Here is a 70,803-nt window from a genome sequence, read left to right as displayed (position 1 = left end):
GGAGGGCTCTAGAACTGAGAGATCTGAAGTTCCAAGTTTCATTGGGATCGACTGCTTGTTCACTGGGCCCTTCTCACATCCCACATCCTGGGATGAGACACACTGCCCACATGGGACTTGGGCCTCACAGCATCCTTGCACCCCATGCAGAGTCTGGGAGCTGCTGTCCCCTTCTTTTTCATTTGACAACACACAAACCTCCATCCCACTGCCCCAGGAAGGGCCCTGAGCCAGCAGGACAGAGAAGATCTCCCTGCCAAGGCTCTGGGGATCAGGGCTTGGTCTTTCTGCTCCATAAGACAAAGGAGGCTTTTCTCAGCATCACAGCCACCATCCCAGTGCCTTGGTCTGCCTGCAATCATGGCTTCTAATTCTCTGCTCTAACAAGTCCCTGGGGAAGCTTGCTTGATAACGGCCCTCATTGGGGCCCATTAATATTCCAAGAAACTTCACTGTTCCTTCTGACTTGGTCTCCTTGAGCACTTCATGCAATCTTCTCTGTGCACCAGAGGTTGATGGACTCAGCAGCAAATGCCCCCTGGGGCCCATTACAACCTGAAGAGCCGTGCTGTGCCTTGTGCCTTCCTGTCATCTTCTTCAGGTGTTCAGACCTTGTACAGCAAACTCAAGAGGTATCAGGAGAGAGCTTATAGAGGAAGAGAATGATGGGCATTTAAGAAGTCTAGTTATTTGTAGTTTATAGTTTAAACAAGAATTTTAATCAGCACTTGACAATGGATATTGATCCAGGATGTTCCCTAATGAACTTTTCTCTGTCACTGTGTGGACAAAATTGCTCCTCAACTTCTCCACCCCATTTCTACTTACATTGGCCTCATGGCACTTGCATCACTTTTCCTCACATCATTCTTCTCCTCTGCAGTCACCCACTCAGTGTTAAACCTCCTTTGAAATAATTCCCCCTGGCATTCCTCAGAGAACCAGCTGCACATGGGTAAAGAAAGATTTATTTCTGCCAGTTTTTTGGTTTTTTATTTATTTTATTTTTTCCCAGAGACGGAAGGAAATGAGATGCAATTGAATGAAAAGTAAAACACAGTGACCAACTTCATTCTTTGTCCAAACTGCATGTAATGAGGTTTGTCTTTCACAGGGAATAGTTGTACAAGAAATGAGTTAGGCAGAGATGGGAAGGGATAGATATAATGACAGCTAAGGAGTTGAGAAAAGAGTCCATCCAACTTTGGAGAGATGGAGCAAGTTCCAATAATCTCCCCGGAGATCAGAGATCAGGCAGAAAGTTGGGAGGGAGGAATCTGAGTGAACAACGAGCAAGGGATGGGGAAATCTAGAGAGCAGTGGGAAGAGCATGTGTCCAGATGGGCTGCTGAAAACATGGCCTGAACCACGGTCATTGATTTAGGAGAGCTGGAGACACCTGGAGGATGAGGGCCATTAAAAAGCAACAGGGTGGAGCAGCGGTGGACGCAGGGCATTGGTCACAGGGCATTGGTCACAGGGCACTGCTGCCTGTGTCCACGTACCTGAAGGCATCTGTGTCCTGAAAACACAGTTTTTGAAAACATTGTCCTTTTAGGAAGAATAAATAATTAAAAAAATATAAATATAAATAAAAATAATAAAATAAAATAACAGACACAATATCCCCTGTAATATGAGCATTTTCATATTAAGAAGAGAGATGACACATGAGAATATTTGAAGTTGAGAAGTGTTAATACATTTTTATCAACTCTCACTTGCAGACTTCTTCAATGTTCTGGGGATCTGAAATGTGGAGGCACTACTCTGCATTATGCCTTCCCTACGTCTTCTAGCCAATGCCTTGTTCCAATAAAAAAGATGGAGACTGACTTCTTACATCATTTCTGAATAATAGGACAAGGATGAAACACAATAAACCAAAAGAGAGATTTTCATTAGATGTTTGGAAGGAATTTCTAACATGCCCTAGATCAGGATGTGAGGCATGGAGCTGGTATGGAACAGGCAGCCCAGAGAAGATGGGGCTGCACCACCCCTGGAGATGTTTGAGATGTCAAGGGCCCCAGGCATCCTGATCTACTGTGTGACAGCCCTGCACACAGCAAGGGAGATGGAACTGGATGGGCTTTAAGGTCCTTCCAACCCAAACCATTCAAAAATCCTACAATACTTGTCAGTCTCTTCCAACACAGGATCCTGTTTGCTCAGCTATTCCCTGATCACCTCTTCTTCCACCAACAGTACATCTGCCTTGCACCAACATTTCCCACCTGTCTCTGGCACCCAGGATTCCAAGAAGCCCAGACCAACTAATAAACTGTGTGGAAGGAAATGAGTATCAGAGACTTTTCCATGTCCTGTCTCACCAGGTTCCTGCCCCATTCTATGTTGGGCCCACATTCTCCCTAGCCTTCCTTTTGTAGACTACATTGTATTTCTTCAAGCCCTCCTTGCCTGTGATATGCCTGGGCTCATTCAATTGCGGTTGAACTCTGATGTTCCTGAACTCATCTCAGCAGGAACACTGGACAAAGTCTCTGCATTGCTGCCAGGTGACCTCTTCTTGTTTCCACTTCCTGCACGCTTCCTTTCTGTGTTTGGGTGAGAGCAATGCAATCCATTCCCAGTCATGCAGGAATTCTGACATTTATATTTGGCTTCCTTTTCCTTGGAAAGGACTCATTCTACTTTCAAGCCATGATCCCTATATTGTAACCACATGTTTTGACCCCATTCCCCTCAAAGCCTTTCCCTGCTGTACTGCAGATAACTGAAGAAGCCAAAGGTGTGCTCTTCTGAAGCCCAGGGTTGTGAGCTTGTCTTTTACCCTCTCTTCAGACTCCTCAGCTCCACCATCCCATGGCCACTGCAGCACAGGTTCACTTTGGTCTTCACATTCACATTCCCCACCAGCCCTTCCTTGCCAGTGAGTTTGAGATCCAGCAGAGCACCTCTCCTCTTGGATTCCTCTATGGCTTGCTCAAAGAGCTGCCATCTGTGCTCTCCAGGGATCTCCTGCATGGTGCATGCCCTGCTGTGCTGTCCCTGCAGCAGACACTGCAGTGAAAAAGGACTCCAAATGGCCAGACAAGATGAGGCTCCCATCTGTCTGTAGATGGCACCTTCCACTTGCTCTTTCTGATCAGGAAGCCAGGAACAGACACTGCTGGTCTCCTTTGATTGCCATTACCATTTGCTCTTACCTGGCTGCTCTGCCATCCCCAGGAGAAGTTCAGTGCACTCTCCCAGAGCACAGTCACCTTTCCTTGTCTCCTCACTCATCCATCACAAAGATTCTGTATCCCTCTTGTGCTGCAGTCCAGTTGGGGAAGCCCTTTAACCATGTCCCCGGGGTCCAAACAAGAGCTCAGGCCTGCAATTGAACAAAGATTTCTAGCTCTGCATGTGTTGGTGTTCTCATTACTGTAAAAGCACATAAAGAAACAAGCACCATTGTTCCTAGCATGGCTGCATAACACATCTACGGTATTTGTGTTCAGAAGGTGGCACACAGGCATTAGACCCACTGTGAGGCTCGGAGTTGTCCCAGCAGCACGGACACTCCTAGGGCATGGCTTTCCTGAAGGCCCTGTGCTGCATTTGCCAGCAGCATCTGTGTGTGCTGGAGCACCTAGGGAACTGGCATGGCACTCGGCTGCTTCTGATGCCATTCACGTGTGTGCCCATAGAACACTGAGATTTCATCAGTTGAAATATGAAGATGTGTGCCAGCTCTACAGTGCCTGAAGCTCCAAAATATTGAGTAGATGGTGAACAGAGAAAGATCTGGCTCTTCTTTTGTGAGCTCAGCCATTTAGTCAGCTGCATAACTCCACACGCACCATAGGGACGGGTAAAGAAGGTAAACTTGGGTGCCCTAAATTCAGGAGTCTGTTGTCATTTAGGATGGCTGAGATAGCTCTATCCCCTCTCTGGCCCTCAGCTGATGCTCAGGAAGGAGGTGTCTCTCTCAGGGATGTCCCACATACTGCACAAGCACTGGCACACATCCAGCAGCACCCCAGGTCATCACCCAGGGTCTGTGTGTGAGCAACTGACTCCCCGCTGAAGGACCAAGGACTCAGAGCAGGAGCTCACATGCAGGCAACTCCTTGTGCTCACCTGAACTGAACCAGAGGAATCCCTGAAATTCCTTTGTGTCCATGGGGTGCTGAATCCCATTTCAAACTTTGGATTTCCATCTAGGGATGAGATGCCTCACTGCCTCAAGGAAATTCCACTGTCCTTGTCTGTGTGCCCTTTTTGTTTCAGCAAACACTCTCTGGTAGGACTAACCATATGTCTGGAATCAGTCATTGTCCACTGGACGTTTGGTGGTTAATTCAGCAGATGTAGAAGTACTATAACGACACTGAAGTCTTTCAGGAGCTGTTGGCCATGGAGACCCAGGGACGTGTCAGGGGAGATCAGTGGGTGGAATAGAAATGACATCATCTGCTGCTGAGCTGGGCCAGGCTCCAGGGACACAGCGAGCTCCTACAAGTGGGCAGTGCTGCAGGGACACAGCAGTGCAAAGGAGCAGCTCCTGTGCAGCACACAGCAAGACTCTGGGCATGGTCTGCAAGAGACATGTAGAGGAAATAAGGAGGAGAGCTGACAGGCTGTGTGGCACGTTAGGCTGTGAACTCACTGGAGGAGCATTTGTCACAGCCCTTGACCAGGTAAGTCTCTCATCGCAGACAGCGTAGTGGCTTTAATACAGGAATTACTAAATCTGCGACAGCCCATTGCAGGTCAGTCTGAAGGCACTCCATGTTTCTTTATTTTGGATAAAAACCTGCTCCAGCTGAGGGCTGGAGCACTGATTCACTGCATGCCAGAGTGTTTCCAGGTGCACTTTGCGAGAGGAGTGACAAGGCAGGAATTTTCCTTTTCTTTTTTGTAGGGAAAGTGGAAAAGTTGGAGGCATAAAGGATCTTTGAAATAAGAACACATCTCAGAGAATCCTGAATTGAATTTCTCTATCTGCTGTTATGTGTGCAATCTCCTTAAATGCTTTCAGCCTCTTTGCTCCCAAAGGAGAGCACCAGCTGAAATTATCATCATTTTTTGCAGACATGAGTAATGCACTTTTCCTGCAACCAGGCAGCTTTCTCCAGCAGAAATTTAAGTGCACAGATTAGGGGTGAGGTCTCTGAGTGCAGACAGGGTAAAGATAAGATTTCTGGAAACAGCTCCTGTGAGGAAAATATCTAGCAGCCTGGGATATGATTTGGAAAAAGAGAGCAAAGTAAGAGCTACATATACTGCAAATCCTTAAGGAATTGTGAAGCTCATGAAAATAAACTCCCGTTATGGAGTTAAATGAACATTTTAAACAGGAAACAAAAAAATTCAAAGTACAGCAGGAGGAGGTTCTCTGCAAGTTCTCTTGACTTCTGTCATTATCTCCTGCACTCTGCACAGGACTCCAGGCCCAGCAGGAACTGCAGATGCCCAACAGCAGCTCCATCAGCGAGTTCCTCCTCCTGGCGTTGGCAGACACGCGGCAGCTGCAGCTCCTGCACTTCTGGCTCTTGCTGGGCATCTACCTGGCTGCCCTCCTGGGCAACGGCCTCATCAGCACAGCCGTAGCCTGCCACCACCGCCTGCACACCCCCATGTACTTCTTCCTGCTCAACCTCGCCCTCCTCGACCTGGGCTGCATCTCCACCACTCTCCCCAAAGCCATGGCCAATGCCCTCTGGGACACCAGGCACATCTCCTATGCTGGATGTGCTGCACAGGTTTTCTTTTTACTTTTCTTCTTTTGTGTAGAGTATTCCATCCTCATCATCATGTGCTATGACCGCTACGTTGCCATCTGCAAGCCCCTGCACTACGGGACCTTGATGGACAGCAGAGCTTGTGCCAGCATGGCAGCAGCTGCCTGGGGCACTGGGCTTCTCTATTCCCTGCTGCACACTGTCAGTACATTTTCACTGCCTCTCTGCCATGGCAATGCTGTGGATCAGTTCTTCTGTGAAATCCCCCAGATCCTCAAGCTCACTTGCTCAGAATTCTACCTTAGGGAATTTGGACTTATAATGGCTAGTGTTCTTGTCTTATTTGGGTGCTTTGTATTCATTGTGCTGTCCTATGTGCAGATCTTCAGGGCCGTGCTGAGGATGCCCTCTGAGCAGGGACAGCACAAAGCCTTCTCCACGAGCCTCCCTCACTTGGCTGTGGTCTCCCTCTTTGTCACCACTTCGATGTTTGCCTATCTGAAGCCCCCCTCCATCTCTTCCCCATCCCTGGACCTGATGGTGTCATTTCTGTACTCGGTGGTGCCTCCAACACTGAACCCCCTCATCTACAGCATGAGGAATCAGGAGCTCAAGGGTGCCCTCAGGAAAGTACTCTATTATGCATTGTTTGCCCATCAAAACGATGTTCATCATACCCTCAAGACTGCAAAAAAGTTAGGAAAAGTGTGATTTATTTTATGTGATGTTTCCATTTTTTCTTCGTATTTTTTTGTCATAGCTATAATGAACTTAATTCCGATTAAATAATATTCATCATCAGTCTTTATGTTTACCTATTTTTAATTCCCTGTCTTGAACCTATTGTACTTAAGGAACCAGGTTCAATGAATAGATAAAGAAATCAGCAGAGGATCATTTGTTTTGCCTCCCATCTAGTCTGGATCATCAGCAGGTCCTCTCGGAAAACTGCCTGTCCAAGACAGGACATCTGGGACCTCTGGAGATAGCATGGGATGCTTGGGATCACACAGTGGAGTTTGCTCCTTATCATTTATCCTTCAGTTAGTATCTGTTTTCTATTAATATTTATCATTTCCTACCTACTTATGGAAAGTACTTATTCTTTTGGGAAGGTGAACCATACTGGTGAGATATGACTGAGGAGTGTGTTCTGTTGTTGGGGAAATTGTGTCATCCTTTACTGTTGTTTGTTTTAAAGTAGGAAGCAACAACCTGTGCCTGTGTGCAGACAGTTCTCTTAGGGAAGCAGGTAAAGGAATGGTGTAAAGGAACTGTACCATCCAGCTGCAGACTCCAGTGGAGAATTCTGGTGTAGGGAAAAGTGATGCAAGTGCCAGGTGCATACAGCAGACACGTCAGGCCTGGGGAGGTGAGCAGTCAGGTTGCCTGTACTGTGTGAGACCTCAAGCAATTGCTTCTGCCTATGCAGATTTCCTTAGGAGACTCTCTGGATCAACATCCATTTGAAATCTCCTTCCTTTACTACATTATGAAAGCTCTCCAACTTCAAGGACATTATGGAACAGATATGGCTCATTGCAAATTTCTGTACTACAGAGAGACCCATGGTACATTTGATGCTGGGTCTATGAACCTCAGGTACTGAGAGGAGAAAGTTAATTGGATTGACAAGTTGAAGTATCTTGGAGTACTGTGGCCAATAAGGGACATTACCAACACAGCCTCCCTTGGACTTGTTCGAGCCGGTAATTGGAGGCAATGATTACATTTACATAAGGTATTGTGCTGAGAAATCTCTTGGTTTGCTTGATGAAGGAGAAGGGCCAAGGCCTGACATCCAGACACTGGACAGGAGATTCACCGTATCGGAGGGAATGAGCTCAGGGCTCGTCCTGGGGTTGGTGTGGTGGTGCAGATTGCACTCCATGTGAAGGACAACAATGTGACACCTGCCAGCCTCTGCACAGGGATGCAAGGCAGCAGTGAGGCCCCATTACCATAAGCATAATAAATCTCCTCACAAAGAATAAGTGTTGTCAGCAACTGCGAAATTGCGAGACCCCCCCACGGGGTCTGATGTGCTAAGCTCCCTCCCTGCTCTAATGATTGATGTGTGATGTAGGCCCCTAGGGGCGTAGACGAAGTAATTAGGCTATATAAGGTAGTTAATACGTGTAATAAACGCCATTTTACTGCTCATCATATTGGTGTCACCTCGGTAATTGGCCAAGCTGCGGTCTCCTGGGGAAGCGGAACGGACGCGTACTGTAACAAGTGGTGACCCCGACCGACGTGATCCCTGGGAGTGAGTCAGCTGTCTGCCAGAAGCAGGAACCCACTGCAGTAGCGGTAAATTCAAATCTGCGGAATAATGGAAGCCCGGGGACGGGGAGGAGGTGGCCATTACTCCTCGTCAGGCGGGAGGCTCGGGAAAAGGAGCCAAGATCCCCCTAGGACGCTAGGGGAAAGACGCCAGAAGAGGCCAGGTGTACGCTCGGCCGGAGGCGTTATGGAAGCCGTTATAAAGGTGATTTTACATGCATGCAAAATTTATTGCGGGAAAAATGTTCCTTCTAAGAAGGAGATTTCGGCGACACTTTCGTTGCTGGAGAAAGAGGGGCTATTATCATCCCCTTCTGACTTATATGATTCTGATAAATGGGATTCGTTTACTGCCGCGCTCTCACAGAGGGCAATGCTTACTCAGAAAGCAGCAGAGTTTAAGGTGTGGGGATTGATTTTAATAGCTCTTAAGAAAGCAAAGGAGGAGAAGATCGCAGGTGACCGTGCTAAGGAGCTGCTGGGGTTAGGGCCGGGGGGGGTCTTGTCTCCCCTACAGATTCGCCGGAGGGCAAGATGGCGCTGACTCCTTCGGCCCCACCAGAAACAACAACCCTGGAGATAAAGAAGAACGAAGTGAAGCAGGAGCGGTCATACCATAAAGAGGAGGACCCACCTCCTTACCCGGCTCGCAGCATATATCCTTCACTTAAGCCCTGTAAAGATAACGGGGAAGGGGGGCCGGTGGAGGAAAGCAGTACAACTTCTAGCACAGTTGATAAGAGGGTCCTTGAGGAAGGAGAGATGTCTGGGGGAGCTGTGATACGACCTGTGGAATGCGACAGTGGGGGCGGGACTCACCTACTGCCCGATTCTGCCTGCTGCTGCAGCCACCCCCCACGGGGCGTGGATTGTCCCGCACAGCGTTGCTGTACTCGATGGTGCCTCCAACACTGAACCCCCTCATCTACAGCATGAGGAATCAGGAGCTCAAGGGTGCCCTCAGGAAAGTACTCTATTATGCATTGTTTGCCCATCAAAACGATGTTCATCATACCCTCAAGACTGCAAAAAAGTTAGGAAAAGTGTGATTTATTTTATGTGATGTTTCCATTTTTTCTTCGTATTTTTTTGTCATAGCTATAATGAACTTAATTCCGATTAAATAATATTCATCATCAGTCTTTATGTTTACCTATTTTTAATTCCCTGTCTTGAACCTATTGTACTTAAGGAACCAGGTTCAATGAATAGATAAAGAAATCAGCAGAGGATCATTTGTTTTGCCTCCCATCTAGTCTGGATCATCAGCAGAAGCTCATGATCTAAGACACAAATGGCACAAGGAGCAGCAGTGTCCCCTGAGGGATGTCCGTCACTGACTAGAGGGACTTTCTGCTGCCTTTGAGTTATGCTGAGGCTTCCCTGGAGCCACGGCCTTGGGCAGCAACAGGACGTGGTCTTTTCAGTGCTGCACTCGTTATGTTCCCAACTGTTCTCTTGTGTCCTTGCATTTGTGTCAGCTCTCAGTTCTGGTGCAATTGATGACAGCGCTGTTGCTCTGTGGCGCTGTTGTCTCTGTGGCGGCATCCCTGTGGCTGCAGGCAGGCAGGCAGTGTGCAGCACTGCTCCTCAGCTGGCCTCCCTGCTGAGACCAGAACAAGAAGGGGCTGCTCAGGGCAAGGCCAGAGGACTGAACACCCCTTCCAAATCTGTGCCAGGAATACAGCCAAGGAGTTGCCCTCGGGAAAGTCCTCTTGCTTTCCGGGGGTTCTGCATGGTTCAGAGTCCCAGGGTGATCAGTGAGGACCAAAGGACAGACGAGAGCTCCCTTCTTGGTTGTACATGGCCCACCAAAACATAACTGGTCTTGAACATGACTGTGCGGGACTGTCCCTGCTGCTGTGGGACTGATGGCAGACACTGTCCTGGAGAGGAATCTGGAGCAGCCTGGAAACGCCAGGGGATCTCCGGGGACAGTGTAAGAGACAGTGTAAGTGTAAGGCAAAGAATAATTCCTTGCGCAATGACAGACCATTGATCCAAAGAAACAGGGGAACCTGAGGAGCCCACAGGCAAAGGAGGGCTCTGCAGTGGTGCTGCTGAGCCAGCAGGGCAGATGGAGAGGGACTCAGCAGTAGAGATCCCATCCAGCTGGGACTGCCTCTCACCCTGAGCAGCACAGGGTCAGCCCGGTGTCCCAGGGCACCACAGCTCCCTCGCCCTGCAGAGCAGCTCCACCAGCTCAGGTCCTGCAGGGAGCACGGGGAGGGAAGCAGGAGGGAACAGGGAGCTGCTGTCAGGCCAGCACGGACACACTTTAGTTATTTGAGTCACAATCGAGTGCTTTTTGCTCTCCACCTCTGTAGTCGATAAATTTTACATACCCTTCCTCTGAGGACTGACCTGATGGTCATTTCACACTGCTCCTTTTTAACTTCCATAGTCTGGTGGGACATTTTGCCAATGTGATGGGTTTCATCACCTGTACTTGAGTCTTTCAGGCTGAGTTTGACACTGATGACCCAAAATGGTTCATGGATGTTTGTGTTCATTGAGAAGAAATCAGAGTTTCTTGGCTTGCCAGTGGCCATCACAGCACTGGGTCACCCCCAGGGATCCACTGACTTGCCTGGGGAGCATTGAGTGTGCTGGGTTGAGCTGCAACTGCAGGGACGAAGACAACTATAGGCAGTGTACTGCCCTGAGATCCTCATTCCAAATTCTATCTGCAGCTTCCAGAGGGCTCTGCTCTCCTGCAGGTCCTCTCGGAAAGCTGCCTGTCCAAGACAGGACATCTGGGACCTCTGGAGATGGCATGGGATGCTTGTGATCACACAGTGGAGTTTGCTCCTTATCATTTATCCTTCAGTTAGTATCTGTTTTCTATTAATATTTATCATTTCCTATCTACTTATGTAAAGTACTTATTCTTTTGGGAAGGCGAACCATACTGGTGAGATATGGCTGAGGAGTGTGTTCTGTTGTTGGGGAAATTGTGTCATCCTTTACTGTTGTTTGTTTTAAAGTAGGAAGCAACAACCTGTGCCTGTGTGCAGACAGTTCTCTTAGGGAAGCAGGTAAAGGAATGGTGTAAAGGAACTGTACCATCCAGCTGCAGACTGCAGTGGAGAATTCTGGTGTAGGGAAAAGTGATGCAAGTGCCAGGTGCATACAGCAGACACGTCAGGCCTGGGGAGGTGAGCAGTCAGGTTGTCTGTACTGTGTGAGACCTCAAGCAATTGCTTCTGCCTATGCAGATTTCCTTAGGAGACTCTCTGGATCAACATCCATTTGAAATCTCCTTCCTTTACTACATTATGAAACCTCTCCAACTTCAAGGACATTATGGAACAGATATGGCTCATTGCAAATTTCTGTACTACAGAGAGACCCATGGTACATTTGATGCTGGGTCTATGAACCTCAGGTACTGAGAGGAGAAAGTTAATTGGATTGACAAGTTGAAGTATCTTGGAGTACTGTGGCCAATAAGGGACATTACCAACACAGCCTCCCTTGGACTTGTTCGAGCCGGTAATTGGAGGCAATGATTACATTTACATAAGGTATTGTGCTGAGAAATCTCTTGGTTTGCTGGATGAAGAAGGGCCAAGGCCTGACATCCAGACACTGGACAGGAGATTCACCGTATTGGAGGGAATGAGCTCAGGGCTCGTCCTGGGGTTGGTGTGGTGGTGCAGATTGCACTCCATGTGAAGGACAACAGTGTGACACCTGCCAGCCTCTGCACAGGGATGCAAGGCAGCAGTGAGGCCCCATTACCATAAGCATAATAAATCTCCTCACAAAGAATAAGCAAGGGGACAAAAAACCTTACTGATGTTGCAGCCCTTCATCGTCACCAGCACCCACTGCCTTCTCCTCTGCAGGCTTTCCTATGCTGTTCCAGCCCAGCCCCTGTTTCCCTGTGGTCTGCAGACACCCACCTCTCCTCTGCACCCTGCTCTGACCCTGGCACTACAATCATTTCACTGATGTCTCTTAGGCCTCTCTGAATGGCCCTTGAAACACAGAGGCATGGAGTGATCCCTCAGCATGGTCCCACATCATAACACTTCCAGTGACATTTCTTCCTCCTCATGCCCAGTCTCTGGCTTTCAAGCTGCACTGTGAGGGAGCGTTTTTCTCCCTTGGCACATTTCTGCTACCAACTCCATCGTGTTGGAAATCATTTCCTCATGGAAACGCCACCCATCAGCTTTCTTGTGCCATTGAGAAGAAGGAACCTCACCATCATCTTCCAAGGCACCTGCCAGCTTCATGGACAGACACTTTCAAGTCATGTCCCTCCTGCTATCCAGTTGGTACTCACACAGAAGAGCCATCACAATCCCTCACACAAACCTCCTTCTTGCTCTATGGCCCTACCAGGTGCTCAGGCACAGAGGATCCCACAGGCAACACGTCAACCTGGCACTTTCTGTCGGCCTCTCAGGGACACTGCAGATGTGATCCTGTATGCACAGACCCCAGTCAGAAGGCAAGGGATGGCCCATCAGCTATTGCAGGCTGAAGTCACCACACAGTTGCATTAACAGCCGTGTGCTTCCTGCTGGATTGTGGGTTTGTGAGAACAACTGACCCAACAGCTCCAGAAATGCCTCTCAGGAAAGAAGACAGACAAAGTCATTGCATGCTCTTTGTTTTGATAAGGTTCACAGAGAGCCCGGTTCCTCATGTACAGTGTGTCTGGGTTACACTACATAGGTACAAGCTGGATAGGAATGGATAGGCATAATGAAGATTCAGTGAAAGAGTTTAGAATACATAAAACAGAAAACAAAACATTCAAAAAATAACACTTAACAAATGAATACATAAACCAAAAAAAAGACAGCGTGGTTAAGTCAAAATCTGAATTACAAGTCACGTATAGAAATAGATGGGCAGTTCATTGTTTTCACAACACATTAGGCCATTAGTTTCCACAGAGAATTCCTCAGCTCCTTATTCCTCATGCTGTAGATAAGGGGGTTCATTACCAGAGGTACCACTGAGTACAGAAATGACACCACCAAATCCAGGGATGGGGAAGAGATGGAGTGGGGCTTGAGGTAAGCAACCATGGCAGTGCTGAGAAACAGGGAAACCACAGCCAGGTGAGGGAGGCACGTGGAGAAGGCTTTGTGCCGTCCCTGCTCAGAGGGCATCCTCAGCACGGCCCTGAAGATCTGCACATAGGAGAAAAGAATGAAAGCAAAACACCCAAAACAAAGAACTATACTAGCCACAAGAAGCCTAATTTCCATAACAAGGCCCAGTTTCCAACAGGAGAGCTTAAGGATCTGGGGGATTTCACAGAAGAACTGATCCACAGCATTGCCTTGGCACAGTGATTGAGAAAATGTGTTGGCAGTGTGCAGCAGAGAATAGAGAGCCCCAGTGCCCCAGGCAGCTGCTGCCATGCTGGCACAAGCTCTAATGCTTAAAAGGGTTTCATAGTGCAGGGGCTTGCAGATGGCAACATAGCGATCATAGGACATGATGGTGAGAAGGAAATATTCTGCTGATAACAGGAACAAAAAGAAAAAGACCTGTGCAGCACATGCTGAGTAGGAGATGTGCCTGGTGTCCCAGAGGGCATTGGCCATGGCTTTGGGGAGAGTGGTGGAGATGCAGCCCAGGTCGAGGAGGGCGAGGTTGAGCAGGAAGAAGTACATGGGGGTGTGCAGGCGGTGGTGGCAGGCTACGGCTGTGCTGATGAGGCCGTTGCCCAGGAGGGGCTCTGAGAGAGCACTAATGTTAAAGAGTCCCACTTGCCGGAGTCATCAATATCATAAGGAGAAGAGAGAAGTCCCTTCTTTTCAAGAAAAGAGGACCGTGGCCACCTCCTTCTTACAAGGGGCGGTTTTTCTGCAGTAAGTCTTACATGCACGGGCTAATACCTTAATGATGGATTCCACTGTCGCCCAGGGAGATCAAACCCTCCGTGACCTTCCACTGCTCTTCCACTGTGGGCTTAAACTGCTCCAGGGGTGATCAACCCCTCCAGCCTTCCGCAGCCTCACTGCCGCAGGGTCCTGCGTCCGCCACGCAGCTGACTGTCGCCAAAGCGTAATCAGGAACGGACCCAACCGTTCCTCACACGGGGCACCACTTGTTGCAGTTTCTCACGGCGACTTAAGTTGCGGTCCATCCCACCCGCAGTGGCCTGACAGCCTCAGGCCCAGCACCCGATCGAGTCGGTCCCGCGCCAGGCCTGATCCATTCGTTTGCTATTCAGCACACCAAAATGATGAGCGGCAAAATGCAGCTTATTGCAAGCAACACACTCTTCTTATAGCTCTCCCTTATATCACAGTGCTACCAATCACCCTTGCTACGGTTATCTATGCCCAATAGACATGTGGCATGTCTTGTCTTGCCATGTCTCATCATGGTTTCTCATGAGTCAAGGAGCCCCCGCAGAGCCTGACGACTTTCACAGCCCCCCTTTTACGTATTCTGCTAAGCACACAAGGGGCCCCCGCAGATCCTATTACGCCTGGTGACCTTGACAGCCCCCGCTTTACGTATTTTGTTGACTACATCTCTAACTTCCATATTTTGTTAACTGCACCTTCCTGACCTCACAGTTTATTAGTTGCTCTGGGCGACTTGGAATCGTGGGTGCCAGAGACAGGTGGGAAATGTTGGTGCAAGGCAGATGTACTGTTGGTGGAAGAAGAGGTGATCAGGGAATACCTGAGCAAACAGGATCCTGTGTTGGAAGAGACTGACAAATATTGTAGGACTTTTGAATGGTTTTGGTAGGAAGGACCTTAAAGCCCATTCAATTCCATCTCCCTTGCTGTGTGCAGGGCTGTCACACAGTAGATCAGGATGCCTGGAGCCTTTGACATCTCAAACATCTCCAGGGATTGAGCTGCTCTGTCTTCCCTGAGCTATTTGTTCCATACCAACTCCATGTCTCACATCATGGAATGTTATGATCTATGGAATGTTAGAAATTCCTTCCAAACATCTAATGAAAATCTCTCTTTTGGTTTATTATCATTCATCCTTGTCCTATGATTCAGAAATGCTGTAAGAAGTCAGTCTCCATCTTTTTATTTGAACAAGACCATGGGTATAAGATGTAGGGAAGGCATAATGCAGATTAGTGCCTCCACATTTCAGATCCCCTGAACAAGAAAGATGTCTGCAAGTGGGAGATGATAAAAATGTGTTAACACTTCTCAACTTCAAATATTCTCATGTCTCCTCTCTCTTTTGAAGTTGAAAACACTCATATTTCAGGGGATGTTTTGGATTTATTTATTTAATTACTTATTTATTCTAAAAAGACAGTGTTTTTCAGAACTCTGCTTGCAGGACACAGATGCCTTCAGGTACAGGGACACAGACAGTGGTGCCAGTGCCAATGCCCTGTGACCGATGCCCAGCATCCACCGCTGCTCCACCCTGCTGCGTATTTGATGTCCCCCATCCTCCAGGTGTCTCCATCCCTCCTACATAAATGACTATGATTCAGGCCATGTTTTCAGCAGGCTCTTTTTATCTGGACACATACTCTTCCCACTGCTCTCCAGATTTCCCTATCCTTTGCTCTTTGTTCACTCAGATACATCCCAACTACCTGCTGATCTGTGAGCTCAAGGGAGATTATTGGAACTTGCTCCATCACTCCCAAGAATGATGTATGCAGAGTCTGAAGCACAGATTCAGATGTGAATGATCCATGTTGTTTATTACAAGTACTCACATCACTTATATACATTCACAAGTTTTCTTTTCCAAGCTTTCCCATCCACCCCTACAACTTTCCCATCCACCTTACACGTCAGCAGAGCACTCTACAGAACACTTTTCAACCATTCACACAGGCACTTATCCTATCAGAGCCATCAGACGTTCTTTCTTCTTCTAGAGGTGTCCTTAGTTCTCATGCTGTTTATCTTGCTCGACAGCTTCTACTCTGAACAGTTTTTCTTGTATTCCCACAGTGGCCCCAGGAAAGCAGCTGCCCTGACTTGAGGGCAGTGAGGTACAGAAGCCCACTGAGTAGTGGGGGGCAGCCTCCAAGGAAATTTGGGCTGCTGCTCCATTTGGCAGCTGGGCCCTTGGCCCCTGAATCCCTCCTGCGTGAGGGGGTTTCTCTTCCAGCTCTGGAGGAGAAGGGAAGAAAAGTGAGCTGAGAGAAATAAATGTCTGCTGTCCTCTTCATTGCATTTATGCACATGGGAAGCCTAGTTCTGTATGTACATGAGATGACTGGGTCAAAATACATACTTAGCTATAATAACATAATAAGGATAACTATATTTAAAAGGAAATGCAAGTTTTAGGAAATAACAAACACAACATGTAACAAAATGTTGTCCTAATATTTTCTGCTATAGCTGGGGATTTCCCAAAGTTTCCCCAGGGCATCCCTGAGCTTGTGGTTCCTCACAGCATAGATGAAAGGATTCACTGTGGGAGGCACCACCGAGTACAGAAATGACACCACCAGGTCCAGGGATGGGGAAGAAAGGGAGTGTGGCTTCAGGTAGGCAAATAAGAGAGTGCTGAGAAACAGGGAGAGCACAGCCAAGTGAGGGAGGCACGTGGAGAAGGCTTTGTGCCGTTCCTGCTCAGAGGGCATCCTCAGCACGGCCCTGAAGATCTGCACATAGGACACAACAATGAAAACAAAACAACCAAAGATTAAACAAAGACTGAAATAGACATTCACAGTTTCCCTGAGGTAGTCTGATTCTGAGCAGGAGAGCTTGAGGATCTGGGCTACTTCACAGAAGAACTGGTCAATGGCATTGTGTTGGCAAAATGGTATTGAAAAGGTACTGGCAGTGTGCAGCAGAGCATGGAGAAGCCCAGTGCCCCAGGCAGCTGCTGCCATGGTGGCACAAGCTCTGCTGTCCATCAAGGTCTCATAGTGCAGGGGCTTGCAGATGGCAACATAGCGGTCATAGGACATGATGGTGAGAATGCAATACTCTGCTGACATCAGAAAGACAAACAGAAAGGTCTGTGCAACACATCCAGCATAGGAGATGTGCCTGGTGTCCCAGAGGGCATTGGCCATGGCTTTGGGGAGAGTGGTGGAGATGCAGCCCAGGTCGAGGAGGGCGAGGTTGAGCAGGAAGAAGTACATGGGGGTGTGCAGGCGGTGGTGGCAGGCTACGGCTGTGCTGATGAGGCCGTTGCCCAGGAGGGCAGCCAGGTAGATGCCCAGCAAGAGCCAGAAGTGCAGGAGCTGCAGCTGCCGCGTGTCTGCCAACGCCAGGAGGAGGAACTGGCTGATGGAGCTGCTGTTGGGCATCTGCAGTTCCTGGGCGTGGAACCTGTCTGTGGAGTACAAAAGTGAAGGACAAGTCTTTCTATGTGGGGAGTGTTCATTCAGCTCTATGATGTGATCTGCATTTTAGGAGTATTTAAGTTTGCCTCACAGGCATCTGTGCTTTTTTCTCAAAGAAGCAGTCATGTACCCTTGATACATGGGAACAAGGCGGAGGTGTGGGGACAGGTATTGTTTTCAGAATGTGAGAGATTGAATCTCTTGGAATGCGTAAGTACTTGTCCGCATATGAACCAGCAGTGCCAAAAATATGTGGTTTAAAAACAGTTCTCAGGATAGATTTTTCCTAGAAATTCTCATCCTGCTGACCAAGGAGTGTTTGCTGAATCCTGAGCATTTCTGCTGCATTCAGTGTGAATGCCTGTAAGACCTGAGACACAAAGGGATTCATTGCTGATTAGTGCTGGGTAAGGGGAGCTGGATGGGCTTCTTTCCAATTGCTCTGAGCTTGACTATTTCACAGATGAACAGTGACTGCACTCACATGAAAATCTGAAAAGAAGGCAGACCCAGCTGAAAGCACAGGAATCCACTGCCCATCACTAAATATTCACCATTTCACAAAGTACTTCAGCAATTCCTCATCACCACACGTCTTGCAAATGACACCTAAAATTAATTTCATCAACCCCACAGAATTTCCTTGCATATTGCATCTCTATACTTCTTCTCTTGAATTTGTCCACCTGGCTATGGGAAAAGCTTGCATCCTGAGCTCACAGCTCTGGAGGACACCTGAGGGAGATGTGTCCTAACGATGGCATCTCATTAAGGGAAAGCCAGCTCCTTCCCGGCCTCACAAACTGCGTTGCCCACAGCCCCAGGCAGTCGCTCCCCTGTGCACTGCAGAGGGGGATGGACACAGGCCTGGGGAGATGCTGCCCTGCCTGCACAGGAGGTGGTTCGTGCTTCGGACCCCATGGTCATGAGGACAGATGTGTTTCTAGGTCAGAGCTTGCTCAGAGGAAGGTCTTTTATCTTTTTTCCCTGATCATATCCCTGTGGTCTGCAGATTTTCATCCTGGGGGCTGTTTTCCTCTCATTTCCCTGACTGCGCATACAGACACCAGCCCAAACTCTCTGAATTCCTATTTGCTGTCCAGAACCCACCCTGTTTGCAGGGCACTAGCTAAGTGCATGTTCTTTTTTTCAGTTGAAAAAGGGAATCTAAGAGAACCCCCAGGGTTTTTTTTTTGTTTTTTTTTTTGTTTTTTTTGAAAGAATATAAATATGTTAAAGGAAAGTAGAGAGGTAAAATGCACTTCAGGGTTCTCTCTTGATGTGCCGTCAGGGCTGTGCTCTGACGCTGCAGCAGGGAAGCCCTCAGCAGGAACAGCTCTTATTCCAGGATAAAGAAGCACAGAGTGTATGCGGCCTGATCTGCAACCAGATGTGCCAGATTTGGTGACCCCTGTTGGAAAAGTGTTTGCATTACCTACAGTGAGAGACTTACCGTGTCCGTGGCTGAAAGCAATGCTCCTGCAGTGAAGTCGCAGTCTGCTCACATCCCTCACATCCTGTAATCCCTCTCTCCTTTCTCTTCTATCTCTATGCCACCTGCAGAACGTGCCCCTAGCACTGATGCACAGCACACGGGAGCTGCTCCTAGTCAGAGCTGTCTCCCTGCAGCACTGCCCACTTGTAGGAGCTCCCTGTGTCCCAGGAGCCCATAGCTCAGCAGCAGAGGATGTCATTTCTATCTTCTCCACTGATCTCCCTTGAGATCCCTGTCTCATGTCTCATGTCTTCACGGCCAACAGCTCATGAAAGATAACAGCGTCATGATTGCACTTTGGAAACTGCTGAATTAACCACCAAACGTCCAATGGACAGTGACTAATTCCAGACATATGGACATATCTTCATTCTTCCGCTGGTGAAACTCTAGTTTGCTGTGGGCTTACGCGTGAATGACATCAGAAGCAGCCAAGTGTCATGCCAGTTCCCTAGCGGGTCCAGCACACTCACATGCAGCTGCAAATGCAGCAGGGGTCCTTCAGGAAAGCCATGTTATGTGTCTGTGTTGCTTGAAAACTTCAGAAATGGATGCAATGCCTGTGAGCCACCATTTGAACACAAGCAGTAGAGATGCACTGAATCCAATGATGCTTCCTGAATAGGATGTTTTCAAATGTATGTTGTGTTTCCTAATGTCCAGCCTAAATCTTCCCTGCTGCAGCTTGAAGCCGTTCCCTCTAGTTGTGTCACTAGTTACAGAAGAGAAGAGGCTGAAGTCCAGCTCACTGCAACCTCCCTTCAGGTACTTACAGAGAGCAATAAAGTCTTCCCTGAGCCTCCTCTTCCCCAGACTGAACAATCCCAGCACCTTCAGCCTCTCCTCATAAGGCCTGTGCACCAGACCGCTCAGCAGCTTTGTTGCCCTTCTTTGAACCCTCCCCAGGGCCTCAATGTCTTTCTTGCAACCAGGGGCCCAAAACTGGACACAGTACTCGAGGTGCAGCCTCACCGGAGCCCTTCATGAACCCTTGCTGGCTAACTATGGAGACTAGAGCTTGCTGCGGTGACCCTTCAGCAATGGGTAAAATCAGCTTAGAGCTTATTTTCCTGCTGCGGTTTGCAAAAGGCTCCAGTGAGCCTTAAGCAGTGGGTAAAATTTAACCCCCTTCCATCAGTGTGTCGTCATGAGAGCCCATCCCACAACCCTATAAACCCAGAATCCTGGAATCCTAGAAACCTTAGAAACTTACAGCTCTAGAGACCTAAAAGCCTTGAACATAGAATCCTCTAATCCTATAAATCCTAGAAACCTAGAATTCTATAAACTGAAGAAACCAAGAATCTCAGCATCATGGAATCCTAGAAACCTAAGATACCTAGCATTCAAGAAACCTAAATCGTGGAAACATAGAATCCCATGCTTCTTTAATCCAAGAAACCTGGAATCCTGTTATCATAGAAATCTAGAAATCTAAGAAAGCTATAATCCTACCTAAGAAGAGTAAAATCCCAGAATCCCACAGAACAAGAATCCCATGTGCTTAAATTCCTACACTCCTACAATTCTAGCATTCTAGAAATGTAGAATCCTAGAAACATTGAATCCTATAAAAGTAGAAACCTAAAACCCCAGTATCATACTAGAATGTGAATGTCCCAGAATCTCGGAATCATCCAGGATGGAGAAGACCTCTGAGGTCATTGAGCCCAACCAAAGACGTGCCATGCCATGGAAGTCCCTCACCTGCTGCCCAGCAGCACAGGCTCAGGCCCGGCAGGGTGACACAGCACAGATCTGGTGACAGGTCACAGATATGTGTTTAGTGGTGGTCTTGACAGTGCTGAGTTAACAGCTGGATGTCCTGAGAGCTCATTTCTAACCTAAGTGATGCCATGGTACCATGATGGGGAGATCACTGCAGGGGGAGATCGCAGCCTGAGAACTCTGACTTCATCACATTTTACTTGTTCAGCATTCTATTGTTACAGAAGTCTGAGTATTTCTTTTGAGATGTCATCAGACCAGCCAAGGGGTTTTCCTGAGGAGAACCTTTATCGTGAAGCTGCTATCAAGTGCCATCCACCTGCTTTGTGTTTATCACAAGAACAGCCTGTTCCTCACCTCAGTCGATATTCCTCAGTGATGGCAGCACGGACAATTCATTGGTTCTTTCCAAAAGAACTCCAGAGTAGGAAAAACGCCACGTTGCATTTAAATACAGTGAATAAGGCAGCACTGATAAGCTCCGACAAGCACTGCGCAGAGCAGAATCAGTCCAAAGGAAGCTCTTCCAGCTGGCTGCTCTCTGGGCAATTCCCAAAGCAAACACTGAAGTGCTCTGTTCAGAGATAACCCACAACAGCTCTCTTATTTGTGAGAAATGCCCCGTGAAGCTGTGACCAGCTGCTATTCTGTCAGATGGAACACTTCATATTGGCACATCTCCTTTCCTTGAAGAATCCTGGAGTTGTTTGCCATTAATCAGTGCTCTATTATTTCTTTCCTTTCGTCTGGATAAAACAAGCTTCACTTTATCCAGGAGGCTGTATCATGACAGGAACAAAACCCATAGGACACCTTTGTTCTACTGAAGCTCAGGCACACAGCTGATGACTACAGAATGCCAATTTTGACCCCCACCCTTGGATTCCCTGCCAGTGTGTCCGAATGACCAACTGTCCTCATGGACAGAGGCAGCACTACTGCTGTGTCACATATGCAATACGGATTTCTGGATGTAACATGGTGACTTTTGATGTTGGCTATTTAAAGGGAGCCGTAAATACATGGCACATCTCCTGATGTGACCTAAGGGGTCTCGTCCCTCCTAAACGATTCCACGATTCTGTAATTCTATGGTGCCGTGATTCTGTGGTTCTATGATTCCATGGCTCATTGATTCTATGAGTCTGTGACTTCAGGTATTCCACGACTCTGAGATTCCATGATTCCCAAAGTCATGCTCTTTGTGTTTGGCAGCAGTAGATAAAGAGGAAACCTGTCTGCCATAGCCCAGGTCTGTCATTCACTCCTGACCTCCTCCATGATCACAAAGGCACTGAGTGGACATTGCCAGCCTCCTGTGTCTATGTGTCCCCATCACCCACCTGTCGCCACTGCCCATCTATGCACTTCCAGTTCCCTGTCAACAACCAGTTCCCATTTGGCTGCATGTCCCCCTTTCCCCATATCTCCATGATGTCTCCAGATTGCCATGATCTTTTCATGTTCCCACGATGTCCCCATATCCCCATGATGCTCCCGTATCTTCATGCTCCATATCCCCACGATGCTCCTGTATCTTTATGCCCCCATATCCCCATGCCCCTTGCTTTCCAAATATCTCCATAATTTCCTCACTGCCCACATCCCAGTTGCCCTCTCACTTCCCAGTGTCCCTAAATGCTGTGTCCCCAGTTCCCCCAACTATCAGCCCCACACCTTGCTGCCTCATGGGACTCAAGAGAAGTCAGGGATGAGTCCTTGGACAAAGCCTTGATATGGGGTGCAGCCTTCATGTCTGGGTGGTCCTGGGGGACAGAAAGGAGGGGGTGTCCCTGGGTGCAGGGACTTGGGAGCTTTGGGCTCAATGCCATGGGTATCCCCGCACTCAGTGTTCCTCCTCTGATCCCTGGCTCCCTCCTGTGCCCTGGGGCTGGGGCAGGGGATGACTGCATGCCAGGTCGGTCTGTGCCAAGGGAGCCTGCCAAACCCAGGGGCATTTGGGGGTTGTGGGAGGGACACTGGGAGGATAAATGCAGCCCTTGCCTCCTGCAGCCTCACCTAGCTCCCAGAGCACAGAGGAAGATGAAGGCAGCTGCGCTCAGCCTCGTGATGCTCCTCGCTGCCCTGTGCTGCACAGTGGAAGCTCAGGTGAAGCATCCATGGGGGATGTGGGCTGGGGCTGGAGGGGATTGGCCATGGGGGTCCCCAATGCCAAGGTCTCTCTCACTCTCTTTCCTACTCCTCTCCCCACAGCCACTTGTGCAAGTGCCGGACTCGGAAGTTGTTGTGGTGAGTGCCTGGGCAGCCACACTGATTGCACCCAAGGGTGGCCCTGCAAGGAGCTCTGCAGGGACTGGTGGGGTCTGTCCCTGAAGGCAGAGGCCAACCCTCAACTTGGCACATCCAAATTCCTTCCCTTTGTACTCTAGTCCCCTTTGCTTTGGGTCCCCAAATCCCTTCCCTTTGGGGCTCCAAATGCCTGCTCTTTGGCTCCCCATATCCCATCCTTTTGGCACCAACAAATCTCCTTTCTTTGGCACCAACAAATCTCCTTTCTTTGGCACCCTGATTCTCATCATCTCCTTAGGTCCCCAATCCCCTCTGTTTCATTTTCCCTCATTCTCCTCTCTTTGAGGTCCCCATTCCTCTCCTTTTGGTACCCCCAAGCCTCCTGGCACCCCTATTCCCGCACTTTGGGCCCCCCAAGCTCCTGCCCTGTCCCTATGTCCAACCCCATCCTGGGCTCCTCCATGGGCAGAGGTGCACGCAGACCTTGGCAGCCATGGGATTAGGGGCAGCCCTAGGGACAAACAGGGGACTTGGGTGGGGACACCCAGTCTCACAGTTCCTTCATGGCTGCCCCTTGGCTCTTCTTCCCCAGCAACCTTCACCTGTCGTCGTTGACATTCCTGGTCCTGTAAGTTGAGGGGTGACCCTGGGATGAGGATGGGGCTGGGATGTGTTGCTGTCCTCTCTGTTTTCTTGGAACTTGGAGACACCCCTGGTGCCCCAAGGCCTTTGTTAGGCTCTCTGCTGCTGTGGGCGATCAATGGGCAGAGGAAGGAGGCAATGGGGGCAGTTGGGGCTGAGCAGCCTACAGGACCGTGCCTTGGCCATGGGGTTTTAGTGCCCACAATGGGTCCTTGCACCTTCAGGGTATCTCAGTGTGTCCCACTGTGTCCGATTGTCCCGGTACCCTCGGTGTGTCCCTAACACCTCCTTTCACCCCAGGTCGTGCTCAGCAGAGGAGAGGAGAATCCCCCACGTGTGAGGCGTGTGGCCCTGCATGTCTAGGTGAGCAGCATGGGGACACCTGCAACCCCACAGGGCACTTCAGGGACCTTTGGTGTCCCGTGTCCTGTAGCTCTGAGGACCAGGCATCAGGGGTGGAACTGGATGGTATGGATGGGACTGTCCCTGCCTGTTCCAGGGGGATCTGGGCACTGTCACCTCCATACCTTCCCTTGCACTCTATGGGGCGGTGCAGAGGAGGGGATTTGGAAGGAGCAAGCTCAGGGTGCCCTATGGATGGCCAAGGGTCCCTGTGCAGGTGGGACAGGGGCTGCGGCTGCTGTCCCAAGGGGACCCACATCCTGCCCTGGGCCTGTTGGTGCTGCCAGTCCTTCTCCTCCTGCCCTAAGTCCTTGGGGGCAAACCCTGCAGGGACAAGGCTTCTCCTCACCACTGATGCCTCCTGACGTCCTCTGATGACCACTGCAGCTCACTGATGACCAATGTTGCCCTCTGATGACCAATGAAGACCCTGATGATTAATGACACCCTCTGATGATCAATAAAGCCCTCAGCAAAGCTTCTCTCTGTGTATCTGTGTTCTTCTTCTCATGCTCAGCAGGGACCACTCAGATCTGTTCCTGCCTGGCAGTGGCCACCCCAAAGTGCTGGGAGAGATCCCGAGCTCCATGCCATGCACACCTTGTCCTACACCCCTGTGGGCTTCCCCACTCTCTCATCATCTGCTCCAGAGTCCTAAAGGATGGAGTTTCTCATGCTGCTAAGCAGCCTCAATACCCTTCCTCTGTTCTCTCTCAGCTCTACCTTCCGGGTTCTCCAAACCCTTCATCCTTGTCTCCACATCTCCACGTGGAGCATGGAGTGTGACCACATCACCCTCCTTTGACCCCTCTCTTATTTCAGCCACCTGTCCCTCCTTTGGGTCTGCTTCATTCCTTTTCCTTCAGTCCCCCTACCCCTAAAACCCCGGGAGAAGAACCCTTCTGCATGGTGAGGTGGGCTGCAGGCCTGAGTCACAGGCCCTGGACCCGGGTCACTTCCTTGATGTGCTCCTCGGAGCAGAGCAGAAAGCAGCCCTTCAAATCCATCTCACATATCTCTCCACAGAGATCAGGATCTGATGTGGCACCATGCCAAAGGACTTTCAACAGTCCAGGTAGATTTTTGTATGGGTCTTCGTAACTGATGTATTGAAAAAGCACCCACATTATCATTCTGACCATAAAGAGCTACAGCATTTAATGAAGTATTGGGAAAATACTGACTTCTCATTTAGATCCTTAAAATATTGAGCTAAAGAAAACATAGCAAATCTCAGGACTAGTGTTCTCAAGGCTGTGTTACAGCAAAACACATCATTTTCCAGCACACACAAAGAAATTGTTTATTAGATTGTTGCTTTGCTTACAACTGGCACCTGGTGGATAAGTGTGCTTCTGTAACTTAGCAACCTTCACTTTGGGATCCAGAGAGCTGTTATTGGAATGGTGTGGAGTTCAGCACATGACCAAAGCATTCAGAAGTGAATCTTTACCTGAAGTAAAGTGACATAATACACTGGTCTGACAGAAAGAACAGAAATAATTGGTACACAGAGTTAACTTAGGAAGTTACTGTTAAATATTAGGGGAAAAAAAAAAGAAAAAAAGTTCAGGACGTGAGAGGACAAAACTGAAATCCAAATGTAGCACATCACTTTAATTAGAGTAAATAGGAAAGGAATAAGAGGGTTGTGAAATCCTAACAGTGAGCAGATTTCTGTGTTGGAAATCATCTAAATTATATAAAATATTAGTCACATGTGTCGTGGGTTAGGTGTAGTTTCATGTAATATTTTAAGGTGACAGGGACACTGCGTTCAATAACTGCTCCAAAGTCTGAAGGAAAAACAACAACAACAAAACCCTGCATTTGATCCATAGCCATTACCACACATCATTTGTTGTCACGGGGTTTTAAGCAAGGAAAGAATAAAGCATCCTTATGCCACGACTCAGGAATTGCTGAACCGTGTTTCTCCCCCGTCCTGCTAGGAGGGGCAGTGACAGAGCAGCACAGGCAGCACCTGGGAGCCAGGCAAGGTGAGCACAGCACAGCTGGGCGCTGAGTTCCAGGTGATTTTGGGGTCCCAGCCCTGCAGCACGAGGCTCCGTGTGCCTTCCCTTCTGCAGGACAGCCCGGCTCTACCACCCCACAGGCAGCCCCTGGCAGCTCAGTGCAGGCACTGTGTGGGGCAGCATGCGTGCAGTGGTACAGAGATGTGCCCCAGCACAGCCCCTGACACCGCATGTCCTCCTTCTAACAGCACCTACCTCCTCCCCTTCATTCCATCTTCCTCTTCATCACCGTGCACCCTGGCTCACCGTGGGGCTCACTGGGGCTCTTTTCCCCCAGTTTGGTAAATGTCCATTGCTTGTTTTACCACAACTAGCATCTTTCTATCTTGGTGCACCATAACTGTACACAGTTTATGCCAAACCCAAGAACAAGTCCTTATACCTGGCAGAGGCAAAAAAGTGATTTCAGTTCTTCCGTGAAACAGAAGTGATAAAAACAGGGCTGTTCACACATCAAGCAAAGCTAAACTGGGAAGATTTAGGATGAGCACACACTGATTCCTTTTGCTAATGTAATAAATTGGTCCTTATTCTAATACACTGATCCCTTTTGCTAATCCAGCCAATTTCAGCTCCACGGTGCTTGCTGGCATCTCATTTGCCTGCAGATACAGAGATGGAACACAGAGTTTGTTAGAAAGTCAGCACTGACCCAGAGTTCATATGTACTCCAGGAGAAAGAGCAGGATGATGCCTCAGAGAAGTGGTTGGAATCCAAAAACATGTTTAGGATCATGATAACCACTAATGATAATTATATACACACATATATATATGAACTGCAAAGAAAAAATGTATCTACTAATATATAATTATTACACACATTAAAAAACATAATATAGGTGTGCTATGGGACAAACTGTGAGATATTTATAGAGACAGATGAGAAGTTTATCCCTGCTAAACTGTGACCAGGGCATCATTTTCCTCACTGCATTCTTGAGCTCCTGGTTCCTCACGCTGTAGATGAGGGGATTCACTGCTGGAGGCACCACTGAGTACAGAAATGACACCACCAGGTCCAGGGATGGGGAGGAGATGGAGGTGGGCCTCAGATTGCCAAAAAAGGCACTGCTGAGAAACAGAGAGACCACGGACAGGTGAGGGAGGCACGTGGAGAAGGCTTTGTGCTGTCCCTGCTCAGAGGGCATTCTCAGCACGGCCCTGAAGATCTGCACATAGGAGAAAAGAATGAACACAAAGCACCCAAATGCTAAAGAGGCACTGATCACAAGAAGCCAAATTTCCCTGAGGTAAGACTGTGAGCAGGAAAGCTTGAGGATTTGGGGGATTTCACAGAAGAACTGATCCACAGCATTGCCATGGCACAGTGGCTGAGAAAATGTATTGGCAGTGTGCAGGAGGGAATAGAGAAGCCCAGTGCCCCAGGCAGCTGCTGCCATGGTGGCACAAGCTCTGCTGTCCATCAAGGTCCCGTAGTGCAGGGGCTTGCAGATGGCAACGTAGCGGTCATAGGACATGATGGTGAGAATGGAATACTCTGCTGATATCAGAAAGACAAACAGAAAGGTCTGTGCAACACATCCAGCATAGGAGATGTGCCTGGTGTCCCAGAGGGCATTGGCCATGGCTTTGGGGAGAGTGGTGGAGATGCAGCCCAGGTCGAGGAGGGCGAGGTTGAGCAGGAAGAAGTACATGGGGGTGTGCAGGCGGTGGTGGCAGGCTACGGCTGTGCTGATGAGGCCGTTGCCCAGGAGGGCAGCCAGGTAGATGCCCAGCAAGAGCCAGAAGTGCAGGAGCTGCAGCTGCCGCGTGTCTGCCAACGCCAGGAGGAGGAACTGGCTGATGGAGCTGCTGTTGGGCATCTGCAGTTCCTGCTGGGCCTGGAGTCCTGTGCAGAGTGCAGAAGATAATGACGAGTCAAGAGCTTTTTCAGAGACACTCCACCCTTATACTATAACAGTGTTTCTTTCTCTTAGGACAGGGTTCATTTAACTCCATAACTTGAATTTACATGAGCTTCACCATCCCTTGAGAAGTCAAAGATGAAGGAGCTCTTGCTTTCCTCTCATTGCCTAATCATATCCCAGCCTCCTGGATACTTTCTTCCTATGACATATTTCCATTCATGTATCTTTTGTCTGTCTGCACTCAGAGTGCCCATTCCTACCTCTGTGCACTTGAATTTCTACTAGAGAAAGCTGCCTGTTTGCTGGACAAGTGCATTATTCATGTCTGCAGAGAAGCATGGAAATTTCAGCTGGTGCAATCCTTTGGGAGAAGAGGGGCTGAAAGCACATGAGGAGTTTGTGCATGTAACTGCAGACTGAGAAACGTACAGTTCAGGACTCTTATAGCTGTGTTCATATTTCACATCTCCTTTCAGATCTCTGCCTCCAACTCATTCTCCTTCCCTAAGGACAGGTATGGGAAAATCCCTGCCTTGTCTCTCCTCTTGCAAAGTGCCCTTGGAGACACTCTGGGAGCGCTGAAGCTGTGATCCCCATGCCCCCAGCAGCAGAAGGCTCCTGCCCTGCCCTGCCCTGCCCTGCCCTGCCCTGCCCTGCCCTGCCCTGCCCTGCCCTGCCGAGGGGCTCCTTCCCCCCACACATCTCCCCGCAGCGCCCTGGGCAGCTCCCCAGGCAGGCTGAGCACCGAGCCTGGCAGGCGGCAGAGTCACAGCCTGCAGTGAGACTGACCTTGTCAGAGGCTGTCAGCGATGCTCCTCCAGTGAGCTCACAGCCTGCTCACACCATACACATCCTACAAGCTCTCTCTCCTTTCTCTGCTCTCCTCCTGTCACCTGCAGGCTGTGCTGTGTAGAAGAGCTGCTCCTGGGCACAGCCGTCTCTCTGCAGCACTGCCCACTTTTATGAGCTCCCTGTGTCCCAGCAGCCCGGCCCAGCTCTCCAGCAGAAGATGTCATTTTCTCTTCCTCACTGCTCTCCCTGGGGATGTCCTTAGGTCTCTGCATTGGCAGCTCCTGATAGACAACAGGGTCACCTCTGCACAACGTACTTTGAAGTCAGATGAATTAATCACCAGTACACAGACTGATTCCTGCAGCATTTTTTGTTCTAGCAGATTGTGTGTGCCTAGCAAAGCTGCAAATGCCCCATCTGGTGCCATGGTTTTACGATCCTTGTTATTGGTACTCCACATCATAACATCATGTAAAGCACAGGGAATTAAGGAGTCAATACTGCAGGTCTGTGGACGGACAACTTTCTGGATCCCTGGCTCTCAGGAGAGAAGAACTGCATACCCAGAGGACTCTGAGTTCAGAGGGGAAGATCAGCCATGGCAGGAAGTCCCAGGATCTCTCCCTTGCTCGCTGCCCTGCAGTGTGTGGCTTCGCTCCCCAGCCGTGCGACTCCAGTTCAAAGCAAGGCTTTTGATTTCAGACGCTCGCTCTCTCATTTTATATGATTTATTACCCTAAATTTCAATTTTAGTTTATAATATTGTTTGTTATCTTTTATCTTGCATTCCAATACCATATTTAGTAAAATTATGTTTCCTCCTTAGATTGTTGCCGCTGATTTGTTATTATTATTGTTGTTGTTATTGTTATTATCATTCATACTTTAATTTTTGACCAGTAGGACTGCAGGCCTGCTGCCCTCTGTCAGGGGCACAGATTGCTCTAGATAACTCCGGGACAAGGCAACACACTCAGTCATACGGTCTGCTTTTAGGGCAGATGTGTGGAGCCAAAAGTTGGACTTAATGATCCTTATGGGTCCCTTCCATTGCGGGATATGCCAGGATTCTATGATAGCAGGTACAAGCACAGTGATGTTGAAGTCACTGTGCTGTCACAGTGGATAGGAGTTCAGCAATGCCACAGTGGTGTATCAGAAATGCGGAGAGCAGTGATGTCAGAATTACTGAGTTGTGGCAGTGGTCAGTATTACAGTGATGTCAGAGTCACTGCACTGTAAAGGAGAGACAAACTCAGTGATTTCAGCTCCACTGTGCTGTCACAGCTGATATGAGCACAGTGGGGTTGCAGTTGTTGTTCTGTGACAGTGGGAAGGAACATCATAATGTCAGGGTCACTGTGCTGTCACAGTGGGAAGGAGCAGAGTGATGGCAGATCCACTGTTCTGTCACAGCAGGCAGCAGTGCAGTGATGGTGCATCAATACAGATTAGAATCATAGAATCACAGAATCATAACACTCCATGGTCAGAAATGTCCTGTAAGATCATCGAGTCCAACCGTCCTCCCATCATCATTACTACCACAAGCACTAAACCAGATCTCACAGCTCCTCGTCCTGACATCTGTTGAACGCTGCCAGGGACGGAGCCTCCACAACCTCCTGAGCAGCCATTCAGTGCCTGACCACTCTCTGAGAGAACAAGTTCTTCCTTATGTCTAAGCTAAAGCTCCTCTGGTACAACTTGTGGCCACTTCCTCGGGTCCTGTTTGTTGCCTGGCAGAAGAGGCCAAACCCCTCCTCATCACAACCTGCCTTTAGGATGTGGGAGAGTGCAAGGAGGTCTCCCCTGAGCCTCGTCTTCTCCAGTCTGAACAATCCCAGCTCTCTCAGCTACTCCTCATAAGACCTGTGCTCCAGACCCCTCACCAGCTTTGTTGCCCTTCTCTGGACAAGTTTCAGGGTCTTTCTTGTAGTGAGGGGCCCAAAACTGAACACAGTACTTGAGGTGTGACCTCACCAGTGCTGAGTACAGGGGGATGATGTCCTCCCAGCTCCTGCTGGCCACACTATTTCTAATGCAGGCCAGGATGCCGTTTTCCCTAACGGCCACCTGGGCATGCTGTCTGCTCACATTCAGCCAAGCATCAACCAACACCCCCAGGTCCCTTTGCTCTTCACAGTCATCCAGCCACTCATCCCCAAGCCTGCAGTGCTGCATGGGTTTATTGTGGAAAGAGTGCAGCACACGAAAGGAGCTCTGCATGTGGGTTAGTATCACAGATGGCATCGTCAGAGCCAAACTTCCCAGTGAGGAAGTGGTGCCTTCACCTCGGCCCTGAGAGATCTGTTCAAAGTTCAAAGTTTCATTGGGATTGACTGCTTGTTCAGAGTAGTCGTTTCTCACATCCCACATCCTGGGACGAGACACACTGCCCACATGGGACTTGGGCCTCACGGCATCCTTGCATCCCATGCAGAGTCTGGGAGCTGCTGTCCCCTTCTCTTTCAGGAAGGACCCTGAGCCAGCATGAGGGACAGGATCTCCCTGCCAAGGCTCTGGGGATCAGGGCTTGGCCTTTCTGCTTCACAAGACAAAGGAGGCTTTTCTCAGCATCACAGCCACCATCCCAGTGCCTTGGTCTGCCTGCAATCGTGGCTTCCAATTCTCTGCTCTAACGAGTCCCTGGGGAAGCTTGCTTGTGAATGGCCCTCAGAGGGGCCCATTAATACTCCAAGAAACTTCACTGTTACTTCTGACTTTGTCTCCTTGAGCACTTTGTGCAATCTTCTCTTCTCTCTGCACTGGAGGTTGATGGACTCAGCAGCAATTGCCCCCTGGGGCCCATTACAACCCACAGAAGCCTCCTGTGCCTTGTGCCTTCCTGTCTTTTTTTTATGTGTTGAGAACTTGTACAGCAAACTGGAGAGGTGTCTGGAGCGACCTTAATGAGGAAGAATCCAACCGACATTCATTTGCTATTTATATATAGTTGTGTTTAAGCAAGGATTTTAATCAGCACTTGGCAGTTGATATTGATCCAGGATGTTCCCTTATGAACTTTTCTCAGTCACTGTGTGCACAAAATTACTCCTCAACTTCCCCACCTCATTTCTACTCCCATTGACCCCATGGGACTTGCATTAGTTTTCCTACCATCACTCTTCCCCTCTGCAGTCATCTGCTCAGTTTTAAACACCCTTTGCACCAACTCCCCCCAGCTTTCCTCAGAGAATCAGCTGCACATGGGCAATGAAAGATTGCTCTTTTTTTTTTTTTTTTTGCCAACAAACTGAAGGAAATGTGATGCATTTGAATGGACAGTAAAACACAGTGTTCAACTGCATGCCTTGTCCAAGATGCATCTAATGAGGCTTGTCTTTCACAGAGCGTATTTGTACAAAAAATGAGTTAGGCAGAGATAGGAATGGATAAACATAATCACAGTTAAGGGGCAGATCAAAGAGTCCATCAGATTTTGTAGAATGGAGCAAATTCCAGTAATCTTCCTAAAGGTCACAAATCAGGCAGATAGTTGGGAGATATTGGAGTGAAGAAAGAGCGAGGGATGGGGAAATCTGGAGAGCAGTGGGAAGAGCATGTGTCCAGATGGCCTGCTGAAAACATGCCCTAAACCACGGTCATTGATTTAGGAGAGCTGGAGACACCTGGAGGATGAGGGACATCAAATACGCAGCAGGGTGGAGCAGCGGTGGACGCTGGGCATTGGTCACAGGGCATTGGCACTGGCACCACTGTCTGTTCCTGTACCTGAAGGCATCTGTGTCCTGCAAACAGAGTGCTGGAAAACATTGCATTTAAGAAGAAATAAAAATGTAAATAGAGACAAAGTCTCCTCACGGACTGGTGTTTTCAACCTAAAAAGAGAGAAGACTCATGAGAATAGTTCAAATTGAGAAGTGTGTTAGCATATTTTCATTGATTTCTATCTTTGTCTTCAAACCATGGATTCATTTTTACTGACATTAATGAACATCTTCCACATTCTTCATAATTAAAATAAGATCAATTTGTGTCTTGCACGGAGCCCGGTACCCTCAGAATTTCTTTGCTCAGAACTGCCGTCTCTCAGTCATTGCAATGACTGAGTCACACTCTGGTACTGAGCTCTTTTTCCCTCAGACATTTTTAGATGGTCACACACAGCACAGGATGCTTCATGCCCTACATGTCCTTCATATCAGGTACCCCGTCCCATTGTAGCATGGGTCCACACTGACCCTAGCATTCCTTGTGCTGTGTGTGTATTTCTACAAGCCTTTACCATCTTTGATGTGCTTGGGCAGATTCAGCTGGGTTTGAGCTTTGGCCTTCTTAAACACAACTCAGCAGGCACACTAGGACACCTCTCTGCATTGCTCCCAGCTGACCACTTCTTGTTTACACTTCCTACGTGCTTTCTTTCTGTACTGTACACCACAGACACTTGAAGAAGTCAAGGTGTGCTCTCCTGAAGCCCAAAGGTGTGACTTTGTCCTCTGTACTCCACTCCTCAGCTCCACAATCCCATGGCCACTGCAGCCCAGGTTCTCTTTGATCTTCACATTCCCCACCAGCCCTTCCTTGCTGGTGATTATGAGATGCACCAGAGCACCTCTCCTCTTTGCTTCCTCCATGGCTTGGTCCAGAAGCTGCCAGCTGTGCTCTCCAGGGATCTTCTGGATGGTGCATGCCCTGCTCTGCTGTCCCTGCAGCAGATGTTATTGAAAAACAAACAAACAAACAAACAAACAAACAAACAAAAAACCAACTAGATGGAAACAAGGGCCTGACAACATCACGTTCCCATTTGTGTGTAGAGATGCACCTTTCACTTCTTCCTTGTCAGCAGCCAGGAACAGACACTGCTGGTTTACTCTGTTTGCCATTTCCATTTGCTCTGACCTGTCTTCTCTGTCATCTGCAGGAAGATCTCAGTGCGCTCTCACAGACGGCAGTCAGCCTTCCTTGGCTCCTCACCCATCCACCATAAAGTCTTTGTATACCCTTTGTGCTACAGTCCAGTTGCACAAGTCATTTCACCGTGTCCCTGTGGTCCAAACAAGAGCTCAGGCCTACAACTCCACCAACATTTCTAGCTCAGCATGTGTTGGTGTTCTCATTAGTGTGAAAACACATAAGGCAACAACCTATCCAGAATGGATAATTGGATTTAGTGCATCTATGTTATTTTTGTTCAGAGGGTGGCACAGTCATTAGACGCACTGTGACGCTCGGAGTTGTCCAAGCAGCACAGACACTCCTAGGGCATGGCTTTCCCAAAGGCCCTGTGCAGCATTTGCAGCTGCATGTGATTGTTGCAGACAGCCCAGAGAACTGGCCTGACACTAGGCTGCTTCTGATGTCATTCACATGGGACCCCATAGAAAACTGAGGTTTCATCAGTTGATGAATAGAAATGTGTGTCAGCTCTGCAGTGCTTGAGATACAGAATGTGCAGCAGATGGAAAACAGAGAAAGAGCTGACACATCTTTCATGAACACGTCTGTTTAGTTAGCTGTATACCTCTGCTTGCTCCACAGAGACGGGTAAAAAGGACACACTTGGGTGCCCTAAGTGCAGGGATCTGTTGTCATTTACGATGGCCAAGAATGCCTCTATGTCACGGAATTGACCTGATCAATCTATGTCTGTGACATAGACAGCGCGGCCGCCCGCTCGGCATAGCGCACTGCAGCCCAGAACTCCTGGGCTCAAGCGATCCGGTGGGCTCAGCCTCCTGAGTAGATGGGAGTACAGGCATGTGCCAGCGCACCTGGCATCAATATGGTGAGCCCCGGGCAGCCGAGGCACACCAGGTTGCCTAAGGAGGGGTGAACCGGCCCAGGTCGGAAACGAAGCAGGTCAAAAGTCCCGTGCCGGTCAGTAGCGAGATCGCACCTGTGAATAGCCACTGCAGCGCAGCCTGGGCAACACAGGGAGACGCGGGTTCCTTTAAAATCTGTCACGGAGTTGACCAGATCCATCGATGTCTGTGACAGGGGCAACAGGCCTCTGCCCTCCCCCTCCACCCCCGTCCCACAAAAATGGGAAGGAAGGAAGGGAGGAAAAGAACAGCGGCAACAATCTATGGAGGAAAACTTATTTCACTATAATATGGGAATACAAGGTAACACAAAATATACAATTTAATTGAAATTGAGACAAATAAATCAGACAAGATGAGAGAGAGAGAGAGAGAGTTCCCGGGACCGAGTCAAACCTGAACAGCTTGGAACGGCCAGGAAAGCACCTCCAGCACCCACTGCAAGGCAGCCAGAGAGCGACCCCCACCCGGAAGGGCCAGATCCCGTGACTGCTGTAATGTACAGGGATGGGAACCTGGGACTGGGGCAGGGACAATTTAATACCTTGTACACTACGTGATGTTTTGATGTGGAATACTGAAACCCCAAAACAAACAAACAAAAAAAACATAGAACCATGACAGTCTATCCCCTCTCTGGCCGTCAGCTGATGCTCAGGAAGGAGGTGTCTCTCTCAGGGATGTCCCACACACTTCAAAAGCACTGGCACACATCCAGCAGCACCCCAGGCACCTTGGTCATCACCCAGGGTCTGTGTGTGAGCAACTGACTCCCCGCTGAAGGACTCAGAGCAGGAGCTCACATGCAGGCAACTCCTTGTGCACATCTGAACTGAACCAGAGGAATCCCTGAAACTCCTGTGTCCTTGAAAAGCTGAATCCCATTTCAGCTCCAGGGTTTCCATGTAGGGATGAGATGCCTGCATTGCCTCAGCTGGATCACTGGCCTTCCCCTGGGAAGTCCACCTCCCTCTGTCCTTGTCTGTGTGCCCTTTTTGTTTCAGCAAACACTCTCTGGTAGGACTAATTACATGTTTGGAATCAGTCACTGTCCCCTGGACGTTTGGTGGTTAATTGAACAGATTCCAAAGTACAATAATGATGTTGTTGTCTTTAAAGGAGATCCAGGGACATCTCAGGGGAGATCAGTGGGCAAGAAAAAATCACATCCTCTGCTGCTGAGCTGGGCCGGGCTCCTGGGACACAGGGAGCTCCTACAAGTGGGCAGTGCTGCAGAGAGACAGCTGTGCCGAGGAACAGCTCTTCTGCACAGCGCAGCAGGGCTGGGGGCATGATCCGCAGTGACATGTGGATAGAAGAAAAAAGAGAGAGAGATTATAGGATGTGCTGTTAGCAGGCTGCGAGCACACTGGAGAAGCATTACTCACAGCCATAGACACGGTAAGTCTGGATGCAGGCAGTGCTGCTGCTCTTACTGGAGGGATCACTGAATCAGGGACATCTCATTGCAGATCAGGCTGCAGAGAGTCTGTGTTTCTTTATCATGAGGAAGACACGTTCCATATGAGGGCTTCCCACCTCAGGACAGGGGCTTTCTGCTGCCACAGCTGCTCCCTGGGGCAGGAGGCTCACAGATTCACTTCATGCCAGAATGTTTCTAAGGGCACTGTGCAAGAGGAGAGACAAGGCAGGGATTTTACTTTTCCTATTCTCATGGGAAAGAAAGGATTCGGGACAGAAATCTAAACGGGGCTGATAACTTTGAACACAGCTCTGAGACTCCTGAATCACACCTCTCTCACTCACTTGTTCTGTGAACAGTCACAGAGTATGTGCTTTCAGCCTCCCCTCTCATGAAAGATGAAACCAAATTACAATACTATGGTCTTCTGCAGGCATGAATAATGCACTCATCCTGCAACCAGGCAGCTTTCTCAGAACAGAACATTTAATGGGACATAATTTGGGACTGGGTGCTTTAAGAGCAGCTAGGGTAAAAATAGGAGACATGGAAACAGATGAAAATATCCAGGGAATTGGAATAAGTTTTAAAAATGTGAATAAATATATAAGCTCCATAATTATCCTCTGCATTTGAAATGCTGAATTTCATGAAAATAAACTCAAGTTACAGAGCAAAATGTACATTAACCAATGTGAAGGAAAATACTTTACAGTATGGTGAGAGGAGTGCCTCCAAGCATGATCTTGATTCATCATTTTCTTCTGCGCTCTTAGCAGGACACCGTGTCCAGGAACTGCAGATGCCCAACAGCAGCTCCATCAGCCAGTTCCTCCTCCTGGTGTTGGCAGACACGCGGCAGCTGCAGCTCCTGCACTTCTGGCTCTTGCTGGGCATCTACCTGGCTGCCCTCCTGGGCAACGGCCTCATCAGCACAGCCGTAGCCTGCCACCACCGCCTGCACACCCCCATGTACTTCTTCCTGCTCAACCTCGCCCTCCTCGACCTGGGCTGCATCTCCACCACTCTCCCCAAAGCCATGGCCAATGCCCTCTGGGACACCAGGCACATCTCCTATGCTGGATGTGTTGCACAGACCTTTCTGTTTCTCTTTCTGATATCAACAGAGTATTGCATTCTCACCATCATGTCCTATGACCGCTACGTTGCCATCTGCAAGCCCCTGCACTACGGGACCTTGATGGACAGCAGAGCTTGTGCCACCATGGCAGCAGCTGCCTGGGCCAGTGGGCTTCTCCATGCTCTGCTGCACACTGCCAGTACATTTTCAATACCACTTTGCCAACACAATGCCATTGACCAGTTCTTCTGTGAAGTAGCCCAGATCCTCAAACTCTCCTGCTCAGAATCAGACTACCTCAGGGAAACTGTGAATGTCTATTTTAGTCTTTGTTTAATCTTTGGTTGTTTTGTTTTCATTGTTGTGTCCTATGTGCAGATCTTCAGGGCCGTGCTGAAGATGCCCTCTGGGCAGGAACGGCACAAAGCCTTCTCCACGTGCCTCCCTCACTTGGCTGTGCTCTCCCTGTTAGTCAGCACTCTCTTGTTTGCCTACCTGAAGCCACACTCCCTTTCTTCCCCATCTCTGGACCTGGTGGTGTCATTTCTGTACTCGGTGGTACCTCCCACAGTGAATCCTTTCATCTATGCTGTGAGGAACCAGAAGCTCAGGGATGCCCTGAGGAAACTTTGGGAAATTCCCAGCTGTAGCAGAAAATATTAGGACAACATTTTGTTACATGTTGTGTTTGTTATTTTTCCTAAAGCTTGCATTTCCTTTTAAATACAGTTATCTTAATTATGTTATTATAGTTACGTATGTATTTTGTTCCAGCCCTCTCATGTGCCTGCAGAACTATGTAGGTACATGTGCATAAACACAATGAAGAGGACAGCAGACATTTATTTCTCTCAGCTCACTTTTCTTCCCTTCTCCTCCAGAGCTGGAAGAGAAACCCCCTTACACAGCAGGGATTCAGGAGACAAGGGCTCAGCTGCCAAATGGAGCAGCAGCCCAAATTTCCTTGGAGGCTGCCCCTCACTACTCAGTGGGCTTCTGCACCTCACTGCCTTCAAGTCAGGGCTGCTGCTTTGCTGGGCCACGGTGATGGGCAAGGGCAAGATGAGGTCTTTTGAGTGCTGCTCTCTTTCCACTTCCATGCCTTCCTATTGTACCTCTACACTCCTGGTAGCCCTCGGGTCTCATATGAATTGACAGCAGTCCTGTTGTCTCTACAGGGCATCCAGTGGCATCCACTGGCAGTGAGGTGGCAGGCAGGAACAGGTCGTATTTGTCTCACTGCTGCCACCACCATAAGACAAGGGCTACTTGTCGCAGGCTAGCAACATGACACAGGGTTCTTGTGCAAAATCTCTCCTTTATTTTCCCATGCAAGGTTTTTATTGTCCAACACATGCGTTCAGGGCATTTCCACTAAACAATCCACTGGCTAGAAAACAAACAAGTTTCAAAACAAATCTTCATAACAGCAGCAAGCTTATCTTATGCTTAGATACTGTGAGAAACATGCTCAAAATCAACAATTTCTAATCAGTCAAGGATCTCTATGAAGAGCAGTTTGTTCATTATTGCAATAATGGGTGCACACCCTACTGACAAGGGAGAAATTGCACAGCTAGTTTGTGAAATCCGTTCCGTTGTATACTCCACGTCCAACGCAGGTAAAGCTTCTCTTGGCACTCATTGGTTGAGCATCTCAGGCTCACAATCTTCTGATTCTATAGCTATGGCTACACTTCCATAGCTACTGTTGCACTTCCATAGCTACATTTACACTTACACCATGCAATTTGTGTCACCAACCCAATGTCTTTGGGTATGTTGAGGAATTTATATAGCAGTAGGAGGACAATAAAATCACCCATTCTGTCTCTCCTTTACCTTAGTGCCAGTGCCAATTCTACCTAGGTTGAAGCACTCCAGTCTCAATTTTACTCTATTCAGGAGTTTTGTTTGTAAAAGGTTACTTATCCTATGCTGCATGCAGAAAATACTGGAAAATTCCACTGCAGAAACACAATCTCACAGGCACATGGCCATTCTAGGCCCTTCTGGACACAAATTTAAGGGGATTGTATTTGCACCATGGTAAAACTTAGTATCATTATAATGATTGTTAATATCATTATTGAACCGCCTGGGTCATCCTGAAATCGAGGCCCATCTGTCCATGTGTGGGTCATTCAAGACTCACGTAGCCACAAAAGGGAGGAAATTACACTCAGTCACATTTGATAGCAAGCATTAAAAAGGTGACATCTATCAGGTGCTTATCCAGTATAACTTTACCAAACAATTTCTGCCTTCTCATACTTAGGGATTTTTGGGTGTAGATAGAACCATTGATACTGCTCCATTCTGAGGCATTTTCAGCAGTACAAGTTGTCGAAAAATCCCATAGAATCTTTTCCTGGTTCGATATAAACTCTAGGATGGTTGTATTCACAGACCGACAAATGGCTTTCATGTTGAGGCAGCCATCCCCACTTCATCTATTAGTTACTCGGTAGGCAGCATTATACATTTGCAAACACCACCCAGATTCAAGTATTTCTGAAAAAAAACGTAACCAACCAGTTGGTGTGTCCAGCAATGCCCTTAGCCTGAGAATATGAGGGAGTGTGGCACAGCCACCAAACCCCTTCCGACTTGGCCCAGTCTTAGAATCATAGGATCACAGAATCCTTGGAGTTGGAAGGGATCTCTGAAGGTCATCTAGCCCAACTCCCCCGCAATGCACAGGCTCACCACAGCTCCATCAGGTTGTCCAGGACCTGATCCAGTCTCACTTGGAAAGGCTCCAGGGACAGGGCATCAACCACATCAGTGGCCCATCTGTGCCTGTGCCTCTCCACCCTCACTGTAAAATACTTTTTCCTTATATCTAACCTAAATCTACCCTCCTTGAGCTTGAAGCCATTTCCCCTTGTCCTATTGCCACAGACTCTGCTAACGATTCTGTCCCCTTCTTTTCTGTAGCTCCCCTCTCAATGCTGACAGGCTGCTCTCAGGTTACCTTGCAGCCTTCTCTTCTCCAGGCAGCACAGCCCCATCTCTCTGCCTGTTCTTGTAAGAGAGGTGTTCCATTCTGCGGATCAGTTTTGTGGCCCTTCTTTGTACGTGCTCCAACAGGGCCATGTCTCCCCTGTACTGAGGACTCCACATCTGGACGCAGTACTGCAGGTGAATTCTCACCAGCGCACAGTAGAGGAACAGGATCACCTCTCTCACCCTGCTGGCCACGCTTCTTCTGAAGCAACCCAGAGTACAGCTGGCTCTCTGGGCTGTGAGGGCACATTGCTGGCTCACGTCCAGCTTCCCATCCATGGTCGTGTCAACCACACCTCACAGCTTGGGGTTTCATGACTGACAAAATAAAAGGAAAGCACAAATGGCCTTGGAAACGTGCAGCGTGTCACTGCCCCATGCTTCAAGATAACAGCCATGTATCATCCTGTGGTTTTACCTGTGTGACCATGGAGAGGATACGAGGAAGTGGGATGGAAAAACCCACCTCAGCCCTACAGACACGGGCACGTGAGGTGCAAGGGAGTGCAATCACAAGAGAGGGTCCTTCCAGGAAAATAGTGGCTCCACTTTCCAGGGAGCCTGATGGTCTGATCTTATCTCTGAGATTGTCAGTGGGCCTTCTGGTTTTTACACACAAAAGATGAGTAATGAATACACAAATCAGAACTCGAGGGGCCCTGCCTCCAGCTAGGTAGAGGAAAGGGGCAATTGGGTTAATTGTACTGTATGGATTTGATGGCCTGGCACATCAGGACCACAGAAATATGAGGCTCGAGCGGACACTGGTGCACAATGTGCACTAATGCCATCAAGTTATAAAGGGACAAAACTGATTTGTATTTTAGGAGTGACAGGGGAATCCAAGAGTTAACTCAGCTAGAAGCCAAAGTGAGCTTAACTAAATGAGTGGCAAAAGAATGTTTGTGATTACCACTGTGACTGACCCAGAGGCTCCATGCATCCCTGCTACAGAGTGCTTTGGGAGAGAGCAATTCAAGGACCCAAAAAGGGTCCTGGTGGGCTTTCAGTACAGCTGCCTTAGAGATGGAGGACATCAAGCAGCTGTATACCTTGGCTGGTTTCTCAGAGGACCCTTCTGTTGCAGCTAAACCTTTTTGAAACCCTTTTGTTTCTCCCTCATCATCTGATTCACGAAGGGCAGAATCAAGGAGTAATCAGCAAGATTCACTCACCCATTTGGTCCTCCATGCTCACTAATGTCCTATTTGGCACAAAAGTCTAATGGAGAGTGGAGGCCGAGAGGACTATCATGGCCGGAATGAAGTCACACCACAGCTAAGCATTGCTGCACCAGGCGTGCTAGAACTCCAATACGAACTGGAGTGAGAGGCAGCCAAGTGGCATGTCACAACTGACAATGGCAGTGCATTTTTGTCCTTCCATCTGGCAGCAGAGTGGAGGCCATATTTGGCTTTTACTTGGAGGGGCCATATGCATCAGTATTTGGGCATGTGTGTTATACTCAGCCACCCTGAACATGGCTAGGCAATGAAGAGTGTACATGAGACAAAGGCCGTTTTGCTCCCAGGGCAGCTGGGGAGTATAGCTTGGGCTGAAGAGAGAGAGAGACTTAGTTCTCCTTATGGCACATGAATCCATTTTCTCAGCTCTGTATTTCTGGGTGACGTTTTGAACAAAATAAGTAGAGAAGAGGTTCAATTGGCCTCCACGTAGGCATCTTTCACTTCAGTTAGAGAGATTTCCCATCAAAAGAATATCTCCAGATCCAGCAAGAGGCAGCTCAATCAACTCATCTGAGTAATTTTCTTCTGCTTGGGCACCTGTTAATGTTAATTCCTGCCTGTCACTACCCAGGTGTCCTGTCTGTGTTAGGACAAGGGAGAGTGGCTTTTCTACTTAACTCTGTCTCTGACAGGAACAATGACATGGCTGGGAAGAAAAGTGCTCTCCCACACAGAGGGAAAGAACACCAAGGACTCCTTCAGTATTTTTCCACGTATCTTCCTGCAGAGCCTTAGGGACATCTGCAGGGAGCCTAAAGGAATCCAAGGGATCCCTTGTGCCTCTGCTGCTGAGCTGGGTTGGGCTTCTGAGATACAGGGAGCTCATACAGCTGCTGGTACAGGAGCAGTTTCTCTGCACAGTGCAGGACTGAGAAGATATGGCCTGTAGGTGACAACGAGGAGACTGAAGGGAGAGATGCAACAGGCTGTGTAGAAGGGAGAAGGCTGAGTTCACTGGAGGAGCAATGCTCGCAGACCTTAACACAGTAAGTCTCTCTAGGCAGGGCAAAGTACACAAGACCATCCAATCTCTCTCGGTCTTCTAAGACTAGCATATCAGTCAGGAGGCACTCCATACTTCTTTATTGCAGAGCAGGACCTGCTCCAGCTGAGAGCTTCTGTGCAGCAGCATCAGAGCACAGCCCTGAGGGCTGCGCGTCCCAGGGCGGCTGCAGGCTGTGCAGCCATGGCTGCAGCCGGGTGCCAGGGCTGTCCTGCAGAGCAGGTCCTGCTGTGCCCCAGGGGCTGTGTGCCGGGGCAGGGACTGTGCTGCCTGCCAGGCTCAGCACTCAGCCTGCCTGGGGAGCTGCCCAGGGCGCTGTGGGGAGATGTGTGGGGGGAAGGAGCCCCCCAGCATGGCAGGGCAGGGCAGGGCAGGGCAGCGCACGGGCCTTTGCTTCTGCCTGGGGCAGGGCATTCATGTATCCACAGCAAAGCAGGAAGTTCAAGATATCTTTCTGCCAGTACAGGAAAAGCAGAGCTTGTGTTTTGGTTCAGTTTGTGCTTTTAGATTCCTCATAAAGGGAAGGGAGAAGAATTTAGGATACAGCAATGAGAAATCTGAATCATTACATTGAGAGATCATCAAACCTGACAGGAACTCTACAAATTATCCATGCCCACTCCTCTGCTTGCATGCAGCAACTGAATCCCTTTTGTTGGACACATCAGTGTTTGTGTGGCCTGCTGCTTAATACCTGCAGAGAAGGAGATGCTCATGAGCACTGCCCTGCTGCCAGGAGGGGTCTGCAGGGCACAGCTGAGTGCACAGGGGCAGGGGTGGGGTCTGTGGGTGGTAAGAAATAGCTACAGCCAGTAGCACCAGGATGCAGATACGGGGACAGAGACAGGGAACTTGTCTCAGAATGGCTCTGCAGGGTGGGTTTGGGCTGCCCTCCATCTGTCCCTCCAATGCAGATATCTTCCTATGAGCAAAACCACCTGTGCGTCCCTCCCACCCGGCACAGCCTCTGCCTTCTTAGCCCTGGGGCCAGGCCATGAGCTGCAGCCATAGCTCTGTAGAGCAGAGTTTCATCTCTCCAGACATGGGCTCCTTTTGATGAGAGATCCAAGAGGCTGAGAGTTACACCCTGTGACTTTGCAATCTGAGGGGTGGTAAGGAAAAGGCTTTCTGGAGTGCTGGCTGTCTTTTCACTCCTTGCTTCCCTTACCAGGTGAATCACAGTATACTTTTTCTCCTTTCTCCATGTATGTGTCATGCTACTTTTCTCTCTCTGGCACTTTTGCAACAGCTCCTGTCTCCTTTGAGCATTTCAAGCTCCGTGCGGTGCGGTTGTTTCAGTTTCAGGAGTGAGCCCTCACCCCGCAGGATCTGGAAAGCTGCCACAAGCTCCAAGATGGGCACAGCTCCTTTGTGGCCTTTCTCCAGCCCCAAGAATCAGAAGCCTCACCATGTTCCTTTCCTCCTTTTCCCCAGAGCAGAGCTGAAGAAGAGAGGAGTTGGACAATGGCTCTCTGCACAGCCCGGACATTCTGCCTCTGAGCAGACTTGTGTTTATACTGAGAACAAAGAAAGCCCTGAAGAATTTTTCCATTTCTTAAATTTTATGGGGTAATCTGAATCCCAAAGAGGCACATAAGTAGTTGATTATGTTACCTCTTGTCTTCTGAAGAGCAAGGTGAGAAGTTTACTTTCATCTGTGTGCATACAGAAAAAAAAGTTGTTTAAATTTCGTTACTCATTTGGAACCAGGAAAAATACTGTAGTAGAATATTTGGAATTGGTGCAAAGTCAGACTGTACACTAGAAAATAAGGGCATATGCAGAGGATTGAATCAATTTTATCTTCATGAGCCACATTTCCATGCCCAGAATGGGAGCATGAGATCTCTAGTTCTGATATTAGGGACACGTCTGAAGGAGGGTGAAATATGAAGAGATGAATCCCTCCTTCTTCTCGTACACAGGCAGATGGACAATGTACCAATTTCATCTCTCATTTTGATCAACAGGGAATATTCCCACAGAGATAGTGGACAGAATCTGACTCATTCAACTGCAGAAAACATCCTTCGTCAAATGCAGGAAAGATTGGTAAAAACCTTCATTTGTCCACTGACTTAGAGCAAAACTGATTCCTCGAAAGGCAGGCTTAGCATCTCTGTTCCTTACCATTCCTCGATAGGTCTCCACACCCAGAAGTAAAAATGTCCAACATCACTGAATTCCTCCTCCTGGCGTTGGCAGACACGCGGCAGCTGCAGCTCCTGCACTTCTGGCTCTTGCTGGGCATCTACCTGGCTGCCCTCCTGGGCAACGGCCTCATCAGCACAGCCGTAGCCTGCCACCACCGCCTGCACACCCCCATGTACTCCTTCCTGCTCAACCTCGCCCTCCTCGACCTGGGCTGCATCTCCACCACTCTCCCCAAAGCCATGGCCAATGCCCTCTGGGACACCAGGCACATCTCCTACGCAGGATGTGTTGCACAGACCTTTTCCTTTCTTTTCTTCATCTCAGCAGAGTATTGCATTCTCACCATCATGTCCTATGACCGCTACGTTGCCATCTGCAAGCCCCTGCACTACGGGACCTTGATGGACAGCAGAGCTTGTGCCACCATGGCAGCAGCTGCCTGGGGCACTGGTTTCCTTAATTCCCTGCTGCACACTGCCAATATATTTTCACTGCCTCTCTGCCATGGCAATGCTGTGGATCAGTTCTTCTGTGAAATCCCCCAGATCACCAAGCTCTCCTGCTCAGATTTCTACCTCAGGGAAATTTGGCTTCTTTTGGTCAGTGCCTCTTTAGCATTTGGATGCTTTGTTTTCATCCTGTTCTCCTATGTGCAGATCTTCATAGCTGTGCTGGCGATGCCCTCCGAGCAGGGACGGCACAAAGCCTTCTCCATGTGCCTCCCTCACCTGGCCGTGGTGTCCCTCTTTCTCAGCACTGGTATATCTGCCAATCTGAGGTCCCCGTCTCTTTCTTTCCCATCCCTGGACCTGGTGGTTTCATTTCTGTACTCAGTGGTGCCTCCAACACTGAACCCCCTCATCTACAGCATGAGGAACCAGGAGCTCAAGGATGCTCTGAGGAAAATGATGTCATGGTCACATTTGAGCAGGGATAAAATTCTTATCTGTCTCTATAAAGGACTCACAGTCTGCTCTGTTACAAGCCTGTATTATATTTTATACTCTTTATAATTTTTCTTTATTTATATTAATAGGTACACTTTTCTTTGCTGTTTGTATATATATATATATGTGTATGTAATCATGTGAGTGGTTTTGTTCCTAAAGATATGTTTGGATTCCAAAAAATATCCTGAGGCATCACCCTGTTCTCTTTCTCCTGCAGCCCATATGAACTCTGGGTCAGTTCATATGAAGTCTGGGTCAGTGGGCTGACTCTCACAGCCTCTGTGTTCCACCTCTGTATCTGCAGGCAGATGAGATGCCAGCAGGCACCGTGGAGCTGAAACAGGCTGGATTTGCAAAAGGGATCAATGTATTAGAATATGGACCAATACATTACATTAGCAAAAGGAATCAGAGTGTGGTCATCCCAAATCTTCCAAGGTTAGGTTTGCTCAGTGTGTGAACAGCTCTGTTTTTATCAATAAACACGTTTCACAGAAGCACTGAAATCATACAATTTGCATCCACCAGGTGCAAGGACTTGTTCTTCAGTTTGGTATAAACTTTTGGAGTTACAGTGCACCAAGATAGAAAGTGGCTGGTTGTGGCAAAACAAGCAATGGAAGTTTTCCAAATTAGGGGAAAAGAGCTAAAAGGTGAGCCATAATGGCACCATGGTGAAGAGGAAGATGGAATAAAGGGGACGAAGTAGGTGCTGTGAGAAAGAGGACATGTGGTGTCAGGGGCTGTGCTGGGGCACATCTCTGTACCACTGCACGCATGCTGCCCCACACAGTGCCTGCACTGAGCTGCCAGGGGCTGCCTGTGGGGTGGTAGAGCCGGGCTGTCCTGCAGAAGGGAAGGCACACGGAGCCTCGTGCTGCAGGGCTGGGACCCCAAAATCACCTGGAACTGAGTGCCCAGCTGTGCTGTGCTCATCTTGCCTGGCTCCCAGGTGCTGCCTGTGCTGCTCTGTCACTGCCCCTCCTAGCAGGACGGGGGAGAAAACAAAATCCAACAATTCCTGGGTCGTGGCATAAAGGTTCTTTATTCTTTCCTTGCTTAAAACTCAGTGACAACAAGTGGTGTGTGTTAATGGCTACATATCAAATGCAGGGGTTTTTTTTGTTTGTTTGTTTGTTTGTTTTTCTTTTTTCTCCACACTTTGTAACAGCTATTGAATTCAGTGTTCCTTTCACATTCATGTATTATTGAAACTACACCTAACCCACCACACATTTGACTCATACTTTAGGTAATTCAAATGATTTGCAACACAGAACTCTGCTCACCGTTCATTAGAATTTCACATCCCTCTCATTCCCTACCTACCTACTCTAATCAAAGTTACATGCCATGTTTGTGTTTCATATTTGTTCTCTCACATCCTGACCTATTTTCCTAATATTTAACAGTAACTTCCTAAATCATCCCTGTGTACAGGTTAGTTATTTCTGTCCTTACTGTCAGACCCAGTCTGTTGTGTCCCTGCAGTTCAGGTAAAGATTCACTTCTGAATGCTTTGGTCATGTGCTGAACTCCAGACCATTCCAGTAACAGCTCTCTGGATCCCAAAGTGAAGGTTGCTAAGTTACAGAAGCACACTTATCCACCAGGTGCCAGTTGTAAGCAAAGCAACAATCTAATAAACAACTTCTTTGTGTGTGCTGGAAAAAGATGTTTTACTACAATGCAACCTTTGTCCTCAGATTTACTATGCTTTGTTTAGCTCAATATTTTAAGGATCTAAATGAGAAGTCAGTATTTTCCCAATACTTCATTAAATGCTGTAGCTCTTTATGGTCAGAATGATAATGTGGGTGCTTTTTCAATACATCAGTTACGAAGACCCATACAAAAAATCTACCTGGACTGTTGAAAGTCCTTTGGCATGGTGCCACATCAGATCCTGATCTCTGTGGAGAGATATGTGAGATGGATTTGAAGGGCTGCTTTCTGCTCTGCTCCGAGGAGCACATCAAGGAAGTGACCCGGGTCCAGGGCCTGTGACTCAGGCCTGCAGCCCACCTCACCATGCAGAAGGGTTCTTCTCCCGGGGTTTTAGGGGTAGGGGGACTGAAGGAAAAGGAATGAAGCAGACCCAAAGGAGGGACAGGTGGCTGAAATAAGAGAGGGGTTAAAAGAGGGTGACGTGGTCACACTCCATGCTCCACGTGGAGATGTGGAGACAAGGATGAAGGGTTTGGAGAACCCAGAAGGTAGAGCTGAGAGAGAACAGAGGAAGGGTATTGAGGCTGCTCAGCAGCATGAGAAACTCCATCCTTTAGGACTTTGGAGCAGATGATGAGAGAGTGGGGAAGCCCACAGGGGTGTAGGACAAGGTGTGCATGGCATGGAGCTCAGGATCTCTTCCAGCACTTTGTGGTGGCCACTGCCAGGCAGGAACAGATCTGAGTGGTCCCTGCTGAGCATGAGAAGAAGAACACAGATACACAGAGAGAAGCTTTGCTGAGGGCTTTATTGATCATCAGAGGGTGTCATTAATCATCCGGGTCTTCATTGGTCATCAGAGGGCAACGTTGGTCATCAGTGAGCTGCAGTGGTCATCAGAGGATGTCAGAGGACATCAGTGGTGAGGAGAAGCCTTGTCCCTGCAGGGTTTGTCCCCAAGGACTTAGGGCAGGAGGAGAAGGACTGGCAGCACCAACAGGCCCAGCGCAGGATGTGGGTCTCCTTGGGACAGCAGCCGCAGCTCCTGTCCCACCTGCACAGGGACCCTTGGCCATCCATAGGGCACCCTGAGCTTGCTCCTTCCAAATCCCCTCCTCTGCACCGCCCCATAGAGTGCAAGGGAAGGTATGGAGGTGACAGTGCCCAGATCCCCCTGGAACAGGCCAGGGACAGTCCCATCCATACCATCCAGTTCCACCCCTGATGCCTGGTCCTCAGAGCTACAGGACACGGGACACCAAGGGTCCCCCAAGTGCCCTGTGGGGTTGCAGGTGTCCCCATGCTGCTCACCTAGACATGCAGGGCCACGCGCCTCACACGTGGGGGATTCTCCTCTCCTCTGCTGAGCACGACCTGGAGTGAAAGGAGGTGTTAGGGACACACTGAGGGTACCGGGACAATGGGACACAGTGGGACACACTGAGATACCCTGAAGGTGCAAGGACCCATTGTGGGCACTAAAACCCCATGGCCAAGGCACGGTCCTGTAGGCTGCTCAGCCCCAACTGCCCCCATTGCCTCCTTCCTCTGCCCATTGATCGCCCACAGCAGCAGGGAGCCCAACAAAGGCCTTGGGGCACCAGGGGTGTCTCCAAGTCTGAGGAAAATAGAGAGGACAGCAACACATCCCAGCCCCATCCTCATCCCAGGGTCACCCCTCAACTTACAGGACCAGGAATGTCAACGGCGACAGGTGGAGGTTGCTGGGGAAAAAGAGCCAAGGGGCAGCCATGAGGGAACTGTGAGACTGGGTGTCCCCACCCAAGTCCCCTGTTTGTCCCTAGGGCTGCCCCTAACCCCATGGCTGCCAAGGTCTGCGTGCACCTCTGCCCATGGAGGAGCCCAGGATGGGGTTGGACATAGGGACAGGGCAGGAGCTTGGGGGGCCCAAAGTGCGGGAATAGGGGTGCCAGGAGGCTTGGGGGTACCAAAAGGAGAGGAATGGGGACCTCAAAGAGAGGAGAATGAAGGAAAATGAAACAGAGCGGATTGGGGACCTAAAGAGATGATGAGAATCAGGGTGCCAAAGAAAGGAGATTTGTTGGTGCCAAAGAAAGGAGATTTGTTGGTGCCAAAAGGATGGGATATGGGGAGCCAAAGAGCAGGCATTTGGAGCCCCAAAGGGAAGGGATTTAGGGACCCAAAGCAAAGGGGACTAGAGTACAAAGGGAAGGAATTTGGATGTGCCAAGTTGAGGGTTGGCCTCTGCCTTCAGGGACAGACCCCACCTGTCCCTGCAGAGCTCCTTGCAGGGCCACCCTTGGGTGCAATCAGTGTGGCTGCCCAGGCACTCACCACAACAACTTCCGAGTCCGGCACTTGCACAAGTGGCTGTGGGGAGAGGAGTAGAAAGAGAGTGAGAGAGACTTTGGCATCGGGGACCCCCATGGCCAATCCCCTCCAGCCCCAGCCCACATCCCCCATGGATGCTTCACCTGAGCTTCCACTGTGCAGCACAGGGCGGCGAGGAGCATCACGAGGCTGAGCGCAGCTGCCTTCATCTTCCTCTGCGCTCTGGGAGCTAGGTGAGGCTGCAGGAGGCAAGGGCTGCATTTATCCTCCCAGTGTCCCTCCCACAACCCCCAAATGCCCCTGGGTTTGGCAGGCTCCCTTGGCACAGACCGACCTGGCATGCAGTCATCCCCTGCCCCAGCCCCAGGGCACAGGAGGGAGCCAGGGATCAGAGGAGGAACACTGAGTGCGGGGATACCCATGGCATTGAGCCCAAAGCTCCCAAGTCCCTGCACCCAGGGACACCCCCTCCTTTCTGTCCCCCAGGACCACCCAGACATGAAGGCTGCACCCCATATCAAGGCTTTGTCCAAGGACTCATCCCTGACTTCTCTTGAGTCCCATGAGGCAGCAAGGTGTGGGGCTGATAGTTGGGGGAACTGGGGACACAGCATTTAGGGACACTGGGAAGTGAGAGGGCAACTGGGATGTGGGCAGTGAGGAAATTATGGAGATATTTGGAAAGAAAGGGGACATAGGGATATGGGGGCATAAAGATACAGGAGCATCGTGGGGATATGGAGCATGAAGATATGGGAGCATCATGGGGATATGGGGACATCGTGGGAACATGAAAAGATCATGGCAATCTGGAGACATCATGGAGATATGGGACATGGGGACGTGCAGCCAAATGGGAACTGGTTGTTGACAGGGAACTGGAAGTGCATAGATGGGCAGTGGCGACAGGTGGGTGATGGGGACACACAGACACAGGAGGCTGGCAATGTCCACTCAGTGCCTTTGTGATCATGGAGGAGGTCAGGAGTGAATAACAGACCTGGGCTATGGCAGACAGGTTTCCTCTTTATCTACTGCTGCCAAGCACAAAGAGCATGACTTTGGGAATCATGGAATCTCGGAGTCGTGGAATACCTGAAGTCACAGACTCATAGAATCAATGAGCCATGGAATCATAGAACCACAGAGTCACAGCACCATAGAATTACAGAATCGTGGAATCGTTTAGGAGGGACGAGACCCCTTAGGTCACATCAGGAGATGTGCCATGTATTTTCTGCTCCCTTTAAATAGCCAACATCAAAAGTCACCATGTTACATCCAGAAATCCGTATTGCGTATGTGACACAGCAGTAGTGCTGCCTCTGTCCATGAGGACAGTTGGTCATTCGGACACACAGGCAGGGAATCCAAGGGTGGGGGTCAAAATTGGCATTCTGTAGTCATCAGCTGTGTGCCTGAGCTTCAGTAGAACAAAGGTGTCGTATGGGTTTTGTTCCTGTCATGATACAGCCTCCTGGATAAAGTGAAGCTTGTTTTATCCAGACGAAAGGAAAGAAATAATAGGGCACTGATTAATGGCAAACAACTCAAGGATTCTTCAAGGAAAGGAGATGTGCCAATATGAAGTGCTCCATTTGACAGAATAGCAGCTGGTCACAGCTTCACGGGGCATTTCCCACAAATAAGAGAGCTGTTGTGGGTTATCTCTGAACAGAGCACTTCAGTGTTTGCTTTGGGAATTGCCCAGAGAGCAGCCAGCTGGAAGAGCTTCCTTTGGGCTGATTCTGCTCTGCGCAGTGCTTGTCAGAGCTTATCAGTGCTGCCTTATTCACTGTATTTAAATGCAACGTGGCGTTTTTCCTACTCTGGAGTTCTTTTGGAAAGAACCAAGGAATTGTCCGTGCTGCCATCACTGAGGAATGCTGACTGAAGTGAGTAAGTTTCTAAGGTTTCTAGGATTCCAGGATTCTGGGTTTCTAAGATTCCAGGATGGGCTCCCACGGCCCCACATACGGAGTTTGGCCATGCGCTATGAGAACTCATGGCTAGATTAGGGAGTAGTTCAGGTTTTTTCAGGCAATAGATTGCAGATTCTTTGGGACTGCCAGTGACAAGCACAGTCTGCAAAGCATGCGAACTCCACAAAATATAGATTTTTTTTCTTACAGTCGGCTTACCAGGCTCCCCTGTTTTTACTGACAGATACGGCTGCAGGTCACCTTGCTCAGGGAACTGTTACGGCAGGGATTGTGCAGTGCATTCCCCCCTGGTTTTGTTCACTCAAGACGTAGAAATGTCAAGGAGTCACCCCTGGTAAATATTTAACGAGACCCCACAGCAAACAAGACCCCACCCTGCGGAGCCCATCCTGCTCACCACGCTCCTGGATCGCTGCGCCCCCTGGTGGCCGCCTTTGTATCTGCGGGCGAAAGGTGAGAAGGGGCCCAAGTGAAATTGAAAAGGCAAGAAGGCTTCAGAACGACTGAGAATAAGGAGGGGGAAGGGGGAGAGTTAGAGGTAGTTTATAGCAGTAAGAATGTAGAGCTTGTTAGAAAATGAGGGATGGCAGATGCTGGGTCTGGGATAGTGAGGGGGATGAAGGCCATACTGATAAGGTTTGAGAGCAGCCGAGGACATTTGGCAGGGAGGAGATGAGATGTCCACAGGGCTAGAAGAAACCAGTTTGGGGGGATGCCCCCCTGAAAGGTCAGAAGCTTACAATGAGAAAGGTCAGAAGCCTTTGTGAGGAAGACAAAAAATCTTCATCCCACGACCCACTACACACGCACAAGAGGGGAGGGCCTGAAAGCTAATGAACTCTTGGAGGTGTAATGAATATGGATCCAAATTTCGGGAAAACTATTGATTATGCATGAGTTTGGCCTGTATCTGTAGCACCATTTTTCCAGATGGTGTGCAATTTAGGTGGATCTATCTTGCAATCTTACTTGGGTTACAGAGTTTGATTCCGCACATCAATACCCCAGTGTCTGATTTGCAGCCCACGTCTTCCCTTCTCAAGAGCAGCATTCTGCTCCTGCAAGCTGTGTCAGCTTTCCAGCCACTCCTCCCCAAGCCCGTAGGGTTGCCTGGTGTTGTTGTGACCAAAATGCAGGACCTGACACTTGGCCCAATGGAAATCAAAGTTTGCTTTGGCCCATCAATCCAGGTCCCTCTGCAGTGCCCTTCTCCCCTCAGGCAGATCAACACTCCCTCCCGACTTGGTGTTGTCTGCAGACTAACTGAGGGTGCACACAATCTCCTCATCAAGATCATTAATCAAGATGTTATATAGAATTGGCCCCAGAACCGAGCCCTGAGAGACACGGATTGTGACCGGCAGCCAACTGGATTGAACTTCACTGACCATAAATCTTTGGGCCCAGCCATCCAGCCAGTGTTCCACCAGTAGAGCATACGCCCATCCAAAGAGTGGGCAGCCAGCTTCTCCATGAGAATGCTGTGGGGGACAGCATCAGAGGCTTTCCTGAAATCCAGGAGTGATATCATGCTACGTGGCAGGAAAAGTGATGCAAGTCGCATGGGGCCAATGTGAGTAGAAATGAGGTGAGGAAGTTGAGGAGGACATTTGTCCACACAGTGACAGGGCAAAGCTCATTAGGGGACATCCTGGGTCATTATCACATGCCAAGTGCTGTCTTAGATTCTTGTTTAAACTGAAAAATAAGTAAATAAATAAATGGAAATCTTAAGCTCTGTCCAGGTACCTCTCCAGTTTGCTGTACACATTCTGAACACCTGAAGAAGATGAATGGAAGTGACAAAGAACAGGAGGGGTCTTTAGAATGTAATGGGCCCCTAAGGGGCTTTTGCTGCTGAATCCAACAACCTCTGGTGCAGAGAGAAGATTGCACAAAGTGCTCAAGAAGACCAAGTCAGAAGGAACAGTGAAGTTTCTTGGAGTATTAATGGGCCCCTCTGAGGGCCATTCACAAGCAAGTTTCCCTAGGGACTTGTTAGAGCAGAGAATTGCAAGCCATGATTACAGGCAGACCAAGGCACTGGGATGGTGGCTGTGATGCTGACAAAAGCCTCCTTTGTCTTGTGAAGCAGAAAGGCCAAGCCCTGATCCCCAGAGCCTTGGCAGGGAGATCTTCTCTGTCCTGCTGGCTCAGGGCCCTTCCTGGGGCAGTGGGATGGAGGTTTGTGTGATGTCAAATGAAAGAGAAGGGGACAGCAGCTGCCAGACTCTGCATGGGGTGCAAGGATGCTGTGAGGCCCAAGTCCCATGTGGGCAGTGTGTCTCATCCCAGGATGTGGGATGTGAGAAGGGCCCAATCTGAACAAGCAGTCGATCCCAATGAAACTTTGAACTTCAGATCTCTCAGTTCTGGTGCTCTCCTTTGGGCAGACCTTAATAGTTTTACATCATTTGTGTTCTGAAGTGCCCAGAAATGCACCCAGTGCTCCAGGTGAGGCTGCAGCAGTGCAGAGCAGATCAGGACAATCCCTTCCCTCACCCACATGGCAATGCCATGCTCAATGCACCTCAGGGGACAGTTGGCCTTGCTGGCTGCCTGGGCACACTACTGACTCACGTTCAATTTCATGTTGACCAGGACCCCCAGTCCCTTGCAGTGGGACTGCTCTCCAGTGTCCCATATCCAGTGAGTGTCTGTGTCCAAGGTTGCCCCTACCAGATGCAGAATCAGGCACTTGTTCTTTTTACACTTCATGTGGTTGGTGCTTACCCAGTTCTCTAACTTGTCCACAACACTCTACAAGTCCTCTCCAACCTCAATGGAGGCAACAGCTCCATCCAATCCGGTAACATCAGCAAACTTGCTCAAAACATCTTCTAGTCCTGCATGCAAGTCAGTGATTAGAACATTACAGAGAATTGGCTCTAAAATGGAGGCCTGGGGAACCCTGTTGATGACCATCCATCAGACTGACGGAACCCCATTTACTGTAATTCTTTGGTCCGACCCATTCGCCAACTGCTCACCCATCACATTATGTTTCTGTGTAGCCGTATGCAGGACGTTCGGCCCAGGAGGATACTTGAGAAATAGTATCAAAGGCTCTCCTGAAATCCTAAAGGATAACCTCCTGAAGGATAACTGGCTTCCCTTGGTCAGCTCAATGAGTGATGTTGTCATAAAGGGCCATTAAGTTAAACAAGACCTTCGTGATCTAGCATTGCCTGTGACCAATGACAGAATTGTCCTTCCGGTGTTTTTCATTAACTCCTCGCACCATTTTCTCCTTAAGTTTACCAGTCTTTGAAGTGAGAATGACAGCTCTGTAATTGCCAATGTCCACTTTTGTCCTCTTCTTTAAGATTTGCCGCTTTCCTGTCAACTCTCTGGGAACTGTCATGACCCTAGACTTCTGATGCCATTCAAGTGAGAGCACAGAGCACACTAAGGTGTCATCAGTGAAAGAATGTAGATGTGTCCTAGCTTTGTAAAGCCTTGAACTCCAGAGTATGTCACAGGTGGAGCAGAGAGGAAGATGTGGCTCTTCTGCTGTGAGCTCATCCATTTGGTCAGCAGAATAACACCACATGCTCCATGGGGACAGGAGAAAAAGGCACAGTGGGTGCCCTAAGCTCAGGGCTGTGGTGGCATTTAGGATGGCCAAGAATGCCTCCCTTCTGGCCCTCAGCTGATGCTCAGGAAGGAGGTGTCTGTCTCACAGATTTTCCACCACAGCTTACAAGCACCAGCACACAGCTGGGATCACCCCAGGCACCTTGGGCATCACTGTGTGTCTGTGTGTTTAAAGAGGGGAGATTTAGTTCACCTTTTAGGAAGAAAATTTCTAGTCAAAGGTAGTGGAACAGGTCGCACAATGTTCTGTGTGCCCCATCCCTGAAGGCACTCAAGGTCAGGATGGATGGGATTCTGGGCTGCCTGATCTGGTGGCTGGACACCCTACCTATGGCTGGAGACTTGGAACGAGGTGATCATTAAAGTCCACTCCAACCTAAATGATTCTGCACTGTCTCAAATGATTCGCTGCCTTGAACGGGGAAGTCAAACTCTCTCTGTTCTTCTCCGTGTGTTGTTTTTATTCTTATGGATCTTTAGCCAAGGTCTCCAGATTTGGCATTTGCTTCTGTAATCAAACATCAAACATCATTCAGTATGAATGACTGTGCTTTTGGAATCCTCTGGATGTGCTGCTGAATAGAGCTGACTTTGAAGTACGTTCTGCACTGATTACCCTGCTGCCTTGCAGGAGCTGTCAGCTCAGGATGGCCATGGAGATCTGCAGGGAGAGAAAGAAATCTCATCCCCTGCTGCTGAGCTGGGCCAGGCTCCTGGGACACAGGGAGCTCCTACAAGTGGGCAGCACTGCAGAGGCAGCTGTGCCCAAGAGAAGCTCCAGTGCAGCACATAGCAGGGCTGGGTAAATGATCTGCAGGTGTCATGAGGACAGAAGGGAAAGAAGAGAGAGGTTTCAGCATGTGTACACTGTGACCAGGCTGTGAGCTCACTGAAGAAGCATTTCTCACAGCCCTTAACAAGGTAAGTCTCTGGCTGCTGGTAATGCAGCTGCTTTTACTGGAGGGACAACTAAAATTTGGACATCTCATTGCAGATCAGGCTGCATAAGCTCTGTTTCTTTATCATGGAAATAGGTTTGCTCCAGCTGAGGGCTTCTGTGCTGCATCATCAGAGCACAGCCCTGAGGGCTGCATGTCCCAGGACGGCTGCAGGCTGTGCAGTCGGGGCTGCAGCCGGGTGCCAGGGCTGTCCTGCAGAGCAGGTCCTGCTGTGCCCCAGGGGCTGTGTGCCGGGGCAGGGACTGTGCTGCCTGCCAGGCTCAGCACTCAGCCTGCCTGGGGAGCTGCCCAGGGCGCTGTGGGGAGATGTGTGGGGGGAAGGAGCCCCCCAGCATGGCAGGGCAGGGCAGGGCAGGGCAGGGCAGGGCAGGGCAGGGGCCTTCTGCTGCCACAGCTGCTGCCTGGGGCAGGGGGATCACAGCTTCAATGCACCACAGGGTGTTTCCAAGAATGCTTAGCAAGAGGAGAGAAGGCAGGGATTTTCCATTTCCTCTTGCAAGGGATGGGGGAAGTTCTGGGAGCAGAAATCTGAAAGGAGCTGTGAAATATGAATACATTTCTGCAAATCCTGAATTGTACCTTTCTCAATGTGCCGCCGTATCTCCTCAAGTGCTTTCAGCCTCTCCTCTCCCAAAGGACAGCACCAGCTGAAATGATTGCCATTTTGTGCAGACGTGAAGAATGCACTTATCCTGCAAACAGGCAGATTTCTCTGAAACAAATTTAAGTGCACAGAGGTAGGGATGCGCACTCTGAGTGCAGACTAAGGAAAGATATGAAACAAGGAAATTGCTCATAAAAGGAAAATATCCATGAGGCTGGGATATGATTGGGAAATGAAAGGAGAGTAGGAACTCCTTAAGCTTCTAGTTCTTAAGGGATGGTGAAGCTCAGGAAATTAAATTCAAGTTATGATGCTAGCTGAACATTTTCCTAACAGAAAGAAAAACTGTTATAGTGTAGCAGAAGTGTCCCTGAGAATGGCCTTGACTCGTCATTATCTTCTGCACTCTGCACAGGACTCCGTGCCCAGCAGGAACTGCAGATGCCCAACAGCAGCTCCATCAGCGAGTTCCTCCTCCTGGCGTTGGCAGACACGCGGCAGCTGCAGCTCCTGCACTTCTGGCTCTTGCTGGGCATCTACCTGGCTGCCCTCCTGGGCAACGGCCTCATCAGCACAGCCGTAGCCTGCCACCACCGCCTGCACACCCCCATGTACTTCTTCCTGCTCAACCTCGCCCTCCTCGACCTGGGCTGCATCTCCACCACTCTCCCCAAAGCCATGGCCAATGCCCTCTGGGACACCAGGCACATCTCCTACGCAGGATGTGTTGCACAGACCTTTCTGTTTGTCTTTTTCATCTCAGCAGAATATTTCCTTCTCACCATCATGTCCTATGATCGCTATGTTGCCATCTGCAAGCCCCTACACTACAAGACCTTGATGGACAGCAGAGCTTGTGCCACCATGGCAGCAGCTGCCTGGGGCAGTGGGCTTCTCTATTCTCTGCTGCACACTGTTAATACATTTTCACTGCCTTTTTGTCATGGCAATGCTATGGATCAATTCTTCTGTGAAATGCCCCACATCCTCAAGCTCTCCTGCTCAAACTCCTACTTCAGGGAATTTGGGATTCTCCTTGTTAGTGTTTGTTTAGCTGTTGGGTGCTTTGTTTTCATTGTTGTGTCCTATGTGCAGATCTTCAGGGCCGTGCTGAGGATGCCCTCTGAGCAGGGATGCCACAAAGCCTTCTCCACGTGCCTCCCTCACCTGGCTGTGCTCTCCCTGTTTCTCAGCACTGGCATGGTTGCCTATTTGAAGCCACCCTCCATCTCCTCCTGGGCCCTGGACCTGGTGGTGTCATTTCTGTACTCAGTGGTGCCTCCAGTAATGAACCCCCTCATCTACAGCATGAGGAACCAGGATCTCAAGGATGCTCTGTGGAAAGTAATGGCCAAATGTGTTTCGAAATCAGTGAACTGCCCACCTTTTTCTATGTAAGACTTATAATGCAGATTTTAACAGAATCTAACTGCCTGCTTTTGGTTTATATATTCATTTTCTAAGTATAATTTATTGAATGTTTTATTCTGTGTTCTATGTATTCTGTTTTTTTTCACTGAAATTATCATTATCCACATCAATTACTACTCAGTTTGTACATGTGCAGTGTCATCCAGACATGCTGTACATGGGGAAGCAGGCTCTCTCCTGAATCTTAATAAAACAAAGGACATAGAATCATAGAATCATAGAATCACCAAGGTTGGAAAAGACCTAAAAGATCATCCAGTCCAACCGTTCACCTATTCCCAATAGCTCCCACTAAACCATGTCCCTCAATACAACATCCAGCCTTTCCTTGAACACCCCCAGGCTCGGTGACTCCACCACCTCCCTGGGCATCCATTCCAGTGCCTGACCACCCTTTCTGAACAGTAACACTTCCTCATGTCCAGCCTGAATCTCCCCTGCCGTAGCTTGAAGCCATTCCCTCTGCTCCTATCACTGATGACACGAGAGCAGAGGCCGACCCCCAGCTCACTGCAGCCTCCCTTCAGGAAGTTATAGAGAGCAATGAGGTCTCCCCTGAGCCTCCTCTTCTCCAGGCTGAACATTCCCAGCTCCTTCAGCCTCTCCTCAGCAGCCCTGTGCTCCAGACCCCTCACCAGCTTTGTTGCCCTCCTTTGAACACGTTCCAGGGCCTCAATATCTTTCTTGCAGTGAGGGGCCCAAAACTGGACACAGCACTCGAGGTGCGGCCTCACCAGTGCTGAATACAGGGGAACAATCACCTCTCTGCTCCTGCTTGCAACACTGTTTCTGATGCAAGCCAGGATGCCATTGGCCTTCTTGGCCACCTGGGCACACTGTCGGCTCATGTTCAGCCGAGCATCAATCAATACCCCCAGGTCCATTTCCTCTACGCAGTCCTCCAGCCACACCGCCCCAAGCCTGTAGTGTCGCCTGGGGTTGTTGTGGCCGAAGTGCAGGACCCGGCATTTGGCCTTGTTGAAACTCATCCTATTGGCTTCAGCCCAGCTCTCCAGCCTGTCCAGATCCCTCTGTAGGGCCTCGCTACCCCCAGGCAGATCCACACTTCCAGCCAATTTGGTGTCATCTGCGAATTTACTGAGGGTGCACTCGATGCCCTCATCGAGGTCATCAATAAAGATATTGAAGAGGACAGGCCCAGCACCGACCCCTGGGGAACACCACTCACAACCGGTCGCCAGCTGGATTCGACTCCATTCACCACCACTCTCTGTGCCCGGCCCTCCAGCCAGCTCCTTACCCAGCCAAGAGTGCACCCATCCAAGCCTCTGGCTGCCAGCTTCTGCAGGAGAAGCAATGACTTTGTCTGTCTTCCTTCCTGGGAGACATTTCTGGAGCTGTTGGGTCAGTTGTTCTCACAAACCCACAATCCAGCAGGAAGCACACGGCTGTTAATGCAACTGTGTGGTGACTTCAGCCTGCAATAGCTGACTGGCCGTCCCTTGGCTCCTGGCTGGGGTCTGTGCTGGCAGGCTCACATCTGTCAGTGCCTCTGACAGGCCAGCAGCAGCACCTGGTTTGCACGTTGGTTCTGGGATCCCCTCTTCCTCACTCCCTGTGACACCCTGCATAGGAAAAGGACTTGGATATGGATTCTCATCTCAGAGGTTTCCCATCTTCCTTAAGGGCTTCTCCATTTTGCACACAGAGGATTCCACTGTCTCCTGGATGATCTGTGATAGAGAAATCATGTACAAAGATCTGACAAAAGCTACCCAGGACCTATAGGAGCCATCCTGGAGCATAGGCTGGTAGGTTGAAAGCTGCCTCTAAGGAGATGGGGAGATCAGGAGAAGCCTGGAGAGCAGAGATGGGAGATGGAGAGGAGGGAAGAGGAGCTTGGCCAGCAAAAAATGAAGATCTGGAAAAGGAAAGCGGGGTTCAGGCAGTGTTGGTGCTGCTGTGACTCACTCAGACTGCAAAACCCACAGACCTTAAGCCTTCTTTGTACCTGGAAGTGCATTCCTCACCCTGACAAGAATCCACCACAATAGCGCTGAACCTCAAAGCTTCTCCTGAAGCCCAAATTCAGAACTCCAGTACCCTCGCCATACCTTTACTCTCTTGCCCACTCTCATCCTTGGCCCATGGGTGTCCAACCTTTTGGCTCACCTGGGCCACATTTAGTGAATGGAAGTTTTCTCAGGCTGCATACGCCTAGGTTCCTTCAAAAGCAAGGCTTCCTATTTATTTCCATGGGAACTACAACAGACACAAAGAGCACAGTAACACTATTGGATAGAGCAAATTCTCAGCTACAAAGCACTGTTTTTCTACAGTCACCACCATTAGCTATGCATTTTTGCCAGCGATGAACAAGAGCCTGCACACCATGCTCATCACCATCTGCACCAGCGAAGGTGACCCACCGTCACCACTGCTGAAACGCATCGCCCACTGCCTCGCTCTGCTCACATCCACTGCTTGGTCTCCACAGACATTCAGCAGGCATCGGTGAATGTCAAGGAGTGCAACTTTTTCTCATCTTGGAGGCATTTAAAGGCACACCTTTGCTTCATATGCACTGCCATGTCAGATGCCGTGCTGTCAGACTGCCCCTCTGCTGCCATCTGTCACACGGCAGCAACACGTAATGGGACGCTGGTGGGAAGGTTCAGCCTCTACAGCCATACCTCCAACATCCGCCTCTGATCTGATGGCCCAACATAATAAAATGGTGGCATTACTTTTGAGGCAGCTCTCATCACTGGAGGTCGGTGGCCCTCCCTGCGGCAGGGGCTTGGAACCTGCTGATCTGCGGAGCTCCTTCCCAGCCCAACCATTCTATGTCTTATGATTCTCATAAAATATGTAATATTGTTCATATAGAAGTAACAAAGCATTTCATTTAATATATTGTTCTGACAATATTCATTAAAACAAACAAACAAAAATAAATAAACAAAAGCAAGCAAACAAACAAACAAAAAACATAAAACCAGTGGGATATTTGACCTTGTTTTTGTGAAGCTAACACAGCAGTCTGGTCAGATGGCAGCAGTTGTGATTCTTACTGAGGTCTCAAGGTGTGCAGCAGAGATTTTTGATGAGATTTTATTCTGCCTGTACTTCCCTCTTGACAATCTTTGTTCAAAACCTGTGTGTTCTGCCAACAAGCAATGACACGAATAAGGTGTGACTGTGAAGTGAAGGGGTTGAGATAGGGATTATGAGAGTCTGTTAGAGACATGATCAAATTTCTTAGTTGAATATCTGATTACAATTCCATACATTTCACTTGAAGATTCTCCTGTCATGTGTTTATATCAACAGAAAATGGTCTCACAAACATCAATAGATGATTTATTTTGTCAGTCCTGAAGCCCCAAGCTGTGGGGTGTGGTCCACAAACCCGAAGGACGGGATGCCACCCAGAGGGACCCGGTCAGGCTGAGCAGTGGGCCCAGGAGAACCTCATGAGGTTCAAGAAATCCAAGTGCAAAGTGTGGCAGCAGAGTTGTGACAGTCCCCACTACCAGTACAAGCTGGGGGATGAAAGCATGGAGCACAGCCCTGCTGAGAAGGACCTGGTGGGTACTGGTAATTTCGGTAATGTTGTATTTCCTAAAGTCCAGCCTGAATCTCCCCAGTGCAACTTGAGGCCATTCCCTCTTATCCAATTACTGTCACATAAGAGGCCGACCCCCAGCTCCCTGCAGCCTCCCTTCAGTCACAGAGAGCAATAAGGTCTCCGCTGAGCCTCCTCTTCTCCATACTAAATAACCCAGCTCCCTCAGCTGCTCCTCATAAGACTTGTGCTCCAGACCCCTCACCAGCTTTGTTACCCTTCTGTGGATGTGCTCCAGGGCCTCAATGTCTTCTTTGCAGTGAGGGTCCAAAAAGTGAACACAGCACTGAAGTTGCAGCCTCATCAATGTGAGTACAGAGGGACAATGACTTCCCTACTCCTGCTAGCAGTGCTATTTCTGATACAGGCCAGGATGCCGTCGGCCTTCATGGCCACCTGGGCGCACTGCTGGCTCGTGTTCCTCTGAGCATCAATCAATACCCCCAGGTCCATTTCCTCTGCATAGTCTTCCAGCCACTCTGCCCCATGCCTGTAGCATTCTTTAGGGTTGCTGTGGCCAAAGCCCAGGACCCGGCATTCATTCTTGTTGAACTTCAAACCATTGGCTTACAGCCTCACGACCCTCTGTAGGGCCAGGCAACCCCCAGGCAGGTCGACACTTCCTGCCAACTTGGTGTCATCTGCAAGTCATGGATATTCAAGGAATGCTTGGATTTTGTGTTGAGGGACCTGGTCTAGTGAGAACTATTGGTGATGGCTGGATGGTTGGACTGGATGATCTTGAAGGTCTTTTCCAACCTCGGTGATTCTGTGATTCTGTGATTCTGTGACAAAAGCCTTATGGGGGTGGTTACAGCAGTGGGAACAAAACCACTGTTGGAAATATCCAAATAATTTACCAGGACGGTATCTCTGATAAAGCAGAGATCTCCATCGTGCCCCATAAATCTCCTGCAAGGAGAGCACACAGAAAACAGCATTCCATCATTTTGCCCTATTACTTGACGCTTATCTCTTTGTCCCCTGGTTCCTCATTGGCTGAGTGCTTCGGGTTCACAATCTTCCCAACACTCAACTAAACATACGGATACTGGCTAAACATCAGTTTTCACTAGGTAAGCACAATCTCTAATTAGTTAACTTCTCACACTTGCTCGTTCAACACTTGGTCGTTGTTTCTGGACATCTGCTCATCCTTGCATAGAGATAAGTTTGGAAGGAGGATAAGGGGGAGTATCTTGATGCCTGCTGTTGCATCCCAACCTACCCACAGAGCAAGGCAAGCCAGCCTTGTGTGGAGGCCCTGGCCTCTTTGATGCTTGTTAAGTCTGTTTTCCTTTTGCTGGGGGCCTCTTATCCAAACAGAACAGCTCTACAATATGGACATGTATGTAAAGAGCATGTTGGGAAAAGCAGTTTGGGTCCTTCCAGCTTTTGGAAAGGGCAAACCTCTCCTCTGTGGAACTGCTTTTGCACAGAGACTTGGGTCCACCTGGTGGGTGATGGAGAAGGATGGGGATGTTCAATGTGTACCACAAGGGAATTTGAATTTTGGGGAGTGCAGTCAGTAATTCTATGTATGTATACATATATATATATGTATATAGACACGTGTGTCTGACACATTTTAATTATTCTTTTCTGTGTGTATGAATATACATTAAGCACAATACAGTGAGGTAGAGTAAAGGGTGGAGTGCCATGGTTTTATGATTCTTGTTATCAGTATGCCACATCACAACAGAGTTAATACTCCAGTTCCGTGGGCTGACAACTTTCTGGGTACCTGGTTCTGAGAAAAGAAGAAGAGCTGCACATCCCAGGGCACTTTGCGTTCAGAGAGGAAGAGAAGTCATGGAGGAAGCCATGGCATCTCTCCCTCTCTCGCTCCCTGGCAGTGTTGTGGTGCTCCCCACCCACACGCCTTCAGTTCAAAGTAGAACGTTCAGTTTTGGATGCTCTCTTTATTATTTTATTTGATTTATTCACCTCAATTTCAATTAGATTGTATTATATATTGTGTTATCTTGCTTCCCGATTTCATGTTTAGTAAAATTACGTTTTCCTCCTTAGATTGTTACAGCTGTTCTGTTTTTGGGCCCAGCTCCCATATCCCTACCCTTCCCCTTTTCCCTTCCCATTTTGGGTCCAGAGGCCTACCGACCTGCTGCCCCCTGTCATGGGCACAGATTGATCTAACTAGCCCTTTGACAACCATAGAGACCCAAAAGACCCATAGGGACCCATAGGAACCCATAGAGACTCATAGGGACCTATAGAGATTCATAGAGACCCATCAAAATCCATAGAGACCCATAAAGAGTCCTAGGCACCCACTGAGATCTGTCAAGACCCATAGAGACACATAGAGACCTTTGAGACCCATACAAATCCCATAGAGACCTACTAGGACTAAGATAGAGAGCTATAGGGACTCATAGGGAATCATAGAGACCCACACAGACCCATAGAGACTCGTACTGACCCATAGAGACCCATAGAGACCCATAAGGCCCCTGCTTTGAGGACTGTCAGCAGGAAACACATCATGCTCAACACACACAGGGAGGGAAGGGTGCCCAGATTTGCAGCTCCTGGTTAGATAACAGTGAAACTGACACTCAGTGTCCAGACACAGTCACCAGTTTTAAGGCTAATCTGAGCACTATGGTTATCTGTAAGGTACTGGCACTTCTACAAGTATTTCCATGTGCAGCAACACTTTGTGATGTTCTAAAAAACCCAAGTAAGTCTTGTGTTACTCAACATCTTTATGAGAGGAACAGAAAGAAAAGAGAGAGACAGAGTTGGGGGGGTGGGGTGAAAGAGACAGAGGGACAGAGAAAGAGATCACAGGTCTGGGTTCCAGCTTTGATCCAGCCAATGGAGGTGGGGGGGCTTGGCTTGTGAGCATGCTTGACCCATAACTTTGTAGCATGGAAGTCTCAAAACAGAACCTCAAGGATCTCTCTGGCATCCTTCTTTGGCTCCTCAGTTTACAGGTGGGCCACCCAGGGCTGTGAGTGAGTTGGCAATAAACAAGTCCATCAAAAACAAGTTTGCAGTCAGAAATTCCTATAGCACAGTGAAAACATTTTGGACAGAGCAAGGCTGTGTCATTTTTCATAGCATTCCCTCCTCCCCCAAGTCTCCAGCCTGCATCCTGTTGACATGGCAATGCTCTGCCAAGCCTTTGAGACAACTCCAGGCACACCACAGGCAAAGTGTTTTTTGTTGGCCTGCTGCGTAATGCAGGACCTGAGGGCTGACACAAATGCAAGGCGAATGGAGAACAGCGTGGTGGTGCAAAGAGAGCAGCACTGAAAAGACCACGTCCTGCTGCTGCCCGTGGCTGTGGCTGCAGGGAAGCAGCAGCACAACTCAAAGGCAGCAGAGAGGGAGCGCCCAGCGGGCGGTGAGGGGCAGCCCCACAGACACCAGGGCTGCTGCTCCGTGTGGCACTGGGCTCTTGGTTCCTGCAGGCTCCCCTGAGATGCAGATGATAGTCTAATTTTTTTCTTATTGTTTTTATTTTTTTAATCTTCTCAAACAGTCTACGGCTTGAAGAACAATAAAGCTTTCAGAAGTAAGAAAAACAATGTAGATGGAAAATACCAATCAATAATATTGTTTAAGTGGAGTAAAAACTATTGTAAGTATTAAAAACAAATAAAAATATATGAAATATTACATGATGCCATTCCTAGCTTTTCTTGTGTTTGTGGTACTCATGTGAAGATAATGAAGATAAAATTAATGCTGAAGAAAAAAATATATAAAGAGTTTCCTGAGGGCATCTTTGATCTCCCGATTCCTCATGCTGTAGATGAGGGGGTTCAGTGCTGGAGGCACCACTGAGTACAGAAATGACACCACCAGGTCCAGGGATGGGGAGGAGAAGGAGGGTGGCTTCAAATAGGCAACCATGGCAGTGCTGAGAAACAGGGAGAGCACAGCCAGGTGAGGGAGGCACGTGGAGAAGGCTTTGTGCCGTCCCTGCTCAGAGGGCATCCTCAGCACGGCCCTGAAGATCTGCACATAGGACAGCACAATGAAAACGAGACAAGCCAAAAAAGACAAGGATACTAAACACAATAAGCCCAACTTCTCTGAGGTAAGAAGTAGAGCAGGAGAGCTTGAGGATGTGGGGGATTTCACAGAAGAACTGATCCACAGCATTGCCATGACAAAAAGGCAGTGAAAATGTACTGGCAGTGTGTAGTACAGCATTCAGAACTCCACTGTCCCAGGCAGCTGCTGCCATGGTGGCACAAGCTCTGCTGTCCATCAAGGTCCCGTAGTGCAGGGGCTTGCAGATGGCAACATAGCGGTCATAGGACATGATGGTGAGAATGCAATACTCTGCTGACATCAGAAAGAGAAACAGAAAGGTCTGTGCAGCACATCCAGCATAGGAGATGTGCCTGGTGTCCCAGAGGGCATTGGCCATGGCTTTGGGGAGAGTGGTGGAGATGCAGCCCAGGTCGAGGAGGGCGAGGTTGAGCAGGAAGAAGTACATGGGGGTGTGCAGGCGGTGGTGGCAGGCTACGGCTGTGCTGATGAGGCCGTTGCCCAGGAGGGCAGCCAGGTAGATGCCCAGCAAGAGCCAGAAGTGCAGGAGCTGCAGCTGCCGCGTGTCTGCCAACGCCAGGAGGAGGAACTGGCTGATGGAGCTACTGTTGGGCATCTGCAGTTCCTGCTGGGCCTGGAGTCCTGTGCAGAGTGCAGAAGATAATGACGAGTCAAGAGCTTTTTCAGAGACACTCCACCCCTATACTATAACAGTTTTTCTTTCTCTTAGGACAGGGTTCATTTAACTCCATAACTTGAATTTACATGAGCTTCACCATCCCTTGAGAAGTGGAAGATGAAGGAGCTCTTGCTTTCCTCTCATTGCCTAATCATATCCCAGCCTCCTGGATACTTTCTTCCTGTGACATATTTCCATTCCTCGTATCTTTCGTCTGTCTGCACTCAGAGTGCCCATTCCTACCTCTGTGCACTTGAATTTCTACTAGAGAAAGCTGCCTGTTTGCTGGACAAGTGCATTATTCATGTCTGCAGAGAAGCATGGAAATCTCAGCTGGTGCAATCCTTTGGGAGAAGAGGGGCTGAAAGCACATGAGGAGTTTGTGCATGTAACTGCAGACTGAGAAACGTACAGTTCAGGACTCTTATAGCTGTGTTCATATTTCACATCTCCTTTCAGATCTCTGCCTCCAACTCATTCTCCTTCCCTAAGGACAGGTATGGGAAAATCCCTGCCTTGTCTCTCCTCTTGCAAAGTGCCCTTGGAGACACTCTGGCAGCGCTGAAGCTGTGATCCCCATGCCCCCAGCAGCAGAAGGCTCCTGCCCTGCCCTGCCCTGCCCTGCCCTGCCCTGCCCTGCCGAGGGGCTCCTTCCCCCCACACATCTCCCCGCAGCGCCCTGGGCAGCTCCCCAGGCAGGCTGAGCACCGAGCCTGGCAGGCGGCAGAGTCACAGCCTGCAGTGAGACTGACCTTGTCAGAGGCTGCCAGCGATGCTCCTCCAGTGAGCTCACAGCCTGCTCACACCATACACATCCTACAAGCTCTCTCTCCTTTCTCTGCTCTCCTCCTGTCACCTGCAGGCTGTGCTGTGTAGAAGAGCTGCTCCTGGGCACAGCTGTCTCTCTGCAGCACTGCCCACTTTTATGAGCTCCCTGTGTCCCAGCAGCCCGGCCCAGCTCTCCAGCAGAAGATGTCATTTTCTCTTCCTCACTGCTCTCCCTGGGGATGTCCTTAGGTCTCTGCATTGGCAGCTCCTGATAGACAACAGGGTCATCTCTGCACAACGTACTTTGAAGTCAGATGAATTAATCACCAGTACACAGACTGATTCCTGCAGCATTTTTTGTCCTAGCAGACTGTGTGTGCCTAGCAAAGCTGCAAATGCCCCATCTGGTGTCATGGTTTTACGATCCTTGTTATTGGTACTCCACATCATAACATCATGTAAAGCACAGGGAATTAAGGAGTAAATACTCCAGGTCTGTGGACGGACAACTTTCTGGATCCCTGGCTCTCAGGAGAGAAGAACTGCATACCCAGAGGACTCTGAGTTCAGAGGGGAAGATCAGTCATGGCAGTAAGTCCCAGGATCTCTCCCTTGCTCGCTGCCCTGCAGTGCGTGGCTTCGCTCCCCAGCCGTGCGCCTGCAGTTCAAAGCAAGGCTTTTGGTTTCAGACGCTCACTCTCTCATTTTATATGATTTATTACCCTAAATTTCAATTTTAGTTTATAATATTGTGTTATCTTTTATCTTGCATTCCCATATCATATTTAGTAAAATTACATTTCCTCCTAAGATCCTTGCTGCTGATTTATTATTGTTGTTGTTATTATTATCATTCATATTATCATTCATATTTTTATTTTTGGCCAGAAGGACTGCAGGCCTGCTGTCCTCTGTCACGGGCACAGATAGTTCTAGATAGCTCCGAGACAAGGTAGCACACTCAGTAATAGAAAACAAGCGATGTTTAAGATTAAAAACAGGGATTTCTAGGAAAATAAGTGATATTTAAGAGGAAAAACAGGGATTTCTGGCAGAAAGAGCCATATTGAAAGGGAAAGACCACAGATTTAATGGGAAAAATCGATTTTTAGCAGAAAAAGCCAGATTTAAGGGGAAATGCCCCGTATTTAAAGGGTAAAAGAAGGATTTCTAGCAGAAAAAGCCATATTTAAGGGGAAAAACAGGGATTTCTATGAAAAAAAAAACCCAATTTCAGGTGAAAAACCCCATATTTAAGGGAAAAACAGGGATTTCTGGCAGAAAAAAGCCAGATTTAAGGGGAAAAACAGGGATTTCTGTGAGAAAACCCCAGGTTGAAGGGGAGAAATAAGGATTTCTAGCAGAAAAAGGCATATTTCTGGGAAAAAAACCCAGATTTAAGGGGAAAACCAGGGATTTCTAGCACAAAAAGCCATTTTAAGGGGAGAAACAGGGATTACTGGCAGAAAAAGCCATATTTAAGGGGAAAGGCCACAGATTTAATGGGAAAAATCCATTCTTAGCAGAAAAAGACATCTTTAAGGGGAAAAATCCCAGATTTAGTGGGAAAAAACGGGGATTTCTGCCAGAAAACCAAAGATTGAAGGGGAAAAACAGGAATTTTGAGCAGCAGAAGCTCATATTTAAGGGGAAAAATCCCAGATGTAATGGGAAAAACTGGGCTTTCTGGGAGAAAAAGCCAGATTGAAGGGGAAAAAACCCAGATTTAAGGATCAAAACAGGGATTTCTGGGAGAAAAAGCCATATTTCATGGAAAAACCCCAGATTAAATGTAAAAACAGGAATTTCTAGTAGAAAAAGCCATATTTAAGGGGAAAACCCCAATATTAAACAGGAAAAAAAGGGATTTCTAGCAGAAAAAGCAATATATAAGAGGAAAACCATCATATTTTAGGGGAAAAACAGGGATTTCAAACAGAAAAAGCATATTTAAAGGACATGACCGCAGATTTAATGGGAAAAATTCATTTTTAACAGAAATCGCCATTATTATAGGGAAATGCCCTACATTAATATTTTCATAGAAATCCCTGTTTTCACCGTTAAATATCGCATGTTTCCATAGAAATCCCTGTTTTTAACCTAAAATATTGCATATTTTCATAGAAATCCCTTTTATTCTCCCCATAAATATTGCTTATTTTCATAGAAATCCCAGTTTTTCCCATTAAATATCGCTTATGTACCCGAACTCTAACCCTAACCCTAACCCTAACCATAACCCTAACCCTAACCATAACCCTACCCTAAACCTAACCCTACCCTAACCATAATCCTGACCCTAACCCTAACCCTAACTCTAACCCTAACGCTAACCCTAACCATAACCCTAATCCTAACGCTAACCCTACCCTAAACCTAACCCTACCCTAACCCTAATCCTTACCCTAACCTTAACCCTAACCCTAACCCTAAACCTAACTAAAACCCTAACACTAATCCTAACCCTAACCCTTACCCTACCCTAACCCTAACCCTAACCCTAACCCTAACCCTACCCTAACCCTAACCCTAACCCTAACCCTAACCCTAACCCTAAACGTAACCCTAACCCTAACCCTACCCTAACCCTAACCCTAACCCTAACCCTAAACCTAAACCTAAACCTAAACCTAAACCTAAACCCTAACCCTAACCCTAAAACTAACCCTAACCCAAACCCTAACCCTAACCTTAACCCTAACCCTAACCAAAACCCTAAACCAAACCCTAACCCTAACCCTAACCCTAACCCTTACCCTACCCTAACCCTAACCCTAACCTTCACCCTAACCCTAACCAAAAACCTAACCCTTACCCTACACTAACACTACCCCTAACCCTTACCCTAACAAAACCCTAACCCTAACCCTAACCCTAACATAACCCTAACCCTAACCCTAACCCTAACCCTACCCTACCCTAACCCTAACCCTAACCCTAAACCTAAACCTAACTCTAACCTAACCCTAACCCTAACCCTAACCCTAACCCTAACCCTAAACTTAACCCTAACCCTTACCCTACTCTAACCCTAAACCTAACCCTATCCTACCCGTAACCGTTACCCTACTCTAACCCCAAACCTGATCCTAACCCTAACCCTAACCCTACCCTAACCCTAACCCTTACCCTAACCCTAACCCTAACCCTACCCTAACCCTAACCCTTACCCTAACCCTAACCCTAACCCTAACCTTAACGCTAACCTAACCCTAACCCTAACCTTAACCTTAACCCTACCCTAACCCTAACCCAAATCCTAACCCTAAACCAACCCTAACCCTAACCCTAACCCTAACCCTAACCCTAACTCTAAACCTAACCCTAACCCTAACCCTAACCTTAACCCTACCCTAACCCTAACCCTAACCCTAACCCTTACCCTACCCTAACCCTAACCCTAACCCTAACCTTAACCCTAACCCTAACGAAAAACCTAACCCTAACCCTACCCTAACCCTTACCCTAACCCTAACCCTAACCCTAACCCTAACCCTAACCCTAACCCTAACCCTAACCCTAACCCTAACCCTAACCCTAACCCTAACCCTAACATAACCCTAACCCTAACCCTAACCCTAACCTTACCCTACCCTAACCCTAACCCTAACCCTAAACCAACCCTAACCATAACCCTAACCCTAACCCTAACCCTAACCCTAACCCTAACCCTAACCCTAACCCTAACCCTTACCCTAACCCTAACCCTAACCCTACCCTAACCCTAACCCTAACCCTAACCTTAACCTTAAACCTACCCTAACCCTTACCCTAACCGTAACCCTAACCCTAACCCTAACCTGAACCCTAACCCTAACCCTAACCTTAACCTTAACCCTACCCTAACCCTAACCCAAATCCTAACCCTAACCCTAACCCTAACCCTAACCCTAACCCTAACCCTAAACCTAACCCTAACCCTAACCCTAACCTTAACCCTACCCTAACCCTAACCCTAACCCTAACCCTTACCCTACCCTAACCCTAACCCTAACCTTAACCTTAACCCTAACCCTAACGAAAAACCTAACCCTAACCCTACCCTAACCCTTACCCTAACCCTAACCCTAACCCTAACCC

General features: G+C 48.8%; 6 protein-coding genes and 1 pseudogene across 6 annotated transcripts in view; 3 read left to right on the top strand and 4 right to left on the bottom strand.

Moving 5' to 3' along the window:
• LOC128091903 (olfactory receptor 14J1-like) overlaps positions 1-6,494 on the top strand; it is a 335,467-nt gene extending 328,973 nt beyond the window's left edge. The window contains exon 2 of the mRNA XM_052705310.1: positions 6,147-6,494. Within this exon, the coding sequence (XP_052561270.1) occupies positions 6,147-6,404 (258 nt within the window). The 3' untranslated portion in view covers positions 6,405-6,494. The remainder of the gene's footprint in view (positions 1-6,146) is intronic.
• The window catches only part of LOC128091884 (olfactory receptor 14A16-like), a 57,329-nt gene extending 44,742 nt beyond the window's left edge, over positions 1-12,587 (bottom strand). The window contains exon 1 of the mRNA XM_052705291.1: positions 12,498-12,587. The gene's annotated coding sequence lies outside the window, so the exon portion shown is untranslated. The remainder of the gene's footprint in view (positions 1-12,497) is intronic.
• A 3,697-nt stretch (positions 12,588-16,284) lies between these two features.
• Positions 16,285-17,238, bottom strand: LOC128091905 (olfactory receptor 14C36-like). The gene has a single exon (XM_052705312.1). The coding sequence runs from the start codon at positions 17,224-17,226 to the stop codon at positions 16,285-16,287; it is 942 nt and encodes a 313-aa protein (XP_052561272.1). The 5' UTR covers positions 17,227-17,238.
• A 9,401-nt stretch (positions 17,239-26,639) lies between these two features.
• Positions 26,640-66,242, bottom strand: LOC128091866 (olfactory receptor 14J1-like). The gene is made up of 2 exons (XM_052705270.1): positions 65,972-66,242; positions 26,640-27,724 (listed from the first exon to the last, which is right to left on the bottom strand). The coding sequence occupies exon 2, from the start codon at positions 27,639-27,641 to the stop codon at positions 26,640-26,642; it is 1,002 nt and encodes a 333-aa protein (XP_052561230.1). The 5' UTR covers positions 27,642-27,724; positions 65,972-66,242.
• Positions 36,490-37,437, top strand: LOC128091907 (olfactory receptor 14C36-like). The gene has a single exon (XM_052705314.1). The coding sequence runs from the start codon at positions 36,496-36,498 to the stop codon at positions 37,435-37,437; it is 942 nt and encodes a 313-aa protein (XP_052561274.1). The 5' UTR covers positions 36,490-36,495.
• Positions 56,663-57,619, top strand: LOC128091879 (olfactory receptor 14C36-like). The gene has a single exon (XM_052705286.1). It carries the CDS (start codon positions 56,663-56,665, stop codon positions 57,617-57,619), a length of 957 nt encoding a protein of 318 aa, XP_052561246.1.
• On the bottom strand, positions 64,889-65,889 carry LOC128091893 (olfactory receptor 14J1-like; annotated as a pseudogene).
• Positions 66,243-70,803: the final 4,561 nt, after the last annotated feature.

The sequence above is a fragment of the Tympanuchus pallidicinctus genome, unplaced genomic scaffold (genome assembly GCF_026119805.1).
Source record: "Tympanuchus pallidicinctus isolate F22 unplaced genomic scaffold, pur_lepc_1.0 scaffold54, whole genome shotgun sequence".
In the NCBI taxonomy this organism is placed as follows: domain Eukaryota; kingdom Metazoa; phylum Chordata; class Aves; order Galliformes; family Phasianidae; genus Tympanuchus; species Tympanuchus pallidicinctus.
This window is presented reverse-complemented; position numbering and strand designations above follow the sequence as displayed.

Excerpts from the sequence above, each read along its gene's own strand:
- LOC128091905 (XM_052705312.1), bottom strand. The coding sequence starts at position 17,226 with ATGCCCAACAGCAGCTCCATCAGCCAGTTCCTCCTCCTGGCGTTGGCA.
- LOC128091866 (XM_052705270.1), bottom strand. The coding sequence starts at position 27,641 with ATGCCCAACAGCAGCTCCATCAGCCAGTTCCTCCTCCTGGCGTTGGCA.
- LOC128091907 (XM_052705314.1), top strand. The coding sequence starts at position 36,496 with ATGCCCAACAGCAGCTCCATCAGCCAGTTCCTCCTCCTGGTGTTGGCA.
- LOC128091879 (XM_052705286.1), top strand. The coding sequence starts at position 56,663 with ATGCCCAACAGCAGCTCCATCAGCGAGTTCCTCCTCCTGGCGTTGGCA.